Raw genomic sequence first — 72,089 nt, 5'->3', positions numbered from 1 at the left:
CTGTCTAATGACAGAAGGAATTAATGATAAGTTGAGAGAAATGGTCATTGATGAGGAAGGGCATAGCAGCGCAGGGAGTGACCATAAACACATCATTTTGAATATGGGATACGTAGTTGGGAAAGAGAGGGAGTGCAAAATGGGGGCCAGTCCAAATTTGAACGCTGAACAAATAACAAATATAGTCACTAGAGTCGAGGAAGAACTTGGCAAATGGCCAAATAAAGAGTGGGAATATAGTGAGCTTCTAGTGTAATAACGACAGAAATATGGAAAGAGAAACTACATGTTCGTTGGAAAGGAAAAAAGAAACCGAAAAGCTGGTGGACCAGGGAGATACGAGAAGTGATAGCCGAAGGACAGAGAGCATCCCGAGAGCACAGGTAGGCAAAGAAGGTGCAGTTACCGCAGGATGAAGTAGCCAGTAATTGGGAAATATACCGGGAGAAAAAGTCTCTGGTTCAAATACTAGTGCAAGCCAAGATGAAAGGTGAAAGTGCACGTTGGTTGTAAGAAATGTCAGATGTCAAAGAAAAAGAAGGCCTCACCTAGAATATTTTGGAACCACATAAAATTATTAGGCAGGGCGTCAACAACAATACAACAACATATCCTAGACGAAGATGGAAACAAACTGAAAGGGGAAGCAGCTTTAAATTACATACGAAAAATAACAGCTGAATCTTTCCGAGGTAATGACGAGGTTGTATTCGTAGAAAAAAAGAGTATGAAGGAGAACAAGATGGAAAAGGAGCTGGCGCTGACAAATTTGAACTGGAAGAAAGCCAAAGAGAAAATTCCTCAGCGCACAGCCACAGGGCTAGACGAGGTTCCCGTTAGGCTGATTAATGAACTAGGACCAAAAAGTAAGGAAGCTCTGGTGAAAACAGTGGAGAAAACTTTAAAAGATAGATGAATACCAGGTAGTTGGCGACAAAGTAGAATGAATTGAATTTATAAAGGTAAGGGGGAGAAAGATAGAATTCACTCGTATAGACCGTTGACCATTACATCAGTAATATGCAGGCTAGCAATGCAGGCGATCAAATTAATGCTGCAAGCATGGGCGGAGAATAATGGCATTTTGGGAGACCTTCAGAATGGCTCCAGAAAAGGCAGGCGTATGGATGATCATTATTTGTTCTTACTTAGTGTATTGAAATATCAAGAGTAGAAAGCAAACCATTATATGTGGCCTTTTTAGACATTACGGGAGCGTATGACAACGTAGAGCGCAACATATTCAGGGATATTTTGGAAACGGAAGGCTTAGGTGACGATTGCCTGCAGCTTTTGAGAGATTTACCTAGAAAATACTGTTTGCGTTGAATGGGAAGGGATGAGGAGCGAAGAGAAAGTTGATATCAACAAGGGACTGAGGCAGGGGTGCCCTTTATCCACACTGCTATTTATGATGTACACTAGTAGAGCAGCAGCTTCCAGGTTTATTTTATGCGGATGACATTGCGTTGCTAGATAACAAGTGATTTGCAACGTCTGGATAATATCTGTGGACAGGAAGGCAAGAATGTAGGTTTGAAATTTAGTGTTAGAAAATCAGGTGTTATGGTATTTAATGGGATCAGTGAACAGACAGTGGCAATGTAGGACCAGGAAATATCTCGGGTAAGAGACAGACAGACAAAGAACTTTATGAATGGTCCTGAGGAACCGGCGTTAGGGTACCTCCCTTTTCAGGGACTCCCCGTAGCCGTCGCGGGCCGCACCCACGTCGGGGTCGGAAGATCGTGGTCCTCCGCCCTGTCGCAGGCCCTCTGGACAGCCCGTAGTTGCTCTGAGAGGTCGCCGCTCTTAAGGGCTGCCTCCCAGTCGGTTAGAGTGGTTAGCGATGAGCTGCGTAACGCAGGGCGTTGCCAGAGCATATGGGATAAGGAGCAATACGCCTCCCCACAGTCTGGACGGTGGGGTTCTGCATTAGGCGCGAAGTGACTGAATCCGCCCCTGGAGGGAAATGACCCCGTTTGAAGCATGCGAAACGCCGGCGATTGTGGTCTAATAAGTTTAGGGTGTGGTAGCGGAAAGGCCCGCCGGGCAAGTTGATAATGTGTCAAGATTTCATGGAAGGTGAGAAGCGAATCCCTGTACAATCCTAAGTCGCCGCCCGTGAGTCCACCTGAACCGCCGCGGTGTGTAAGACCTCGCGCACAGTCATGGGCAAACTCATTGGCGTTAACGAGCTCAGAGTGTACATTGATTCCCATATGGGCCGGGAACCATTTGATGCTATGAAAACCAGTAGCCCCTTCGCTGCCGAGGATGGCCGCCGCCTCCTTTGAGATCGAGCTGGAGGCGAGAGCTCGGGCTGCCGACCTGGAGTCTAAAGATATTGGAACGTAGAGGGTCCTTCAGTGCTATAGCTATAGCAACCTGCTCGGCTACTGTTGAAGAAACCTTCCGCACGGATGCTGAATTAATGAGAGTGCCATTGGAGTCAACCGAAACTACGGCATAGTGATCAGAGCAGTCGTACTGGGCGGCGTCAACGAAACGTGCCAGATTCGGAGTGGCAGCAGCCGCTTTTAACTGGGAACGAGCCCTGGCTACTCGGCGCCCTACATTGTATTGACGGTGGACGTTACGTGGCATGGGATCTACCTTGAACGTATCTCGGACCATGGGTTATAGGGTCACGTTGCGCTCCGTGATTTCCTGGTGACCGCATCCAACGGATTCGAGGATGCGTCTTCCCGCTCGCGATGATGAGAGCCGTATTATTTGAGCCACTCGTTGGGCCTCGATCACGTCTGATAGAGTGTTGTGCATGCCTAGTTGCATGAGACGCGCGGTGCAGGTAGTGAGTGGTAAACCCAGCACGCGCTTGACGCTTTTGCGCATGAGGGCGTCGATTTTGGCCTCATCCCGTTTAGACCAGTGCAACGCGGAGGCTACACAGTTAACGTGGCTCATCAGAAACGCGTGGTAGAGTCTGAGTAGATTGCTCTCGCTTAAGCCCCCTCTGCGGTTCGAGACCCTGAGGATAAGCCGAAGCGATATTCTCCGTCTTCGAAGTAATGCGGGCTATAGTCTGTGAGTTGCCCCCGCGAGATTCCAGCAAGAGTCCGAGGACCCTGATGGTATCCACTCTGTGAATTTGTTGTCCGTCCCTGGGAACTGGGATCGTCCCTGGGATCAAGTCCATGGGAACTTGATCTAAGGGTGTGGAGCACCTAACCCCCCGTCGGGTGGGCCTATACAATAGAAGTTCGGACTTGGTTGGTGACAGACTCAGGCCCGTGTCTAGTAGGAAGTGTTCTGTGATGTCGAGCGCCTCTTGGAGCGCACTCTCAACTGCAGCGTCAGACCCTCCCATGCACCACACGGTAATATCATCCGCGTAGAGGGCGTGACCCGTTCCTCTTACTGTGGCCAGCCTGTCCGAGAGGCCCTTCATGGCGATGTTAAACAATAGAGGAGAGATGACCGCCCCTTGCGGGGTGCCTCTCGCTCCCAATGTAAATTCCTTCGATTTGATTTCCCTATCTTGACAGTGGCCTTGCGATCCCTGAGGAAGGAGCTAACGTACGCATGGAATCGTGGCCCTAGGCCAAGATCCGATATGGCGTCTAATACGAACCGGTGCGAGATTTTATCAAAAGCCTTGGACAAGTCTAGAGCAAGGATGCCACGAGTGTCTCTAGTGTCGACATCAATGATTTGCCTCTTTATAAGTAACATGACGTCCTGTGTGGAGAGTGCCGGCCGAAAGCCGACCATGTTGTGAGGGAATAACTCATTATTTTCTATATGCCTAGATATACGGTTGTGAATGACATGTTCGGCCACTTTACCCACGCAGGACGTGAGCGAGATGGGCCGCATGTTCTCCGGCGCAAGAGGTTTGCCTGGTTTCGGGATGAGCACCACTGAGGCTGTCTTCCAGGAGTCTGGGTCTAGGCCCGTTTCCCAAATTTTATTGACCTCCCCGGTGAGCAGCGCAACTGATTGTTCGTCCAAGTTGCGGAGGAGCTTATTGGAGATGCCACCCGGGCCCGGTGCAGAGCGACCGTTGAGCGTTTGGAGCACCTCCCAGATTTCGGATACCGTGAAGGGGGCGTCGAGCTCCCCCATCGTTCCCCCCCGGTAACGAGGATAATCCCCGTCATCGGAGGGGCCCAGTGGGAGATACTTTTCGGCCAACTCTTGCAAGAGGATGTGTTCAAATACGCCCGCCGCCTTTTGATTATGAACTATGCGATCGATGGCTAGTCTCTGATTGCTTTTGGTTTGCGAATCGTCGAGTAAGTGTTTGAGCTGGTTCCATTTTCCCCCCGTTCTCATCTGCCCATCAACCGAGGAGCACACTTCATTCCATTGTTGTTTGGACAGGTCGATGGAATAAGTTTCTATTGTACGATTGAGCTCCGCAATTTTCTTACGAAGCCGGCGGTGGAGTCTGTGCGTTCTCCAGCGGCGCAGGATGGAGTTTTTGGCTTCTAGGAGGTGCGCAAGGCGCGCGTCCATATGATCTACCTTTAGGTCGGTCTTAACCACCTTGGTCGCAGCTTGTACGTCCTTCTGTAGTATTGTGAACAGACTATCGAGATTATCGTAGTCGGTCTGGTCCACCTTCCGTATTTTCCGGAAGGCATCCCAATCCATCACTTTAAGTTCTCTGGTAGGGGCTGTGCTAATCGTTAGGGTAATCTCCACAATGAAGTGGTCGCTGCCCAGGTTCTCTTGCAAATTTTGCCATCCTGCTCTGGGGGCGTTCTTGACGAACGCCAGGTCCGGAGTGGTGTCTCGGACTACCGACGTGCCGGTTCGCGTCGGGAATTGAGCATCCGTAATCAATTCCAGAGAGCAGCCAGCAACTGCCTAGACAAGGGGATTGCCCTTGGTGGATTGGCGGGGGTATCCCCAGGCATTGTGGGGGGCATTGAAGTCACCCGCTATCACTATGGGGGCTCCCTTGCTCAGGGCCACCGCCTTTGTCATGATCGTGGCGAATGCCTGCCGTTGATCCGACGGCGAGCTGTATATGTTTAAAAGGAAGACACTACTCTTAAGCCAATTGTTAGGGATAATTTCGACCACAATGATTTCCGCCCTAGTTTTGCCAATTGGTAATTTGTGTACTTGAAAGGAGCACTTCCGTGCGACCAAGGTTGCTAAACCCCGCTTTCCTTCCTCCCGTATCGATACAACCCGGTATCCCGGGAAGGTGGGCGCGTCATCGAGAGTTTCTTGTAAAAGAATTACGTGCGGTTTGACCGCCTGTGCCGAAACGAATTGCTGCAGCGGAGCTTTGCGCCGTTGGAAACTGGCACAGTTCCACTGCCACACAACCAACTTATTGGGATTGACCGCCATGGTGATTGCCTCGGATTGGCCATTCCACCGTCTTGTTGACGGGGACGGCGCTTGCGGGTAAAGGTGCCCGACGGGGCTCCCTCGAAGGCTGTCTAGCCGTAGCTAACGTTGCCTGTGCACTTTCCAGGGACGCCATCCTTTTAAGGAGGACAGTCACGCTTTCAGCGAGCTGCTGAATTGCCCGCTGCATGCTTTCTAAGTCTTTGTTATTGGACTCGGTCTCCATAGAGTCAGCGTCCCCCTCTGGGGGCGCGGCCCTACGTTTACCCGAGCGTGCCTGTGGCTCCCCTGAGGGGGGCACCTGTTGCTTCTCGACTTGCGAGGGGTACGACTTACGGAAAGACTCAAAGCCGGCCCTCATCTGCTGCATTTCTGCTTTGAGTCGAGCGTTCTCTTGCATGAGTTGAGCGACTCTGGGATCAACTTTATGCTCCGGCAATGCTACCTGCGTTACCTTTGAAGCCGGCGTCGTCTGCTTCGACTTGACACGATCGGCTCAAGTTGGCGTTTCCTGGATCCGAACCCGGGAGTTAGAGCGCCCTCGGGAACGAGAGCGCCCTCTGGAGAGGCTGCGTTGTCGACCAGAGGGCGTGACGGAGCGCTCCCTCCTGGGGGCTCCCGCCGCGCTGGAGCCACGTGGCCCGTTCTCCTTGGCCAGCTGTTGCTGCTGGTGCTTGTTCTTGGCGCGCTTACGGCGCCGTCGGCGTCTGCGTACGACGTATGGGACTTGAAAGCGCTGCTTACACGTTTTGTCCGCCGTAATATGCGGGCCTCCGCAAAGGGCGCACTTCGGCGAACACTGGTGGTCATCGGGTGGTGAGCTTAGTCCGCAGCCCCGGCAATCCTCATTGGTGGGGTTGGGGCAGACGTCCGCGCGATGTTCCAAGCCGCCACACGCGTAGCACACCTCGGTTTGGCGTTTGTAGAGCGTGCAGCGCAGAAGGCTGACGCCGCATATGACATAGTTAGGCACTTTCATGCCATCGAAGAGGACAACCACTGTGGTGGTGTTCTTAATTCGTTTGACTTCCAGAGCCTTCGGGTTACGATGGTTGACGATCATGCGCTGGAGTTGGGCCTCGCTGATGTCTGCGTCGACCCCTCGTATGACCCCTTTGCAGGTGTTGTCTGGGGCCGCTATGTATGCGGCCACTTTGTACAGTCCTTCGCTTATGCAGAGTTGCTGGATACCTGCATAAGCGGCGGCGTTCTTCTTCTCCGGAGTGGAGACGACGAGAACGTTTTGAGTGAAATTAGGGCAGAGTACGTCGCCCTTAGTTTCTGTGGGGGCTAGTGCAGCCGCCATGGCCAAGGCTTGAGCCAGCATGATTTGGCTTATCTTCTTGACGTCAAGCCCGCCCCTTGGGCGGACAATAATTCGTATGTGCTCCCTAGCTAGTCTGGGGAGCTTCGACGAGGCTGCGAGACGTTGCAACACGCCTTGCGGGGCAGCCGTGCGGCAGTCACCCTTCGAGCCCACGTGGGCTTTCTTGCTCGTTGAAACTGGTGTTTCTTGCCGGGCTTTCTTGTTCTTGCCCAACGCTGTCGTCCAGCCTGGGCTGTTGGCTTCTTCGGAGGAGATTTCCTCTCCTACCACCATTTCTACTTCGGGCATAATGCCCCTCTTTGTCGGGTTAGGCCTAAGCCTACCCGCGCCTAGCGTCGCCGCGGCGTGGTCTACACAAAAAGTTCCGCGGTTTCCGCGCAAACGCCACTCAGCGAAGGAAGTCCTCAGAAGAAACCGTGTCGAATGGCGTGCATTTCCGCGGTAGGTGAGACAAAAAGCAGACCGAAAATATTTACGAAAGCGAGAGCCGATCTTTCCACGTCCGCACTAGTCGGCGCCTTCTTCTTCTTCCTCGGGTAAGAGAATATAAATACATTGGTGTATGGATAAACAAATACTCGCCGTGGTTGCTCAGTGGCTATGGTGTTAGGATGCTGAGCACGAGGTCGCGGGATCTAATCCCGGCCATGGCCGCCGCATTTCGTTGGAGGCGAAATGCGCAAACACCCGTGTACTTAGATTTAGGTGCACGTTAAAGATCCCCAGGTGGTCAAAATTTCCGGAGTCCTCCACTACGGCGTGCCTCATATTAATAAAGTGGTTTTGGCACGTAAAACACCATAATTAATTGGATAAACAAAGGCAATAGATGTATGGAAACACAAGAAAAGACAATAACAGTAAAGGGGAAGAGAAATGCAGCCATAATGAAACACAGAGCGCTATGCGGATACAATAGGTACGAGGTGCTCCGGGGTATACGAAAAGGTGTAATGGTTCCAGGACTTTTGGACATGCGGTTGTGGGCTTGAAATCAGGGGTATAATCAGGACTCGATGGGAACCAAAGGTCAGTGGGTCGCCTCGCATTGGGCGCTCACGGCAAGACTACATATGAAGCTGCGCAGAGTGATATGGGCTGGACTAGTTTTGAAGTGAGGGAAGCTCGCAGTAGAATTGACTATGAAGAACGACTGAGGAATATGGAAGGAAGTAAATGGGCTGGGAGAGTGCTGAGGAAAAATATTGATTCACAGTGGAGGAAAAGAACTAGGAAACTTACCAGCAAGTATGCGGCTTGTAGAGTGGGCAACACAGCAACAAGGAACGTCAAGCGGAAAGTCAGAGAGCCTGAAATAATCTCATGGCTGGCGGCAATGCGAAAGAAACCGGCCATGAGTGACTACTTGAGAGGAAAAAACGAAATCAGAAAAGAAACAATTTATGATAACTGAAAGGGAAGCTCATTACTTTTCGAAGCGAGATCAGGTTGCCTTAGAACATGCACCTATAAAGCGAGATATACGAAGGAAGAAGAAGCATGTGCTAGCTGTAGAAATGATGAAGCATGTTTTATTAGAATGTTAAGACGTCTGCCCAGCAGTCGATTTGGGCACTACTGGCCTCCTTGAAGTCCTTGGGTTCAGCGAGAGCAGTGGAAAAGTAAACATGTCCACAATAGAGATTAGTGAGAGGCGATTGGAGGATTGGTGGAAGGAAAGTAGTGAAACGACAAAAAAACGGGGCGTAAAAAGGCAAAGTGCGCAATAGAGGATAAGAAAATTTGGTTGTGGGGGTTCATAGTGTTTTCTTTTCTTTTTCAACCTAGGTAGGACATTAGGCAGCATAATAGCAAGCGCTTGGTGGCGCAACCCACCGCTCCGTTCCAAAGGGGATGCTCATAACGTCCGTCCGTCCGTCCGTCCGTCCGTCCGTCCGTCCGTCCGTCCGTCCGTCCGTCCGTCCATCCATCCATCCATCGATCCATCCATCCATCCATCCATCCATACATCCGTAGCCTCCGTTGACGAAGTGAAACCTTTTCCGTTCCGGTTTTCGTTTCGGTTCCGCGACCGTCCAGTTTCGGTTCAGCTCCGGAGCGAAAAAACAAAGGTTAAAACCGGCTTGAACCGGTTCAAGTTCATTTACATAACTGAAGGATAATTACAAGAAAGCACACAATTATTTCGTAAATAAACGTGCCACTGCGCCGCAGCTAAGCTGCAGTAAAAGATTACGTGTGTTGTTCTGGCCGCATGTAGTTTGCACTTACAAAATAAATATGCAGATTCAACACCAATGCTGGGATGTGTGTGAAGCGAATTTTTAGGGAGAGAGAGAGAGAGGGAATAGATTATTGTGGATGCTCGGAGAGTCCTCTAGCCTTGTACTCTTCTCTGCAGATGGAAGGATTGAAAGAAGGTTGGGGGGGGGGGATGATGAGGATATGCAGTAGGATGCGACTATACGCGCGCTTGTCCGACTAAATGGCTCATTCACCGCCTTAACTATATTTACCGGCATTAACTAAACATCCCGGGAGAGCCTTGTTGGCTTTCTTCATACGGACTGGCCCAGGGCCCATATGGGCCCTGGGCCAGTCCGTATTCATAGAAAGTTCTTACGCTAGAATCGTTCGTAAGAGAGAATTCCAGCCAATCGTGTAGATATTATTAGGGAGCCGATGGTCAGCCGATGTCAAAGAGCACTTACGAACGAAACGCTTTGTGAATTCCGCCTCCGGATCCTATTTGGCAGGAGCATGGAAAGACACGGCTATACCTGGGAGGTTGGCACTATTTATCAAAGGGAAGAGTTGTCGTTAAAGCGCACCAGATAAATCTACAGGTCGCTGTTTGAGGCGCCGCAATGGAAAGTGAGCCGATGTCTTCTACCTCGCAGTGCATAGCCTTTACCAAGCAATGACGTAAGACATTTTACACCGCCATAACCAAGGGCGCAGTCATACTTCGTTACCTGTCAGCGCCAGCCATTGAGTGCCTCCTGATCTACATTACTTCGTTAATTTGTTTATCATGGCCACGGCGGCCGCAAACAGCTCAGACATCCGCTATTTTGGCCACTAAACAGTACGCAGTGATTGGGTAGACGAAAGAAAACTATAGCTACAGAGGCAGCGAAGTACACTTTTCATTTGTCCGTTTGCACTATAATTTCCGTCTGCAATATAATTTTATTTTCTTGGGTGCTAGCTTACCAGCTGAAGGCGACGAATCGTAGCAGCTTTACCCTTTGTAATCTAGTCTTCACCCGTATAGTCTAGTCTTCACCCTTTATAATCTAGCCAGTTCTCTTCTACCCTACAGCTAGAATAGAACTGGCAGACCTTTGCAAGTTAATCAACAAGCGTAAGATAACTGACATAAGGAAGTACATTATGGATAGAATTGAGCATGCTCTCAGGAATAAAGGAAGCCTGAAAGTAGTGTAAAAGAAACTAGGAATAGGCAAGAATCAGATGTACGCGTAAAGAGACAAAGCCGGCAATATCATTACTAATATGGATGAGATAGTTCAAGTGGCTGAGGAGTTCTGTCGAGATTTATACAGTACCAGTGACACCCACGACGATAATGGAAGAGGGAGTAGTCTAGATGAATTTGACATCCCACGGGTAACGCCGGAAGAAGTAAAGGAAGCCTTGGGAACTATGCAAAGGGGGAAGGCAGGTGGGGAGGATCAGGTAACAGCAGATTTGTTGAAGGATGGTGGGCAGATTATTTTAGAAAAACTGGCCACCCTGTATACGCAATGCCTCATGAGCTCAAACGTACCGGAATCTTGGAAGAACGCCAACATAATCCTAATCCATAAGAAAGGGGGCGTCAAAGACGGGAAAAATTATAGACAGATCAGCTTACTGTCCGTTGCTACAGAGTATTTATTAAGGTAATTGCAAATAGAAACAGGAACAACTTAGACTTCTGTCAACCAAAGGACCAGACAGGACTTCGTAAAGGCTACTCAACAATAGACCATATTCAAAATATCAATCAGGTGATAGAGAAATGTGCGGAATATAACCAATCCCTATATATAACTTTCATTGATTACGAGAAAGTGCTTGATTCGGTCGAAACCTCAGCAGTCATGCAGGCATTACGGAATCAGGGCGTAGACGAGCCGTATGTAAAACTACTGAAAGATATCTATAGCGGCTCCACAGCCAACGTAGTCCTCCATAAAGAAAGCAACAAAATCCCAATAAAGAAGGGCATCAGGCAGGGAGATACGATCTATCCAATGCTATTCAGAGCGTGTTTACGGGAGGTATTCAGAGACCTGGATTGGGACGAATTGGGGATAAGAGTTATTGGAGAATACCTTAGTAACTTCCGATTAGCTTATGATATTGCCTTGCTTAATAACTCAGGGTACCAATTGCAATGCATGCTCACTGACCTGGACAGGCAAACGAGAAGGGTTTGTCTAAAACTTCATCTGCAGAAATCTCAAGCAATGTTTAACAGTCTCGGAAGAGAACAGCAGTTTACGATATGCAGCGAGGCACTGAAAGTGGTGTGCGAATATATCTGAAATAATCAGAAGAATAAGAATGGGCTGGGGTGCGTTTGGCAAGCATTCTCAGATCATGAACAGCAGGTTGCCATTATCCCTCAAGAGAAAAGTGTATAACAGCTTTGTCTTATCAGCACTCACCTACGGAGCAAAAAGCTGGAGGCTTACGAAAAGGGTTCTACTTAAATTAAGGATGACACAACGAGCTATGGAAAGAAGAATGATGGGTGTAACCGCGAAAACTCACTGCGTCAAAGTGACGTGACGCTTTAAGGATGTATTAATATGCAGAACAAAACTGAAATTTTTTTCTGAATAGCCGCAAGTTGCCCCGTTCCGAAAGGAATAAAAGATGGCTGCCGCCGATCGCTCAGGCGCTGGCTAGTCGTACCTGCCGGAGAGCACGGGTTTATTTGCGTACAATAAAACTTTCTGCGTGGCCATGTGACGTTTTCGGGCATATTCGGCACGTTTACGACCTCGCTCTGCCAAGTGTTCTTTGCTGAGGACCTGTTTTAGCGACCTTCTTAGCCTTCCATTGCACGCCACCGCGGTTTTAGAAAAGCCACAGCAAGCTAAGTAAGGGAAAGCGGACGAAGTGCAAACGCCGCCCCCGACCCCCTCCCCCCTTTTAATCCGGTTATCTATTTTCAGGACGCTGGCTCGGCCCCATCCACTTCAGCGTGCTCCTCGCCTCCTGGCAGCCAATTACAAACGAAAAACCACTCAAAGTAGGCAATGTTATTCCTTTTTATGAAAAGAAATAAAATTCCTATAAGCTAATTGAGAGCGTTCGATTGGGCTGTTGAGGCAACGCTGTGGGTGTACCGCCCGATGCTTGCATCGGCGGTTGCGCAAAGTTGACGTCAGGAGATTGGAATAAAAACATATTGGAATAGTTTTACGTTATAGGACTCAAAAGCTCTGCTCTAGCCAAGACCCAAGTAAAGAGGGTAAAGACCAATGCTATTTTGCTGTGCAAAGAAGTGGAACTTCTAAAGCTGTCTGAGGCCGTCAGCGGTTTCAAGCGAGTTGCGCTGTCGGCTTTTTATGCGTTGCATATTGCAATCACTCAGTTCAGCCCTTGGACGCGGCCGGGCAGCCACCATTGAGGGTATGAGCCATTGTTCATTGCTGCGCGTCTCATATGTGGGTCTATTCTCTTTTAAGTTTGCTATGTTTGTTATTAAGTTGCTTCTATTTTTATGCGTTGCATATTCCAATCACTCAGTTCAGCCCTTGGGCGCGGCCGGGCAGCCACCATTGACCTTTAGCGCAACCACGTGACGTGACGTCACGACAGCCGGAGGAAAAGCTGGGCCCCAACTCGCGCAATATGCAACGCATTCTTGGCTTAACCAAGCTAAGCCTGACAATTTTTTCAGTGCAAAACACATAAGCCGGACATGCCATTATGATGTACTTTCAGTGACCGGGACTCATGGCACCATGTAAGCGGATATTTACTCATGCGCTTTAATGTGCTTGATGTGAACCATTGGTTCGCTGTTGAGAACTCAGCTAATGTATGCACTTCTTACAAAGTCTTTACGGCGGTGGAGGTGTCTTTTCTGTTGACGTAGAATATTTATTTCATTGTGTACCACACGCAGAGCTGTTTTTAATTGTAAGAAGCTGAAATTAATAGAATGCGGTTCTCGCCTGTGACAGGGCCGCAGGCCCTCTCAAAGGCCCTTTTGATAAGTTTATGTACTTTTTAGAATTTTATCTGCGCTCTACGTTCGTCCCCTACGATGATCACTTTTGTTCACAAAAGTGATCTGAATTGGCGCGTGCGTCGCGCCAGTTTGGTGCAACATGTTCTTGGGTGCCTTGGACAGAGAACTGGCTCAAGTACTTCACGATGCAAGCATGTTGAAGACTTTTAGGCATGTTAACTTTTTAATGATCTTAAAAGCTAACCATTCTGTGACCACGACTTACTCAGCGGATGAAATTTCTGCACTATTTAGACAACTTGCCAAAGGGCTTTCTTTTACGCGTGAGCTTTTCACTAATGGCTAGTTGCAGTTTTTAGACCTGCGCCTGACATTCTCGAAGCAGCTCGTATGTTGGGCTCATTGGCCACGCTGACGGAAGGAGCTTTTACCTTCTCCTTAAGGCAGCTCGAGCGCGCAAAGACACGGACGGCGAAAAGAAGACTGCAAAGGTGCTACTTCCAATTTACCCTTATCTTGCTTACTTACCTTTAACTTATCCTTCCGTTACCCTTCGACGTGGCGCATTCCAAACGTACGTGTAAAGAGGGCCATTGCTTCTATGTGTCTTAAGGGGGCACTGGTGAAAATCTTGTCCTCACAAGGTGCAGGAAAGTTACGGTAATCAGGTTACGCGGCTGCATTCAGCTGGCTATTGTAGCTGTGTCGTTGTCCCAGCTTCTAAAATCCTACTTCAAGAAGTGAAGGGAAAGAGGAGAAACAGGTAGCCGATGGACAAAAGACCAATGGTTGTGCCTTGCGTGCGTGCCTTGCACACAACCTTAAGAGCTAAGCTAACAAGTACAAGATACCTATGGTTTTCTCGACGCCCCGCAAGTTGACTTGCCTGTGCCCACGCATTTCCAAAGCGCCGAGGCCCTCTCCGTAAGGGAAGAGGCACGCTAGGCTATCAGTCGCTTGCTCGGTTGGCGTGATGTATGAAATCCCGCTTAGTTGCCGTAGGGTATACGGTAGGGTTTACAACAAAGGCTGGAGTTTACGGTTGAAATGCCAGATCATAACAGCCTCCGATTTTTTACATGAAGTTGACATTCAGTAAAAGTTCAGGTACAAAACTATTGGAGTTCGAAACGTTTGCTCGCCTACGATTCAAGGCGCTCTTACTTAAAAAAGAAATTGCCATCTCAACCATGAAATAAACTATCAAAAATGAATGTGACCACAGGGTCAACGACAGTATGCAGTAGCAGGCCACGACGTTTGAGGACAGCGGCTAGGCTACTACACTTATAACGCCCATTGCCGAAAAAGTTTTGAGAGGATTAGGTAACAATTAGACGATAGCTACAAAAGAAGGTGGGCATAACAGGAAAGTGACTGTGATTCCTTACGTACGTAAAATATCACATGTACTTAAATAGAATAGAGAAAGCCACGGTGCGAAGTTGGTTTTTTCAACGCCTACAAACATGGAAGGCCTATGTAAAAAAAGAACTCGCAGGCCTGCGCGGCGCGCGCAGCACAGTCACAGTGTAAGCTGGAGGAGTGTCTCGATAGGAGCTTTATTTTCGGCACCACTCACTACATGGTCTTCGCGGCGAAGTCTCTTCGCGTCGTTTTCACGAGGACGGTCTTAATTGTCCGTCCGGCGTCGACGGCGAGCTGCGGCTTGCGCTGCTGTCTGCACTGCGGTCTGCTAGCTGAGCCTGAGGTTGCCTGGTTGCAGCCGCGCGCGTAGCTCCACGGTCTGCTTTTTTCAGCAGCGGTTCGCACCTTGCAAGGCGGCGCCATAACGCGTACTGGAGAGTAAACACAGACATCCAGAGTACGCGATGCACATGTCACTGCCCTCGACCTGTGGCACGATACAATGCTGTTGGTGATAATGATTTACTGGCACCCCCTTTGAAACGGGGCGGTGACAAATAGTCACCTAGCCTGATTGAGTTAACCAGGCCCATGCAGCTATAAGCAGCATGTAACTGCTACATGCAACTGCCACATGTCGGGACACCTGGTGGAATACAACGCAACTGCAATGAAAAGTTTGCACGTATCGACGCTACGCGGCGCGCATGTCACATCGCGTGACAAATGGCGTGTTACGGTACTAATGATGACGGTTATCATTTATTAGCTCTCCCTTTGGAACGAGACGCTGACAGCCACCTACCTAGACTGCTTGATTTAATCAGGTATGCCATACATGTTTTCATGCTATCATTTTTGCACATATCTCCTTAGTCTTCTTTTTCTTCATGAAGCCTTCTCTGTCCACCTTGTACGACTACATATGCAACTGGTACATGGAGCGCCACTTGGTCAAAGTGCGCATGTATGGACGCTACGCGGCGCGCATGTGGAGTCACGTGTCTCCCCGCAAGTTAGGACGCGTTTATAGGGCATGTTTCCTCTACAAGCTAGCAAGTGCTGGCGTGGCTCAGTGGTAGGGTAGCTGACTCCTGCGCCCAGGTTCAATTTCGGCGGTAACTGGGTATCTTTTTTCCCAGTCCCAGCGATAGCTGCGACGGACAACATCGCCAAACGAAATGGGTACTGGAATGAGCCATAACAGCTTATGCGGCAAAAAAGTAAATAATGCCACAGAAAGATCAGTCAGAAACAAGTCCGAAATGAGGCATGCAAGCAGGTATTTGAAATGTTCAGACAATGTTGTTTACAAGGCTGTCTTTAATTTTTTTCACCTGCTGAAAACCATGCATGGGGCATACAGACAGGCCGCAGCATTAATATCAGATTAAGAGAACACAGGTATGCGACAGAAATGCTCCAGTCACCAGGACATTTGGCGGACCACTGCGCACTATGCGCTTGCAAGCTTATCTTTAACGAAACCAAAGCTTAGGCTAATTTGAGAAGTAAAAAAGCACGAGAAACCTTGGAGGCTTATTTCATGCAAAATATGACTAGGCAAACTACGTTAGCACAGCTCCTATGGCTCTTGGAGAAACAGCCTTTAAATTCATGCACATCTGAATTCATCTGGAATTTCGAATACATCTTAAATCATATGTACGCAAACGATTTTTATGTTCGTTTTTCATTTCATGCTTTGTATTTACTTTCTGTCATCCTATCTTGTAAATATCTGACATGCGCTTTCAAACAATGGAAAGTCAAAATTTTGCGCACATCTGTGTACAATTCATTTTATTTTGTCCTTTGTGTGAGCAGGACAGCCAAGTAAACAGAACGGTGTCATTATACTTGCATGTTTCATGTCGTGATTTATTGGTTTATTGTAGAAAAAAAAGCAATGCAGCATCTGTACGGCATTGCAGCTGCCACCAGTCCATCGACCTTCATTGACGCATTCACGACGTTTTCTACGACGTGGAAATGCATTCTCATGAATTATCATTTTGTGTTACCACCACCCCTTATGCAATGCCCCGTGTATGGGGCCCGTAAGCAAATAAAGTCATAGTGAAAATGAAACAGAGATGCCTTCATCGGCACTGCTTAATGGACCAAATTCCGTAATACGTAAACGCAGAAACATATTCATACCAGCGCAAACAGACGGCCACAAGAAGGGATGCACGTACACACGAGTGCTAACAACTGGCTTTATTGGCAAGGATAGCACACCTTATATATGCCAGAGTGAAGCAAGGGAAATGAAGGGAAAAAACATGTCGAGGGTGATAGCGTGCTCACAGCGCAAGTGCAATATAGCCAACCAAGCGCAAGAAAAAGCAAACAATTATTTTTTTTTCTTTTTCTTTGCAATCAGAACCCCCGACAGCCGCATCCAGAAGATCAAATTCAGCATCAAAGAGAACAAAGGAAAGAGTGCTAAAGCACTTGCTACCTAATTTTCTAATGGGGTAGCCTTCTCAACTGAGGCCCGCGGTCTTGTCACCGCTCTTTCCTAGAATCGTCTCTTTCGATCGGGCCGCACAATCTACACGCTTGGTAACGTGCGCAACGGAATGTGCGTATTTATCATCTAGTTTTGTTTAGCTTTGGAGTGTGTTCCCCTAAACGGTCATTGACACAGCGACCAGTTTCACCGACGTAAAACATACCACATGACATGGGAGTGCAATACACCACTTCAGTGGAACATTAACAAACGGCGGTTGGTGGCTGTTCTGGCATCCACGTTTTCCGGCGTTGCAGATACGTGGACACAACTTCCCCAGCTTATTTGGGGCTGAGAAACAAATTTGCACGCCGTGCTTACTCACCACGTTCTTATGATTGTGAGAAAGTTTATGGATGTAAGGGACCACCTTAGGATTGGGTGCCTTCCGGTTATCCTCAGCCGTTGTACTTGCCTATCCACGCTTGAATACTTGAAGGATGTTTTCTGAAACGGCAGTCAAGACCGAGACAGGGAACCCTGCAGCAAAAGACGGCTTACCTGATTATTAAAACTGGGCTTAATTTGATGTGGGCACGATTTTCCGATAGGCGATTCCATACAAAACACCGCTATTCCTCTCTTGATTGTCTTGCAGTGTGCCGAGTCACAGAGCAGCAACTCCTTCTTAGCCCATAGGTAGTAGCCAGAAGGGGATTTTTAGCTGTCAAAACGGTAAAATTGGAAGGTCCGGGAGTTCATGGGTGAAACGCAACCCACAACCATGTTTGCTAAATATGGATAAAACTTCACCTACTGTAGAGGGGTAGGTGAAGGCGGGATGTTGTTTTAAAAGCACTAAAAATCGTCAACATACCTAAAAAATCTTCAATACACTCTTCGACACACACACCCTCCCAAATGGCTCACTCGATTACCCAATGCCCCTCAGTCCCCAGCAGCAGCGGAGCACCTGACCAAGGCGTCGGTCAGACCTGTGACGCAGCAGAGGGTGTTAAGAATCACTGGGTCCGGACAGGCCGCAAATGGAAACTGACCCTTTCAACGTTTAACACCCGAACCCTCTCGTGTGAAGATAGCTTAGCAGGACTGTTTGAGGAATTATCAGGCATTGTTTGGTTATGATCGGCCACCAGATTAGAACTGGTGAGGCTTATACATTGCTGAATAACGGACATATCCTCTGCTATAGAGGTCTCCTAGATAAGAAGCTTCAGATAAGAGCTTCAGATAAAAGCTTCAGTTATTGACTGCATCTTCCTTGACTTCGCGAAAGCTTTCGATACCGTTTCACATCGACCACTATTACTGAAACTTAGCACACTCCATCTTGATTGTAACTTGCTTAAGTGGATTGAATGTTTCTTGCACAATAGAACACAGTACGTTTCTGTTAATGATCATGACTCTAAATCACGCAATGTAACATCCGGTGTTCCTCAGGGGTCAGTCCTAGGGCCTCTTCTTTTTCTAATTTATATTAATAACCTGCCTGATTCTGATACTTCTAACATAAGGCTCTTTGCAGACGACTGGGTTCTGTACACGTAATTTCTAATGAGTCTGACTCCTTCGTTCTTCAATCTGACCTAAATAAAATTTCTTCTTGGTGTGATGCATGGCTTATGAAACTAAACGTTAACAACTGTAAAGCAATGAGGGTGTATCGAAAGATTAACAAGTCCATTTCTCAGGGCTATGATCTTATCGGTTACCCCTTCAGTTCGTCGACAGCTACAAGTATCTAGGCGTCAATATCAGAAATAATCTGTCATGGCAGAAGTATATCCACCATGTTATTAACAAAGCTAACAGTTCCCTCGGTTTTCTTCGGCGGAATTTCCGCCTCGCTCCCGTTCCGTTGAAACTACTACTATATAAAACACTCGTGCGTTCTAAACTCGAGTACGCTTCATCGATATGGAACCCGTACACTAGCTCGTTAACACAGTCCATAGAATCGGTTCAGAACCGCTCAGTTAGATTTATCCTCTCTAACTACTATCGCTTAGCCAGCGTTCCTCGCATGAAGGAAAAGCTTGAACTGCCTCTTCTTTCTACTAGACGTCGAATTTCCCGCTTATGCATGTTTCATAAAGTATACTACACTAATAATGAGCTAAAAATGACACTTTTTTCGCCACCAAGTCGTATTGATCATCGAATGAAGGTTGGGGTGCCTCAGTGTAAAAGCAATGTATACCTCGAAGCCTTCATCCCGAAAACAAGTCAAGACTGGAATCGCCTTCCCGCATCCATCGTCACTATCACAGACCATGATGTGTTCAAGTCGGCTATCTGTGACCATCTGCTGCCTCATTAGCCATTTTTTTTCTTTTTCTATTGCCACTCCTGTCTGTAATGCCTGTACGGCCTTGAGAGTAAATAAATGAAATAAAATGAAATGAAATGAAGCAATACGGGGTAGGATTCCTAATCCATAAGGACATAGCGGGCAACATTGATGAATTCTACAGCATTAATAAGAGGGTAGCTGTAGTCGTAATCATACTTAATAAGAGGTATAGATTAAAGGTAGTACAAGGCTACGCTCCAACATCCAGTCACGATGATGAGGAAGTAGGTCAGTTTTATGAAGATGTTGAATTAGCGATGAGAAAAGTGCAAACTGAATATACAGTAGTAATGGGCGACTTCAATGGAAAAGTGGGGAAAAAGCAGGTTGGGGAACAAGCAATTGGCAACTACGGCGTCGATTCTAGGAACGCTAGAGGAAAGATGCTGGCAGAATTCGCAGAATGAATAAGCTTCGAATAATGAACACCTTTTTCAGGAAGCGTAGCAACAGAAAGTGGACCTGGAAAAACCCTAATGGTGAAACAAGAAATGAAATTGACTTCATACTTCCTGCTGATCCCAGCATAGGGCAGTATGTAGAAGTGATAGGTAGGGTAAAGTGCAGCGATCATAGGTCAGTGAGGGCTAGGATTCGCCTCAATTTGAAGAGAGAAAGAGCTAAATTGGTCAAGAAGAAAGAGGTCAACCTAGAGGCAGTAAGGGTAAAAACATATAAGTTCAGGCTGGTACTTGCAAACAAATATGCAGCTTTAGAACAGAGAGATGATGATGATGACATAGAGCTAATGAATGAAACCGTAAGTAGGATGGCTTCAGAGGCAGACATTGAAGTGGGAGGCAAGGCACCAAGGCAACCAGTAGGCAAGCTCTCCCAAGTAATAAAGGACATAATAAAGAAACGACGAAAAATGAAAGTGTCCAACTCAAGAGATAGGATAGAGTTCGCAGAACTGTCAAAACTGATCAACAAGGCGAAAATAAGGGATATTCGAAACTATACCGTGTGAAAGACTGAAGAAGCCATAAAAAATGGACGCAGCATGGAATTGGTGAGAAAGAAACTTGGCATAGGACAAATCAAGATGTGTGAACTGAAAGATAAGCAGGGTAATATCATCAGCAATCTCAAAGATATACTAAAAGCAGCGGAAGAATTCTATACTGACCTGTACAATACCCAGGGGAGTTAGGATATCTCAATTAGAAACAGTAATGAACAGGATACAGTAACTTCTGCTACAATTAGCGATGAGGTCAGAAGGGCCTTGCAAGACATGAAACGAGGAAGAGCGGCAGGAGAAGATGGAATAACAGTCGATTTAATCACAGATGGAGGAGACATAATGCTTGAAAAACTGGCGGTTCTTTATACGAAGTGTCTATCGACTGCAAGGGTCCTAGAAAACTGGAAGAATGCAAACATTATACTGATCCACAAAAAGGGAGATGTTAAAGGATCGAAAAATTATGGGCCCATTAGTTTACTCCCAGTATAATATAAAATATTTGCCAAAATAATCTCCATTAGAGTAAGGGTGACACTGGTCTTTAGTCAACCAAGGGAACAGGCTGGCTTCAGGAAGGGATACTCTACGTTGAATCACATCCACGTCATCAATCAGGTTATAGAGAAATCCGCAGAGTACAATAAGCCTCTGTATATGGCTTTCACAGATTACGAAAAGGCATTTGATTCAATAGAGATACCAGCAGTCATAGAGGTATTACGTAATCAAGGAGTACAGAACGCTTACGTAAATACCTTGGAAAATATCTACAGAACTTCTACAGCTACCTTAATTCTACACAAGAAAAGCAGGAAGGTACCTATGAAGAAAGGGGTCATACAGGGAGACACAATATCTCCAATGCTATTCACTGCGTGCTTAGATGTATTGTATTCAAGCTATTAAACAGGGAAGGCTTAGGAGTAAAGATCCACGGCGAATATCTCAGCAACCTTCGGTTGGCCGATGACATTGTTCTATTCAGCAACAATTCAAACGAGTTACGACAAGTAATTGAGGACCTTAACAGAGAGAGTATAAAAGTGGGGCTGAAGATTATTATGCAGAAGACAAATATAATGATAAATAGCCGGACAAAGGAACAAGAGTTCAGGATCGCCAGTCGGCCTCTAGAGTCAGTGAAGGAGTACGTTTACCTAGGTCAATTAATCACAGGGAACCCTGATCATGAGAAGGAAATTCACAGAAGAATAAAAATGGGTTGGATCGCATACGGCAGTCATTGCCAGCTCCTGACTGGAAGCTTACCATTATCATTGAAAAGGAAGGTATACAATTAGTGCATTTTACCAGTGCTGACATGTGGGGCAGAGACTGGGAGACTGGGAGAAGCTTGAGAACAAGTTAAGGACCGTGCAAAGAGCGATGGAAGGAAGATTGCTAGGCACAACGTTAAGAGACAGAAGAAAGAGAGCGGTTTGGATCAGAGAGCAAACAGGTATAGACGATATTCTAATTGGCATCAATAGGAAAAAATGGAGCTGGACAGGTCATGTAATGCGCCGGTTAGATAACCGTTGGACCGTTTATGGTTACAGAAATGGTATCAAGAGAAGGAAAACGCAATGGAGGACGACAGAAGGCTGGGTGGAGCGATGACATTTGGAAATTCGTGGGCCGTAGTTGGAATCGTTTGGCGCTGGACAGGGGTAACTGGAGATCGCAGGGAGACCCATTTGTCCTGCAGTGGACATAAAACATGATGATGATGAGGAAGATGATCAGTTGATTCTCCGGAACAGAATAAAACAGCTCCTGCACGTCTACGGAAAAACCGAAACCAGCATGATCATTTCCCTCAAAAGACTGTAATACTGCGGCTGATTTTTCTACAATAAATGGGTCGTTCCCAGCAAGCGTCTTGAACTCCTTCAGCAAAAACTAGCTAACACGTTTCCGCTAGGATCCCTCTTCACTAACAATACTCCTAAACGGAACTTCGGGCTTATGTGTTTTGGCTGTGAAAAACAACCTCAAGCTGTTCCCTCGGCTGTAAGGTATGTCGCTGGCAAGCTTGCCGAGGTCTAATCGGTTACAAAAGTCGACGAACGTGGTTTTGACAGGCACTTCAGTTTTCTTCACAGGGACAAAGTTCTTATTAACCCCTGCCAAAGCTTTTTTATTGTAAATTCCCTTGGGTAAAACGGCAAACCCACCGTCTTTGTCAGCTTGCGTAAGCATCAGGTTGTTGCTTAAAAAAAAAAAAAACGTCATCCAACAATCTAGTACGGTGTGTTAGACGCGTTAGTTGTTAGTCAGCGCTTGTGTGTACGTGTCTCCCTTCTTGTGGTCGCGTTTGCGCTGTTACCCGTATGTTTCATGATTAACCAACTCGCCCAAAAAGAACTACTAATGAAGTTCATTCTTATACAGTGGACCCTTCTTTCTGTTTTTCACCTTCCTCTTCCACTATCGATATTCTGCTCAGTCACATTGTCCACGCAACATGTCAGGCAAGACGCTTCGCCTTTTGCACTCGGAAAGGACTCTTCCCTAATGAAGTGCCTTTTTCGGCCCTGTGAACCATCATGGGGGCATGTGAAAAGACTTTACAGAGTAACTTGCTCAGAACTGTGGCGACAAGTGAGACTTTTTCAAGACTGGTTGCGTCTGCTGTGTTTTTAGAACCATCCCGATTGACTCACGATTAAGAAGCGCGTGCCCTTGAAGCGCCTAGCGGCACAGCTCATGGAGTGCACGTGGAGGTGCATGTTGAATGAGTTGCTCCGGTGTACAGGAGACAAGAAAATGAGACAAGATGGACGCAATGTCAGCGTCATGGGGGACGTCCATATACCAGAGAAGATTATACGTCTTCTGCGGAATGCACCCACATTTGGGGTCCAAGCGGATGTTCGGGCGCATGATCTCATTGCAACGAATCGAAAAGTGGCCACTGAGGCAAAAGATGATAATCGGGACCGCTGCCTTCTTGAAAGTGTTGACTGCCTGCGAATGTTTGCTCCAAAAGCCTCGGACTCGCATTGTACTAGATTTTTGAATGACGTATATTTTTTAAGAGCAACAACCTGATGCTTACGCAAGCTGATAAAGAGGGTATGTTCGCCGTTTTACTCAAGGGACTTTACAATGAAAAAGCTTCGGCAGCGGTTAATAATAACTTTGTACCCGTGAATAAAAGTGAAGTGCGTGTTGAAACCAAGCTCGTCGAATTTTGCAAGCAATTGGACCTCAGCACGCTTGCCAGGGACATATCTAACAGCAGAGGGAACAGCTTGAGGTTGTTACTTACAAGCAAGACACATAATCCTGAAGTTCCGTATAGGACTATTATTAGTAAAGTGTGTTAGCCAATTTTTGCTAAAGAAGCTATAAACGCTTGCTGTGAACGACCGATTTATTGTAAAGAAATCAGCCGCAGTAGTACAGTTTTTAGATGGACATGATCATGTTGGTTTAGGCTTTTTGGTAGACATGCAGGGCTTGTTTTATTCTGTTCCGCATAATCAAGTGCTAGTGTGTGTCAAAGATTACACTGAAGATAACACTGACGTATCCTTTCAGAACACCACCGGTTTGTCCGTTATTAATTTTATATCTTTATTGGAGTTTTATTTGAACTCTACTTTTATTGTATTTGGCTAGCAGCCGTTCTTTCAGCGCGATGGCATCTGCATAGGGTCTTGCGTAACCCCTATTCTTTGTGACATTTTTCTGGCTAAGGTGGACAACGCACTAGAACAGGTGTTTATTGTGGGGCCGATATAAACCTTTTAGGTATGTTCATGATTTTTTATGCTTTTAATAAAGCAGCCCGCCTTCAGATGGTTGTGGGTTGTGGTTGTGGGTTGCGATTCACCCATGAACTCCCGGACCTTTCAATTTTACCGTTTTGACAGTTAAAAATCACGTTCTGTGATGGACACGTTTGCTGGGGCTACTACCCACGGGCTAAGAAGGAGTTGCTGCCCTTTGATTCGGCACACTCCAAGACAATCAAGAGAGGAATAGCGGTGTTGTGTATGGAATCGGCTCTCCGAAAATCATGCCCACATCAAATTAAGCCCAGTTTTAATAATCAGGTAAGCCGTCTTTTGCTGCAGGATTTCCTGTCTCGGTCTTGACTGCCGTTTCAGAAAACATCCTTCAAATATTCAAGCGTGGATTGGCAAGCACAACGGCTGAGGATAACCGGAAGGCACCCAATCCTAAGGTGGTCCCTTACATCCATAAACTTTCTCACAATCATAAGAACGTGGTGAGTAAGCACGGCGTGCCAATTTGTTTCTCAGCCCCAAATAAGCTGGGAAAGTTGTGTCTACGTGTCTGCAACGCCGAAAACGTGGATGCCAGAACAGCCACCAACCGCCGTTTGTTAATGTTCCACTGGAGTGGTGTATTGCATTCCCATGTCATGTGGGATGTTTTACGTCGGCGAAACTGGTCGCCGTGTCAATGACCGTTTAGGGGAACACGCTCAAAAACTGAAAAAGAAAGAACTAGATGATAAATACGCAGATTTAGTTGCGCACGTTAGGAAGTGTATGGACTGTGGGGCCCGGTTGGAAGAGACGACGATTCTAAGGAAGAGCAGTGACAAGAGCGAGCGCATCAGTTTAAAGGCCTGCCGCATTAGAAAGTTAGGTGGCAAATGCTTTAGTACTCCTTCCCTTGCTCTCTTGGATGCTGAATTTGATCTTCCGGACGCGGCTGTGCTGTCGGGGGTTCTGATTTTAAAGAAAAGAAAAAGGGAAATAATTGTTTGCGTTTTGTTGCGCTTGGTTGGATGTATTGCGCTTGCGCTGTCGGCACGCTATCCCACTTGACATGTTTTTTCCCCTTCATTTCCCTTGCTTCACTCTGGCGTATATAAGGTGTGCTACCCTAAACCAGTTGTTACTCAACGCTTGCGTGTACATGTCTGGCTTCTTGTGGTCATCTGTTTGGGCTGTTACCCATACGTTTTAAGATGAACCATCTCGCCCAAAAAGAAGTACTGATGACGTTAGGCGGAGCCATCACGTGGTACACAGAGAAAAACTTACCAGCAGTAGATTCGAATTCTATTCCGCAGAAGACAGACAAAGGGCCAAAGTGTGCCAGACGGGCACAGTCCTAATGCCTGCGAGGCTGGCAGTCCTCTACAAAGGGAACACTTCTTGTCCTGGCGTACCATATACATCTAGAAATTGATGTTTGAGATGCAACACCCGAAAGCGAGTCGACGTAATCCACCTTGCAAGGGCGTGCAATTGTTCGAAACGTTCGCACAACAAATGAAATATTGCCCGATTTGATGGAGCCTTCAAGTGGAATAAGCATTATTCTTAAATGTAAATATTTTTCGGATAGTTTTCGAATTCTTCAAACTTGCGGGCTGTGCGATATATTTCATCCCAGCGGCCATAGTATACACAAAACACGAGAAGCCCCATTGGAAAGCACGCTATGCGTCACTCAGGGAGCCCAACTTTTCCCGCCAAACCGATGACATTCGCAATCACCAACGACTCCCCATCAGGAGAATGAACAGACGGTTTGCTCCGAATGCTTCATTTGTGCTTTAATGAACAACGCTTCATAACGTGCACCACAATGAATCAAACTTGCTAACTTTGTCAACACACTAGGGTGTGACGGTCGATGGTGAGAGGGGCAGTTTAATATTCGAAAACTACTAGAAAAATATTGGATATTCGATTCGATATCAGCACTATCCAATCTGCATTCGATTTGGTCTCCAAAATTGCTATTCGCACACCCCTACTGCCTCATGCGGGAGCCCACAGCCATCATCCAGCACTGATGCAAGTTTGTGAGAGGCTATACACGCACCATCCATCCCACAAGTTTATGAATGGACAAGGTCGTGAGGGGAACCACAGCAGGGAAAGAACATGCTGCACTTGCTCTTACAGTTCCTCTGGTAGACGGTTGTGCGTATTTTTAACTTGTCCTGGCTTTGTTACTCTTTCCTCTCCCCTTAATTTCCAGATGGACACCACTCAGCAAATAGGGAGATCGTGTCCGTTTACTACAAATAAATAATTTGAACAATGACGCGGAATAGTAGGCAAAGAAAGCAGCCGTGTCCTCTGCAACCGCCATACACAACTTGTTTGAAGATGTCCAAAAAAATATGCAGGTCCAACGTACTTCTTGGAAAGACTGTAAAGGGGTTCATCGAACGCTACAAAGTTGATTAACCTTGCAAAACAATGCAATATAGTTGAGTGTCACGCGCAAAATGATTTTAGTTTCCGTTGTCGGCGACTTTCAAGAGACCATGAGCCAAAATCCTGAGCCGTTATCCGAGGGCACTCAAAACGAGAATGGAACGAGAACATCCGGTGATCGTTGCGAGCCGTTTAGAAAAAAGTTGACTTCAAGAAGAGGCGATTCAAATACTGAGTCACAATCACGGCCTAATTCCACCAGGACGATAACATATACAAAGTACGAAGCATTGAATTCACGGCACGTTTTCAAAAGTGCCCGAGTTCTCACTCACTAAAATATAACCACATAGACCTACGGAAACGCCCAGTTACACATAAACTAATTGTCGCATATATAAAATGATGTTCAATATACACCGTGTACACAATGGTTATGTACACTGATAATGTGACAGAGACACTTTGCATAATTTTGTAGTGATGCTATGAGATGTGTGGACCACGGAGAACACGAGCGTCGGCGAAATGCAAGACCGACTGCAGTGGGCCGTCCGAGAGGTGGAGCGGCACCTCGAAGACACGGGACTCGTCTGCTCACCCGACAAGTCGGAGATCCTGCTCCACAGGCCGCGCAAGAAAGGACCCCTTTCGCAGGCCGTGCCGACGAGGGAGGGGACCCGAATACCGACGGTGTCCAAGTTGCGAGTGCTCGGCCTGTGGCTGGAAGATAACGGTGCCAACCGCGAGCTGGTTGCCCGACTGCAGAAGAAAGTGGCCGCCGCCACACACCTCGTGCGGCGGGTCGCGAACAAGAGGAAAGGAATGAAGGAACACAAAGTTACGAGGCTGATAAAGGCGCACGCGCTGAGCCACATAGCGTACGTCGCCGCGTACGCCGACTGGAACAGGAGCGAAACCGACAAGCTGAACGTGGTGATCCGCAGGGCGTTCAAGACCGCCCTGGGAGTACCCCAGTACACGCCAACCCGCAGGCTCCTCGAGTTGGGCGCACACAACACGCTCGAGGAGATCGCCGAGGCTCAGAGAATCGCGCAGATGGAGAGGCTGCCGAGCACCGTAACGGGAAGACGAATGCTAGACGTGCTCGGGATTCGATATCACGAGGCGCGTGGACTGAAGGAATCACTGCTACCGGAACTCAGGGACGCCACACAGACGGAAAACATGCCGAAGAATATGCACCCGGTGCATGACGTGCAAAGACGTATACGCAGGGCGGTAGCAATCCTCGAGAAGCATGGAAGACGAGAAGGCGTCCTCTTCGTCGATGCAGCCAGGTACCCGCGGCCAGTCGGTGACTTTGATGGCGACGAGGAACGTCGACCACCACCGCCGCTACAAGGGAATGTGCGAGACGAACCGCAGTTACCAGCACCACCAACACTACTGCTACTACGACAAAAACGGCAGCAGCAACAACGGCAACATCGACACGGCCGGCCGACGGCAGCGGCACCCGCCTTCTCCATGGCAGTCGTAGATACAAAGGGAACGATCCGAGTCACGGCATCAGCGAGGCTGCCGTCGGCCGAAGCAGCGGAAGAGATGGCCATAGCCCTCGCGGTACTCCACAGAAGTGCGGAGGATAGCTTGATCATCAGCGACTCCAAATCAGCGATTCGGAACTACACCAAAGGTTGGGTGTCCGCGGATGTGGCGCGCATGCTAAACGCCCGGGCCGGGGACTTCGGATCCGGCACGATTACAAACAAGTCCCTCAAGCGGTTCCCCGCGCACGTCGGGGAGTTTGGCAGTAACAACAACAACAGCCACGACAATAATGACACCAACAATGCTAACGGCCGAAGACGCACCGACACTCCACCCAACCACAACGAGCGCGCCCACCTCGTCGCGAGGCAGCTTACCCGCCGCGACGCGGTCACCCAGAGGGCAGCCGCTGCCGTTGTTGTGCGGGACCCCGGCGGAGGAGTGACGGCGACGGCTACTCTGTCTGGCGCGGCCGCTGTCGTTACCAATACAACACAAATCGCGGCGGACGTAGCTGGGGATCACGCGGACGCCGACTGCGATGCCAAGGAGTTTCCGGCAACGTACAGAGAGGTGCTTGGCCACTATAGGAAAGAACGAAGAAAATATCCACAACCCCACGGGTGCCTAGACAGGTCCCAGGCGGTCGACCTGACACGGTTCCAGACGGGCACTTTAAGCCATACGAGTCCATCAACCACCGACAGGAAACGGCATGACCACTGTCGAAGGAACCCCTCTTCTCCAAGGAAGAACAGCTCCTCTGGCAGAAACGACAAGTAGCTCAGAGCAGAGCATCCCCAGAAGGGGAAACAGAGCGTAGCGACGATGTCCCGTTGCGAGAACAAAACGAGATCATGTGGGCAACCAGTCAAAACTAGAAAAATGCGGGCTTCGGGCCCCAACCCTTTGTGCAGGAGAGCATGACATACGCTAGTTACTGCACAAACAAGTTACGAAAAAATATTGTTTTCGAGTTCATCTTAACGTTGGCTCGCAATATCACTCAAGCTTTATTTTCTAGTACGCGGAATTTTTGTTTGACGCTTACAATAGGGCGAGGTTCAAAAGGAAGATACAGGGCACTATACGCTTGACTATCATTTTTTGGCGCTGAGACAGGGTTGCCTGTGCTCTTTTAAACTCCAACAGTCCTCTAGTTACGCGGCGCGTCCAGCGCGCCGGCAGCGTCGGAAGCGTCCAGCAGCATACACGCCGGTAGCGTATATGGCTGCCCTACACGAGACTTGCAATAAGGTTCTTTCTGTGGCAGGAAACTATCGCGTCCACATGACCCAGCGCACAGTATGGCGTGGTGCGGTGTGGGGCGGTGTGCGGTGTGGGGCGGTGTGCTGTGGGGCGGTGTGCCGTTGCGAACATGCACTGCCTAGTACCATCCACGACCAATCTGTTTTGCCGGTAGCCATTGCATGCTTACATCTTATTTTTTAATTAGAAAGACCTCACAGGCCTACGAAGAGGCATAGCGGGACGGGGGCGTATGGTACAGTTCATCACAAGATACAAACGGTAGAGATATCGATGCATAAGCATAAGAGTATAAACATTGGCCGAAAATGATGAAATTTAGATATGTACAGACAGATGTCAAAGAAAAAAAAAAGGAAAAGAATGAACAGATAAGCACTGCATAAAAACAGCAAGAACAGCAAAGCATCTAGTCTAGATTACGGGAGAGCCAGCAGTTTTTTCTATTTTGTCTGGTGTTACATGGACAAACATGTGGAGTACATCACATTAAAACCTGAGCGTGTCCTGAATATCATTAAAATACATTTTAGGAAAGCTTCACTTGACGTGAAACAAAAACAAAATTTTAACGAGCTTTCGATACTCGAATATGCTTCTCTGGCCTGGAACCCGAACGCCGAAGTTCTTATCAATAAATTACAGGCAATACAGTATCGCTCCAGGTCGCGGGATCGAATGCCGGCCCCAGCGGCCGCATTTCGACAGGGGTGAAATGCGAAAACACCTGTGTACTTCGATTTAGGTGCCCATTGAAGAACCCAAGGTGGTCAAAATTTCCGAAGTACCCCATTATAGCGTGCCTCATAATCAGATCGTGATTTTGGCACGTAAAACACGGTAATTTAGTTAACACTATCGTTTTATACGCTTTGTGACTAATTACTATGGTTATGTTATTAAAGTTAAATGTTTAAAGCGCTATGTGCCATAGGCACTCTTCAGCTTCGTCACACCTTCTTTGGGTGCTCGTTCTTAAAGCAGATTGTTTGAGGAGAGGTAGCTGCTGATCACCATCAGTACCTTCAGCCTTCCGCGTAGACAGTTAGAAGAAAGGAAAGCAGGAAAAATATTGAGAATATTCATCTATATTTCAAGTGTCATTCTTTCCACGTACGAGTGCACACTAGAACGGCCTGCCTGATACTTCTGCGTGCCTTAAGGTATGTTTGCGGCTGCACTGTGCACACAATAGAGAGTTTTAGAATAGGGGCCCCAATCATTTGGGGCCCCAAAGAGCTTTGCGGGTGTTAGCGTTGGGGCACGCAGGAGTGTAGAGTTTTAGAAAAGGGCTTTGCGTTTGCTGATAGCGTCTTGCGCGGACAGAGCCACTACGGCGTCATAGAAAATCGATTAGAAATAATGAAATAAGATATACCATTTTATGATAAGAATATTAACTTTGACCTTTCGTGTTTTCACGTTTAATTACAATTTAAAGGTTATTCTGTAAGCAGCAAACAATTAGTTGCGCTTAGTTTTGAGTAACCAACTTTACGTGCCTTCACCAGCCAAGCTAACCCATGTTCGCCTACGAGCCATCAAGTCCACAATCGAATTCGGAATCAGCGGTGTCTAATGAATCAATCTTCATAACACACGCTAGTTGACAGAAAGCGAGAACCGCAGTCACTTCTCCTAGCTTGCGAACTTCACGCGTTACCACGAGTCGAACCCAGTTTGGTGCTAGGTTAAAGCCGTCGCTTCGACCGGTGGCGCCATGTTTGTTTAGGCAAATCTTTTGGGGCAACTTTTGGGGCTCCCGCTAAATCCGCGAAATAGCGTGCCCGACGCAAAACCCAAATTTGCGTTTCGCGCATGCGCAGTGGCTTCGACGCTATTTCTTTGGGGCCCCAAAATGTTCGGGGCCCCTATTCTAAAACTCTCTGATCTCAACATGATTTGTAGTTGGGCAGATTGAGTGTTTTGTTACGTTTCGCCTACGACGCGCGGTATAGCCGGCGCGGATGCAACGGACGCCGGGGCTTCATTCAAAGCGGCGGACATTTTGGCCCGTTCAGCGCTGCCGCAACGCCTCCCCGCCGAGCGCGTCCAGGCATGTTTCGATGCCACGTGTCTTCGTGTGTGCGTGTGTGTGTGTGTGTACATGTTGGTGCCCACGCTTGTCAAAGCGCGGCAGCCGGGGAGAGGAGCTCCTCAAGTGTGAAGCGAGGAGGTCTGAACGGCGCCGGCCCGGCGGATGCGTCACTACACTCGTCTCAACGTGTTTCTCAGCATGTCCGTGGCGCCGTGACGTGCGCCTCTGACGAGGCGTTCCCTCTTGCCCTCGACTCCGAGAGTATAAAAGCAGCTGCCCCCGGACGCCAAGCGGGAGGGGCTCCGATTTCTTCCGTCGAGTAACGTGCTCTCCCGTCTCTCCACTTCGGTCGACCTGACCGGCCGCTCTTTTGTGATGCTAGAATAAACAAGTTGTTCTGTTAGCAGTCGACTCATGCTTTGCCAGGACCTTCGGATGCTTCCAGTTGTGCCCCAGGCCGCCAGGCCAACGCTACCCTTGGGGCTTGCGACCCAGATTGCAACAACTGGTGTTAGCGGTCAGATCGCGACAGTTTGTAGTCCACTGCAATGGCACTACGCATTCTGTCTATATTTCTCTGCCCCCTCTTGCATTGTTCTGGTTTTCTCCTAATGCGTAGCTCATGTGTGTGCGTTTTCTTTTGCTAGTTGTAATGTTGTTTTGCTTTGTATCTTATGTTTGTCTACATCTGCCCCACAACAATGCCTTAGGGAGTAGGTAGGCATGTAAAAAAAGCATGTGCTTAGGCACACGCTCGCTGCGCAATGTGACAGACGCGGCGATCATATCAAAGAATTGGCTGGATTCCCTGACTGATTTTACGTGTTTGATTTGTGCTTAATTTCTACTTATCATTCACTTCTGGTGGGTTTAGCGTAAGCGCTAATGTCTTGCTTCCCTGTAATAAAATTAAAAAAAAATACTGCGGCTTGTGACTTAATGCTGGGGAAACTACCTTCGGTCCCCAACATCTGGCACATAATTCAAATGTTCTTTTTGTTAACTGTGCGCTGCTAGGTAAGTCATTAGCAGTACCCAGCAGCCACGGTTAGCAAAATCCCGGAGGGTTCGCAAGGAAGGCTTTGCTTTAAAACTGTAGCTGACAGCTTGGAAAGGTAGGTAACATTTGTTTTCCTCCCAAAACCACCATGTATGGTTTTGTTCGCTACAGTAGGTAGCTAGTCATTTCATCTGTCGTTGTGAGGCATATTAAAAACGCGGGTGTGTGCCTTGTTTGAAGTGATCAACATCAACAGGCAGAGGAAGACGAAGAAGAAGTGGAGGACCAGAGATGGCTGCCGTTCCCACGGAAAACGCGACTGTTTCTCAAGGGCAGAAGATCAACGACGGGGTCTCTCGGCGGCCACGTTCCTCAAGCAAGCGATGCGGCTGTTGGTGAGGCTCACGATTCCAGACTATAAGCACACGCATCATGTGAAATTAACGTCTTTTAGCTGAAAGCTTCCCGCCCCCGCTGTCTCTCACAGTTGACGTATTCGGCCCCTAGTAGCGTGCAGCCTAATTTTCAGGATTCAACGAGGGGCTCGGGACGATGGCATCTGCAGAGTACGGCGGGCTTTACTATGGGTGATCGCGAGGTCTCGTGCATTTATCTAGCAGCTAGGCACCGTGTTTGACGGATGGCGGTATACGAGTCTGTGCGCTCTGGCTCTGACGTGACGAGGGAAACATGGCGTGCACGGTGATACATGTTAAAACGCACTCTCACCGTAATCTTGTCTGTGAAAAAGAATGTGAAAAAGGATGACCAGCGAAGCTGTGTATGTGTATAGCCCTTAACGGCGAACTTCACCTCCACCGCGGGACGGCCCGGCATTTCACTATCTTCGGGATTGGCGCACGCATGGGTAGTACTTAAACGGACTGGCAACTGGCCGTAATGTGTTTGTGAGACGTTGATGTAAATAAAACGACCGTGATTTATAGTGATCCATTCCAGCACACTGCGATTTAAGCAGGCATTGTACTTTTAATTTGGCAAAAAAAGTCACCAAAACCAGTAAGTGGCGAGACCTGGCGGTGAAATCTTGATAGTTCGGATGTATTGTATGAGATTACTGTACGTAAGTCGACTGCTATTAGGTACAGTATAATTATTCCTTAAAACTCCAGTTCGTATATTAATAGACACTCGCGCATCATTCTATGCTTCGGCTACGGCAACACGCTGAACTCCTCGTCACGCGTAAAGCCGCGTTTCCATTTCGATCCGATTGGTTTCATTTGGAGTGCTTAAATACCGAAGCATTTGGACATGAAACCACGAGAACATGTAGGAATCAGCGCAGAAATTATTTAAGAATTCGGAAAACACAAACAGCAGGAACACCGACCTGATAAACAAAATCATACTTTGTTACAGCACGGCCACACTTGTCGTTTGCCTGCCAATAATGCCGGCGTATAATCGCTATCGCGCTCGCCTATCGCCGTTTTCACTATGCTTCCAGTGGACGACTACATCCTCACTGCAGATGGGAAAATTTGATAAAAAATGTTACACGGCGTTTTCCGCGTTAGCACTCCACGATTAGACACTCTCACCGGTAAACTTTCCTTCGTAGTAAAAAAAAAAGTGGGTACCATGAAAATTAACAGCCAGTCCCTTTAACGCCTGCTTTACCTCTGCCGCGAATCAGCCCGCTATTGAACTATCTTCGGGCCCACGTATGAAATATTGTTGAAAACGCATGACAAACTCATGAAAAATCGGACGCGATATACCAGATCCTAGCCATAGACAGCTGCGTTGTAAAAACCAGAATTCCTTGCCTGTCTTTGATGTCCGCTGCTTTTGAGTCGCCTTTCTTCTGGGTGTTCCAAGCTCGCTATCTTCGCACCGTGCCAGGAGTGCTTTGGGCCGGCTACTTTCATTGTGTCCGTAGCCGAGTCGCGGGAAACTTTGCAAAGGTAACCGTATCACAGAAGGTGATCGCTCGAGGCTATGACCACTGAATAAAAGAGTTACAGTGACGTTTCACTTCATGAACGCGGGTAACGCGCAAGCGTATGGACGCTGCGAACATGCATTGCGGCGTCGAAGCACAAACGGAAAGGGCACGAATGTGGTCGCTACATTGATCTCGACGGTGATACGCCTGTGACGTGCCACAGGGAACGCGCATACCGCTACAAATGCAAAGAAGAGACGCCTCGAAAATGCACAATGAGCACCGCGGCGTCGAAGCAGACATGGAAAGGATGCGAACGCGGTGATTCTCTTTTCCACCTCCACGCGGATTCTTCCTCCGGCGGTCGCCTCCCTCGCGGAGACAAACATAATATCGCCTATTTAACAGACGGGTTCGTCTACGGGCGCGGTTAAAACTACTGCAAAAGCTGCCCACTGGGACTTGCGTAAGCATTCTTACCAGTCGCTAATCTTGCACACATACGTCTCTGACGCAAGTGAACGCGTCTATGGCGACGTTTGATTTGATTCTTATTATGTTTTATTTTGTGTTACTTTCTTTGTTTTAAGAGACTGCAAAGCATACTCCCGTACTATCCGACAAGTTCCATAGTCTGTCTTGACTGACGGTCAGATGCCGTCAGATGAAGGTCAGATGCCGTGACGCAGGTCGGGTGCACGTAGGACACGCTTCGCTTGCCCCCATTTTCCTGTACAAGAAGCGTTCGTAATTTTTCCTGATGGCGTCACCTAACACGTTATATTGGGAGAATGGGCACGAGACTAATAAACACTCGCATTACTCTCTCTCTCTCTCTCTCTCTCCACACACACACACACACAAACACACACACACACACACACGCACACGCACACGCACGCACACACACACACACACACACACACACACACACACACACACACACACACACACACACACACACACACACACACACACACACACACACACACACACACACACACACACACACACACATATATATATTGTAGCGAAGAAGACTGGCGTGCCCTATGGACGCACTATCATCATCGGCCCGCCGACGAAGAGGGACTCGCGCTCTCGGTGCCTGACGCTCGACTGAGACGGTCGCATTTCTTAGTGCTCAATAAACCGCTTTACATAGTTGGTGGAGCTGTGCTGGGTAGTACTTCCCCAACCAACCTGAAACTACGTAATCGGACACTGCCGGACACCATGCCTGACGACGCCAGCCAAATACCTCCGGCATCGCCAACATTGATTTGTCCTGGCTCAGTGCGTTCACGCGATCCTCCCATCTTCAGCGGTTCCGACGAATACGACGTAGAAGATTGGCTCTGGATATATGAGCGGGTGAGTGCCCACAATAAATGTGACGATGCTGCGAAGCTCAGCTACGTGAACTTCTATCTCACGGGTATCGATAGCGTGTGGTACCACAACCACGAATCCGACCTCAGCACTTGGCCAGATTTCAAGGTGCGCATTACTCAAGTCTTCGGTCGCCTTGAGGTGCGGAAGCTCCGTGACGAAGAGCGCTTGCGCAACCGTTCCCAGCAACCCGGTGAAAACTTCACCAAGTACATAGAAGACGTTGTGGACCTTTGCAAGCTCGTCGATCCATCGATGACTGAGTCTGACAAGATCCGTCACGTAATGAAGGGCATCGAAGACAGCGCATTCCAAATGCTCCTCTCAAAAAACCCGCGGACCGTGGTCGAAGTCACTGAATTTTGTCAAAGCTACGACTAACTCAGGAGGCAACGTCTACTCACTCGACGTTCTTCGATCCCCGATACTTCCATAGCAAGTTTAGCCGCTGTGACTAACAACGACCATCTGCTCGGCGAAATCATGGTATTTATACGCTCTGAAGTCGCCCGCCAGCTATCCCTACTCACCGCCGTACCAGGGCCTACGCCGTCCTTGGCTCCTACGTTGCGTCAGATGCCCCAGGAACAAGTGTCCGAAGCTATTCAATCCCCTCATGCAGCGCCACCATTGCCTGTACCTCTAAGCTACGCCGAGGTTGCAGCACGACCACCTCCATCGACTTTTTCGGCACCACCGTTTGCTGCACCGCCACGTCCAATCCCTCCAGTGTACACCACCAGATCACCAGCTGGCACGGGACCCTGGCGTACACCCGTCAATGGCCCCGTGTGCTTCTTCTGTGGAATCCCTGGTCACGTGGTACGGCATTGTCACCGTCGTTTATGGCTTCAAGGTAGTGACCAACCTGTCCGCTCCTGCGTTTCGACAGCTTTCGTCCTTCTCGCCACCAAATGACTCGCACTTGCCGTCTACGAGCAACGTCATTCCTTCTGCCCGTGATCGTCGCTCGCCATCTCCTCGTCGCCGCTCACTTTCCCCCATGCGGCGGCGTCCGGCCCCATCGAAGCAGCAAAACTAGCTACCGCAGTTCAAGAGGCGAAAACTGCTGCGTTCCAGTCGAACCACACAAGGCCTCGCTCTCTTCCGACGAACGTAATCGAAGTACCTGTAGAAGGAGTCGTCACACTGGCATTAGTCAACACAGGCGCCGCCGTTTCAGTAGTTACGAAAGAACGTTACCGCAAGCTTCGAAAAGTAATGACGCCCTTATCTGCGCTGTCACTCAGGACAGCAAGTTCGCAGTGCAATACCCCTGTTGCCGCATATATATATATATATATATATATATATATATATATATATATATATATATATATATATATATATATATATATATACATATTGCTACCTGCGGTAATGGGGACAGTGCAAAAGAACAGGGAGGAAGGCCAAGAAGGAAGAAGTGCACTGTTGAGCCAGATAATGTTCATTATCTTGGAGTCGTTGGCCAGGTCGGGGTGGCGACTAGTAAGCGGAAAAGCCCAGCAACCCGAGACGTCGGTATGGGCACTGGCGGCACAAACGATCTGCCTCCCCGCAGTGGAAGCGCAGAGAACGGCGGTCCGGTGTGCGCCAAACATCCGACGTGCGTCATGCGTCGATCGCCTGCGTAATGCACTGGCTGCTCCGGCTGAAGCATAACATGAGGAGCGGCAGGCGGAAACGCTGGAGGCATGCGTCGTTCTGCGATGTATTGCACCGGTTGGGCTGGTGAAAGTCCAACCGGCTGAGCAGCGTGAACAAACACCGGGGATGACGAAGCAGGGAGTCTCAGGGCTTCTGCGTAGGTCGCCCGGCGATGTTCAGTCGGTGCAGGCGCAGTGTTAGCAAGAGGAAAGCTGGAGCGGAGCGCTTGGTGTATTTCATCTTTTACAACATTGGCAATCGAGCTCACCGTAGCTTGTGACGCGCCGTGAATCTTCTGCATTTATTCCCGCACAACGGTGCGGATGAGTTCTTGGAGGTTGTGATTGTTGCTTCCGGTCAATGTGAAAATAACTGAAGTGGATGTTGCGTTTAATTGAGCTCGTAGAAGTTCGATCGCTGCTGAAGCATCTTCTCCATACTTACAGCCCGAGACGAAAATTCGGCGACAGTCTTCGGAGGGCTCCGCACAAGACCATCGAAGAGCTGCTCCTTCACTCCTCGTATCGGGTGACGGAACTTCTTGTCCGCGGTCATTCCAGTGTCTGCTCGTCTGAAGAGGCGCGTCACGTCTTCGACGAATTCCGTGACACTTTCATTGGGAAGCTGGATCGCTCGTTCTGCTCGTTCGCGGCGATCAGCACTGGTGTAGGTGTTTAGTAGCTGACGGCGGAACTCATGCCACGACGTCAGTTGCTCCTCACGGTTTTGGAACCACGCACGCGAGCCGTCCTCCTAGCGAACAGAGACACTGTACTCGGCCATACAATTTTCGACGTCTTCGAATACGTCGCCATGGAACGACTTTGGAACCCGTGGGTTCTGAAGTGTCTACCGGGTCGGTCATCGCGCTATCCATACCACTTCAGGTGGTTGGAATCGCTGTGTTGTCTTCTGGAAGCAGTTCCCTGACCAGCGGTTGGCCCGATGGACGGGTCTCTCTATGGGCACTGGGCTGGTGGTTCCCCTCCGAGGAGGAGTATGCGGCATGAGTGAGAGATACCCAGCACCTCCACCAGTTTGTCACGTGTCTCCAAAGAGGACTGGATACGTTTAATGGGGACAGCTGGCTTCTGAAAACGGCGGTGGGACCAGGCTATCGAGCTGGCGGGGTTAGTACGCGCACTTCCGTCTTTGCCTTCCTCCCTCTTCTTTTGCACTGTCCCCGCTACTGCAGGTGGCAATATGTAACGTATGCAATCCCATATGATGGTAGGACCACATGTCTACATATGGAGCGCATCCTACCCCGCGTTAGTTACAGCCGAACGGATAGACTTCCGGTGAAGTAGCCTTAAACTTTCCAGCTACTTTCCTTGAACATATCCTTATGCATTAAAACTTGCCTATTGCCTTGTCTCCGAAATCCGTTGCGTGTTCTTTCTTGTGGGGCGCCGACTTCTCATGTCGGCTCGAGCTTCACTTCAGGCGCTTCCCTGAGGGCGCGGGAAACGCTTGATTTTTTTAAAAGGTACAAATCCACCTAGATCTTAGCGCACTGGTCCGGAGGCTTTCTGCCAACTATTGCAGAGAGTTGCAGTAGTGTTGCACCTAACCTTCTACTGTGTTTATTAATTTGTTTATTTATTTTGTTCAAATATTCTCAAGACCGTCAGACATTAGAGATAGCAGGGTTTGGGTGAGGGCTAGTTGGTATTATATTGCAAGGATGTTGACTTACTGTGCGTACATAGACAAAGGGACCGAAAGAACGACGCAGACAAGCGCTGACTTCCAAATGAACTTTTATGTTCAATAACAAGCATAGATAACCAACTTGTTTTCGAGGAGGCTTTTTTTCTCTTGGTGTCTTGGGTATATATGCTTGTTATTTCAAATGAAACTTCAGTTGGAAGTCAGCGCTTGTCGTCGTCTCAAGATTACAGCTGCTGTCTGCGGTCATAGAGTGTGATGTGTTGAGGCTTCGTGAGCGCGCTGCCACTATGCTTGTTAATTTAGTTAGTAAGCGATTGTTGCCACGTTTATACGACCGATAAAGCTACTATCCTTGCTTCGTATAGCAGTCTATTAATTTGCTATCGCAGTCGATGCTTCGCCTCTAAGGCAAAACTGCGACTTTATTTGTTTTGTTTACTTTTACAGGTAAAACTGTTTCAAAAAGCATTAGGACGCATCTTTAGCATTAATACTACGCATTGATAGTGTCCTCACCATTTTTATGTAGTTCGATATCATTCGACTGATTGAGTTTTGTTGTTTCAGGGTAGTAGCTGCCTTGCTGAGCGGCTGCCTCATCACTGCCTTGGCGGTCTTTGTGCTCGTACCAATCGGTTCAAGATCTGGCACTAGAGCACCAAGAGGCTGCCTCATGGCGAGGACGCCGAACGGTTACGCCCAGGGAAGGCTGCTTCAGTTCAAAATCAACGGCGCATCGTACAGCTCCGTCGCCTTCTACGGCATCCCGTTCGGCGCCCCGACGACCGGAGACGCGCGCTTCGCTGAGCCCCGATGCGCCCAGCCCTGGCACGACCTGTTCAACGCCACGTACAAGCGACCCCCCTGCGCCCAGTCGGACACGCATTTTAGTCGCACTTACGTCATCGACGCCTCGAACACCACCGAAGACTGCCTGCACATCAACGTCTGGGTGCCCGGCAAATGCGTGACCGAGCTGCTGGGCCGCGAAAACCACCGCGCCGTCATCTTCTGGCTCTTCGGTGGCTCCTTCGTGAGCGGAGGCAACAGCTACGACTTCTACGACGGCCGCTTCGTGGCAGGCTTGGGAGACGTGCTCGTCGTCACGCCTAACTACCGGGTGACGTCCTTCGGCTTCCTCAACTCGGGAACGGGCGGTGAAGTTGCGGGCAACATGGGGCTGTACGATCAGCTTATGGCGCTCCGCTGGCTTCGCGACAACGTCCACCGGTTCGGCGGCGACAGCGACCGCATACTGATCGCCGGTCAGAGCGCCGGCGCCATCGCGTCCTCCATGTTCATGGCGAGCCCGATAATGTCGCAGTACGGCCCGTACCGCAGGGCGTTTCTCATGAGCGGCTCGGCGGACGTTCCGCGGCCCCGGAACGAGGGACCCGACGCGCGACGGAGCTTCTCGCGCCTGGCCGCCAACGCCGGCTGCCAGTTGGCGCGCGTCGCCGACACTGTGCGCTGCCTCCGAAACCGGAGCGTGCCGGGTATCTTGGAGGCCACCAAGGATATTTCTCTGTTTCTTATGCCATCCTTCAAGGCGCCCCTGTTTCCTGGCAAGATGGACTCTCTCGAGCGGCGGTTCGTAGCGGCCCGAGCGCGGGACACACTGATCTCCAACGCGGCGATGGAAGGGCAGGCCTTCTTTGAAATGCTCATGCCAGACATAGTAGGTACGCAAAAAGAGATCACGGCGCAAGTGCTGAAACGAACTTTTCCCTATTTGATCGGCGACCGGTCGGACTTTGAGGTGGAGTACGCCATTCATTACCTGAAGAGCATGTACGACCTTGAAGCCCCCAACCACCGCGGTTGGATACAGGTTATCGGTGACACCGTGTTCCGTTGCCCCGTTGCTTCCTTCGGGAAAAGTTTGGCCACCCTGGGAAAGAATGTGTACTACTTGCAGTACACGCCCAGACCTTCTTTTTCCGTGTTTTCCGGAGAAAATGCGACGCACGGAGACGATGTGCCAATGCTGTTTGGGCTTCCGTACATGTACCCGTACTTGGCTACTGACGAAGACAGGGCGATGTCCTACCGCATGATCACGATGGTGTCCAGCTTCGCAAAAGACGGGTGAGTGGTTTGGGAAACGAAGTTGGCTGCAAATGAATCTGGGGTTCCTTTACCAACTGGTTCGTTGGGCTTAACGTCCGCAACCCACACGTCGCGGGAGGAAGGTTCGGGGTCAGTGCTTTGAGCTCTTTAACGCCCATCCAAAGCTCGACACACTCATTTCTTTGTATTCCGCTTAGCTCGCGTTGGAATACGGCCGTCATAGCCGGAAATTAAGCAAGCGACCTCCTGTTCGGAGGCACAGCCATAACCTTCTGTGCCCGCGTTGTACGTGCACGTGCGGCCCGACACGCGATGTTCAGACTTCATTAAGGTTTCGATCGTTAACGTTTGCTGACTTGCTTGTAATATCAGCGTGCGACAGTTTTAGGAAAGTACTCCGCACGTTCCGTTCCGCAGTTGAACAGTGACCACTGTTCGTGGCTGTGCGCCTAACAGTGGCTGTTCGTGGCTACTGTGGCTGTGCGCACGAGGTCGCGGGTTGGAGTCACGGCTTTCAACTCTGAGCAAGGCTGGCCCACTATGCGAAATGTTGAACCATAAGGAACGTGCTTACAGTTCTGGCGGTGCCCTTTTGCAACACGAGGATCTGGCCCTCAGTGCATACATATTGTTACACCCACGAAAGGTCTTTATTCAGAGGCCAGGTATAGATAGTCACGACGGTCTCATTCAGGCAAATATATATATATATATATATATATATATATATATATATATATATATATATATATATATATATATATATATATATATATATATATATATATATATACACAACGGGACAGTCTCAGCTGAAACCGATTCAGCGCAAATCACCGAGTTCATCAGCGTCTCTCTCTTTCACTCTGAAAAGTGGCAGAATGGGTAGTCTACAATATTCACATTCATATACAGTGAGCGCCAGGGCTAGGTGCGCGTGTTGGAACCCCTGACGGCCGAAATTTGTCCGAAGCCATCCGCCACGGCATTTCCCGCAACCCGGGCGTTGAAAGTCAATTTCTAAGGACTTGTATATGAACTCTACAGAGCATATCTGTGTTGCTTACTTCATTATGTCCGGGAAAACTGAGCCCCTGGGTTGGACGGCGCCTGCTTACACGTTACGTTCATTTCTGGTCGCTCTTTTTTGAACCATCCTGGCAGCTCCTCCGCCATTGTTCTCAAACACCAAAACTAATCCTCACACATTCTCACCCACTTATTCGGATGATATTCCTAGCACGCTCCAACCCGGTTTGCAGCAATCTGGAGCCCTATCCACATGGGAGCGAGGAAAACCGCGCCCAAGCCGAACCTTCTACTAGCCGCTTCTAGTGCAATCTGCATAGTCGCGTGATCGAGTTTCGGGCGGATCTCGGTGATCTCGTTCGCACTCCCAGGTTCCGAGTGGGAGAGCGGCGTTCTGACGGGACCAGCCGAATGGGAACCGCACTGCGAGAGTTCTCTATAGCGCTAGAAAGCGGCCTTACAAATGTGCCATTCATATTCTTGCCCCGGGGGGTAAAAGGGAGCGATACATAGACTCTTCCGAATAAAATAAAGATTTCGTTGGATGTGCCCTTCTTCAAACGAAAGCGCTAATGAGGGTTCTCCCTTATTCAGCCACTGTTGTTAACGAAGACAATTGGTTTCCTTTGGGGATTCCCACAGGAAAATACAAAAGTAGGCGCCATAAAAGACACCCAACGGGAAGAAATAAACACGACAGAGCGCTAACTTCATACACAAAGAAATATATCGGAAGCGATACAGGTTTCCTTGATCTTTAGCACGCCTGTTTAAACCTTCATGTAATGGCCGAAGTATCATTCTTCCTACGTTGAGTTTGATGCCTCAAGGTTTCGATTTAGGCGTCCAAACCTAACGCATAGCCTACAGTAGCGTTTTTGATAACGTGGACTGAGTTTCGATTAGTAGATAGTTCAACAAAGCAGTTAATTGCTATTCTAAGCATATAGGCTTTTACTGGAACAACATTTCATTGCTTCCTTGCACAAATGGTGTCTCCTTAGCCAGAATAAAGGTGAAGTACTTGTTCAATGTTTCCTTGACGTGTAACGGCGTTCCGGCATTAGAGTGTCGAAGAATATGTTCGTGCAATCAAGGCAGCGCATTCGTTACTTCAACTCGGCAAAAATGTTCACGCTTTGGGATCAGTAAGTGCAGGTTTACAGTTCGCGCTTGGTCTAACTTCTCTCTCGTGCGTTACCTTTTATTGCGAGTAATTTTGTATCGGTGCATTGTTGATCACACTGGCTTCTATAGGGTCCCTTTTATTTAGGCCGACGCTGTTAACGGCGGTGATTGTGGCCCGCAGGTCTCTCCCAAGCCTGGCGGGCGGCAAGCCCTGGCCGCTCTTCTCGAAGGCTTCCAACTACTCGTTCGTCGACCTCGCACACTCCGGGTTCACGCTTGGCGGCACCGCTCCCGGCTGTCCCTTGACCGAGATCATGAAGATGCTCTTCAACGAGAACAAGTCGGACCGGCGAGCGATCGACAGTGCTTGGACGCCCGAAGTCGTCAGCTTGGCACTGGACATGCTTGCCGCGATACCGGCGCGAGCTCTTGAGATCGCCGCCACCACTCATCATGCCCATGCTTACAAAGGCCAATGAATATGCCATACGCTCGAACCCTCCAGTGTTCACTGTGCGCCTTTTGGGGTGTTAAAAAGGTATCAGCTTGCAATACGTTGTGCGTCGTTCATGAATTGCCCATCTGAGGAGCGCTTGTTTTCATTACAGCGGTTTCACCAAGATAAATTGCAAAGAATAAGGGCAACACTGGACTTTAGTCTACCAAGGGAACAGGCTGGTTTCAGGAAGGGACACTTTACAATGGATCACGTCCATGTCATCGATCAGGTAATCGAGAAATCTACAGAGTACAATCAGCCTCTCTATATAGCTTTCACGAATTAAGAAAAGGCATTTGATTCAGTAGAGATAGTAGCAGTCATAAAGGAATTACTGTAATGAAGGAGTACAGGACGCTTACGCGAATATCCTGGAAGATATCTACATAGATTCTACAGCTACCCTAATTTTCCACAAGTAGGAAGATACGTTTAAAGGCGTCAGACACGGAGACACAATCTCTCCAATGCTATTCAATGCGTGTTTGGAAGAATTATTCATATTATTAAACTGGGAAAACTTAGGAGTGAGGATTAACGGCGAATATCTCAGCAACCTTCTATTTGCAGATGACATATTGCCCTGTTCAGCAACACAGGGGACGAGTTAAAACGAATGAGTGAGGACCTTAACAGAGAGAGAGTAAGAGGGGTTGAAGATTAATATGCAGAAGACAAAGATAATGATCAATAGCCGGGCAAGGGAACAATAGTTCAATATGGCCAGCCAGCCTCTAGAGCCTGTGAAGGAGTACGTTTACCTAGGTCAATTGCTCGCAGGGGACCCTGATCACGAGAAGGAAGTTCGCAGAATAATAAACATGGGTTGAAGCGCCTACGGCAGATATTGTCAGCTCCTTGCTGGAAGCTTACCATTATTACTAAAAAGGAAGGTGTACAATGAGTGCATTTTGCGAGTGCTGACATATGGGGCAGAGACTTGGAAACTGAAAAAAAGCTCTTGAAAACAAGCTAAGGACCGCGCAAAGAGCGATGGAACGAAGAACGTTAGGCGTAACGTTAAGAGACAGGACAAGAGCGGTGTGGATCAGAGAGCAGACGGGGATAGCCGATATTCTCATTGACACTAAGAGAAAAAAATGGAGCTGGGAAGGACATGTGTTGCGTAGGTTATATAACCGGTGGACCATTAGGGTTACAGAATGGGTGCCAAGAGAAGGGAAGCGCAATCGAGGACGGCAGAAGACTAGGTGGGGTGATGAAATTAAGAAATTCGCAGGTGCCAGTTGGAACCGGTTGGCGCAGGACAAGGGTAATTGGAAATCGCAGGGAGAGGCCTTCGTCCTGCAGTGGAAATAAAATAGGATGATGATGATGACGACGATGACAAACCCATTAAACAAGGCACTGAACGACCCATTTACACGCGTTTTCTCTTGTATCTTGTAGAACTATTCACATTTGCACAAAGCAATAAAGCACCTGAGCGAAATTAGTCGTAAATGTAGAATTAAGAGGCAGCAGACGGAGGAATACCGCGCAGGAAGTTATCTGATCTTGCATTTGAGTGCAGCGGTATACCGACGTTGAGGGGGACTTAGAGAAATGAAAGTATATTTACATTATGCGCAGAAATAGAGGGACGCAAAACCCCCAGGATCCCCCTTTCCCCGGAGACGGCCAAGCCGCGCACGGCTACACGCGGGAGCGTCCAACCGTCGTGTGCTCGGGTACGTGGTGTCGCAACACACCAAACGTCTGCTTACGCAGACGCCCCTGCGGCGTTATGTGGGTCGAGTCGAACACCGTCTTATCCACAAGGTGACCAAGGACGAGAGTGTCATGATTGCCAAAATGACACACTTTCGAAGTCAAATTAAGCGCATCTCTCTCAAGCCATATGAGGACTATGTCAAGACGACGGTTGTGCCCGTCAAACGTGCGGCCAAAGATCACGGTACCATAAAGATAACAAAGATTCTCCAAAGATTATCCAGTACGGAGTACTGTGTCTATAAAGCGTTTTAAGGTAGCAGGGGCGTCTTACAAACCAAGCGGCGTGACAGTGAATTCAAAGAAACCGTCTGGAGTAATTAACGCTGTTTGCAATTTGTCTGCGGAATGCATGGGAATTTTCCAATGTCCAGATCTGAGGTCCACAGAAGAGAAATACGAAGCAGAATACAGACAATCGATGACGCCGTCAGTGTGCGGAACATCAATGTGCGAAAGCGAGTATTCATCTTTTTCCGTCAGCCAATGTAAGATAGCAAGCAATATATATATATATATATATATATATATATATATATATATATATATATATATATATATATATATATATATATATATATATATATATATATATATATATATATATATATATATATATATATGGCTGTGGATAGGAGAGAGACAACGACGACGAGGAAGAACAACCTTGTTTCGGTGCTCGGTCGGCTACACTACCTCTCGCTGCTCCAACGTTCTAGTCGCGAACGCTTACTGCTAAAAGTGCTTCGCGACGTTTGGTGGGAATGCTGGACTTATTGCCAACCTGGAACTCCGAAGCCGGACGATCCCTGTCACATCTCCCATGCCTGAGGAGACTAGTCCTACCGCGCCACCCAGGGCACCGCCTTCAGTCGTCTGTCCTGGTGCGCCACGCCAACGGGATCCTCCCATATTCAATGGCACTGACGATCATGACGTAGAGGATTGGCTGTCATACAACCGAGTGAGTGCCCACAACAAATGGTCTGAAGCTGACAAGCTTGGCTACATCCCATTCTACCTTTCCGGGGTCGCCCATCTTTGGTTCCGCAACCATGAGGCTGACTTTTCCACCTGGACAGCATTCCGAACGGCACTTCAAGAAGTATTCGGTCGCGCTGCTGTGCGCAAACTTCGGGCTGAACAACAGCTTCGCTGTCGTGCCCAACAAAAGGGCGAAACTTTTACGAGCTACATTGAAGATGTAGTTGACATCTGCCGGCGCATAGACCCAGATATGACCGAAGATGACAAGGTCAAGAACATCTTAAAAGGCATAGAAGATGACGCCTTCCAAATGCTCTTGGCAAGGAATCCTCAGACGGTAAACGACATCATAACGCTTTGCCAGAGCTATGAGGAGCTGCGCAAACAACGGCTTTCTACGCGCCAAGCACTCGCTCCGGACTTCGCGCTTTCAGCTCTGAGTGATGGTGCCACTTCTACTCCTTGCAGTTCAGAAATTTTCGACAGAATCAAGCAATTTGTACGAGAAGAAGTGGTGCGCCAACTCTCTCTTCTGCCAGTCGCTCCAGCCTCAGAGCCGCGCTTGTCTCCAGATCTCCGTCACATGATAGAACAAGTCGCTAACGCAGTACCACTTGCTCATCAACCGCCTCCTACGCCTGTGCCACTTACGTACACTGCCGTTGTCGCCAATCCAAGACCTCCTTCTGCAGGTAATCAATTCAGACTTACCAGCGCCTTTCCCCTACCTCCGCAAGCAGCTGCAACATGTTCTCCTGCCCCTCCAAGCAGCTACTGGCCGCCACAGCAGCCCGTGCGCCCACCTCGCCAATATTTCCAACAGTCTCCGCCCGCTGTTCTCAATCCATGGCGCACCCATGACAATCGGCCTATCTGTTATTCGTGCGGCCTACCTGGGCATGTAGCACGGCTTTGCCGCCGACGTGGATGGTACCCTTCGGATTCTCCGAGGGCACAAAGTAACGGTTTCGACTCTCCGTCCCGTTCTGCTCCTGCCGCTCAGCCCTTCGAAGCCCCGTCTCCTCTTTCCAGACCCTTCAATACCCGTCGGTCTCCGTCTCCCCGTCTGTGTTCTCTGTCGCCGCTTATCCGTCGTCCTGAAGCTATCTGAGAGGAAAATTAAGGACCGCAGTTCCGGAGGCAAGAACTGCGATCTCAGCGAACTCCTCAAGACCTCATTTATTTCCTGCGAACGTCGTTGAAGTTTATGCAGAAGACATTGCCGTTCATGCGCTTGTAGACACGGGAGCAGCAATATCAGTGATTTCGGACCAGCTTTGTCTTACCCTTAGAAAAGTCGCGACGACTTATTCAGCCATTTCATTACAGCAAGTGCTGCGCCGATTGAACCCTTAGGCAAGTGTACCGTGCGTGTTGTTATGAGCGGCGCTTTATACCATATTGAGTTCGTTGTTCTGCCTCGCTGCTACCATGCCATGATTTTAGGATGGGACTTTCTGTCCTCTCATCATGCCGTTATAGATTGTGCCCGTGCTGAACTCGCGCTGTCGCCATTCGGCACCAACGTTTTTGAAGATACTGATGACACTTCCGGTCGCGTGTTCGTCACCGCCGACACCGAGATTCCTCCGTACTCTGCCGCGTTTGTACCCGTTTCCTGCGTTGGGTTTTCTGACTCCACAGTTCTTTTCCCGCCGTCTATGCTTGTTGCTCGCCGCCATCCTTTGCTTCCTTTTGCCCTTCTTGCCATTCGACAAGGTTCGAGCGCACTTTATGTATCGAACCTGTTTCATGTATATATATATATATATATATATATATATATATATATATATATATATATATATATATATATATATATATATATATATATATTCCGGAGTTCTGTGGCGAGGACGGGGACCGCTAGCCTACACCAGAATGTTACATGTGGAAAGACACAGACGAAAGAAGCTATTTACAGGCTATTTACACTGGAGCCAGAGAGCTCCAGTATATATATATATATATATATATATATATATATATATATATATATATATATATATATATATATATATATATATATATATATATATAAACTCACAAGTACACTTGTTTATTTTAAGTTTAAGTTGTTTAAGTTTCTCAACTGTTATCAATAGTTCTATCTGTGGTCTGCGATCACCGAATATTGCGTAATCTGATTGTAACCAAGACGCGAATGGGGTAGTACTTTCTGAAAGGCACACGGGCACCGGCGATTACGTTGGAACCTTCGACGAGTCATGCATAAAAGCCGACGCGCTTGACCCGCTAATTTACGACAATCGCCGACTTTGCCCACCGCTATCATTGTGTACAAGAACTCATTCTTGTTCTTTGAGTGCAACCTGCTTTTCTGGGCACAGGTTCGCCCAATAGCTGGCTAGTTTCGTGATTCACAGCATTTGCTGTAGTGCTTTTCACCCTCCCTACAGCATGACATCTGGTAGAGGTGCTTCGTTGTGTAACGGAAGCAGCCTGCAATACCAAGTCCTGAGGACATCGGCAACGTCACCATGGGCCTGAGAGCTACCCGCAGGCTGGAATAATTACCGCTGAACCAAGGACTTCTATGGAAGACTTCCAGGAGATCAAAACCAAGCCAGCTGCTGAACTGACAGCCCCCGCGCATCGGATCATCCTGGGACAACCCAGGAAGCCGACGACCTTTCGTGGATCATCGCTTGAAGACCTCGAACGATGGCGGGAGACATACGAGAGGGTCGCGACATTCAGCAACTGGAACTCCTAGGACAAGTTGCACATTGTGTACTTTTCCTTGGAAGATAGCTCGAGGACCTGGTTAGAGGAACGAGAGTCAACCCTAACGAAATGGGCCCTGTTTCGCAACGGCTTTCTGCAGATCTTTACTAGCGTCATGCGCAAGGAAAGGGCGGAAGCGCTACTAGAAGCCCCGGTGCAGTTTCCGTGCAAGAACATCGCCACTCATACGGAAAAGATGACCCGTCGGTTCAGCCATGCCGACCCGAACATGTCTGAGGAGAAGTGAGTTCGTTTCCTCATGCTAGGAACAAAGCAAGAACTCTTCGCCGGATTAATTCGCAATTCACCGAAGACAGTCACGGAATTTTCATTGGAGGTCATGACTATCTAGAAGAACTGCAGAAGGTTAAAATGGCCCGGCATTTCCGTCTGGGACGATCTCTCGACAAACACGCTACGAAAGCAGAAGAGGCTATGGGAAAGCGCGAAAGCAAGAAAGGAGCAGGGCTTGCAGGTTCAACTCATGCATGACAAGACTATTATCGATAACGAGTTGTATGTGCGGAACGATGCAAAGTCTTGTAGAATGAAAACAAGCAAGAGAAATTCAACTGCACGTGTGCCTCAGTTACACTGTGGAAACCAAACTCGAGATGTCACGCTTATAAACATTAATGCTCGCAGCCCAGTGAACAAAACCACTGATTTTGAGCTCTTCGTCTTTCTGGACAACCCCGATGTTGCCATTGCGACTGAAACCTAGTTGCCCGCGAAATAACACCCCCCTCTTAATTATTCGTAAGAATCATGAAACTCGTAATGACGGCGTAGCGATTGTTTAAAAAAATATTGATCTTGTGATGTTACGCGAATGCCCGATAACAAAGGATTTGGTGCAGGTCAATCCTGTGTGGCTTTCCTTGCGGAATTGGTGCTGTTCATGACCTCCTAATGCCCCTCTTGCTTTTCTGAAATAAATTCGACTTTTTTGACTGACATTGTGTCTCAATACACGCGTCTAATTATAGCAGGTATTTTTAACCTGCCAGGTATTCGTTGGGATGTAGGACACATTAGCTCAGGAGAATTCAAACATTCTGGTGTTTTATTTGACATGGTATTTAGCAAATATTTTACACAAGTTGTTAATGAAGCAACTAGAATTGGATCAAGTACTCAGTCAGTGTTTGACCTTGCATTTATAGACAGCAGGATTACTGATCCCGCAGTTTCTATTAATGACGGACTATCGGACCACAAATTTGCCCTATTGTACATAAAAAGAGGTTTTCCGGCTAAGCCTAAAAGAGAAACAACACACGTAAGAAATTTTGCTGCAATAGATGACGCCAGCCTCTTAGATTGCCTGGAGATGGCACTGGAGTCGTTCGATGGGGCAGCTGAGGTCAGTACGTTGTGGGATAAGTTTTAAGGTATTTCCGATTACTTCGTACATAAATATGTTCCTATGATGATAAAGAAATCCGAAAAAGCGAAATCCTTGCGTGGCCCGAGAAATCATTCGGTGAAAGAGGAAATTAAAACGTAGACAGAAAAGAAAAACTAAGGTCATAATGAGATTCCGAATCTTTCAATAATTCTGAAGCAAAATATATATATTGCGAAAGAACACTACTATCACCACATATTACCGCGGTTTATGAAAGAGAGGAGCAGCATTTTTGGCGTCACTTCGCTCCATCGTGTGAGGATGTTGCAGATGTTACCAGCGCTGAATGTATAATGACAGACTCTGTGCAAATTGCTAACCAATACAATTATACAATTTTTCCATTCCGTCTTTGACTCTCGTTTACCACTGCCTGCAGACAATGACTAATGCACATTCAGAGAGGCAAGATATTATCTTAAATGTAGAAGGTATACTTCTACTGGTATTATGTCTAGACACGAAAAAGTTACCTGGCCCGGATGGCATCCCTAATGAATTGTTGCGACGATATGCAGAATCTATCGCAAAATATTTGCTGATAATTTTCCACGCGTCTCTTGAACAGCATAATTTGCCACAGTATTGTTTATTGGCGCGAGTCATACCAGTTCATAAAACTGGGGACAAACACGGAATGCAGAATTATAGACCCATTTCAATAACATGTACTTGCTGTAAAATATTCGAGCAAATCCTCAAAAAAGCTTGTTTAACTATCTAGAAAGCTCAAGCATTTTCATTTCTAACCAGCGTGGATTTAGGAGCCGATTGTCTACAATCACCCAGCTTGCGGAAACTACGCGATTTTGCTCAGGTAATTAATGAGACAGGTCAGATAGACGAAATTCGCCCAGACTTATCAAAGGCGTTTGACCACGTTTCCCACTCATACTTGATTGGTAAGCTACTTGATCTCGGAGTCAACTGAAATATAGTTAAATGGATTAAATAATATGTAACATGACGAAATATGCGGAAGTAAAAGGAAAAAAATGCAAAAATCCTAAATGTAGCAGGTCTACCTCACGAGTCTGTGTTAGGCCCTATAGTATTTCTGTGTTATATTATTGACATTACAAATGGTCATAATGACAAGATAACAATTCTTTTATTTGCAGATGATTGCTTATTATACGTTAAAATTCACATGTCATGAAGACCAGTCAGAATTACGTTCATTTCTAGAAGCAATTAGCGATTAGTGCACACGATGGGAAATGGAAACAAATTAAAAAAGAAACTGTCTACGCACAAATAACTAGAAAAAATAACAAGAAATGTGTGGATCTACAATTACAAGCTAGACGGTAAACCAATAAAACAATGGAGCCATTCAGGTACTTAGGCGTTACGATACCAGATGCCCTGGTCAAAAAATTTGGAGGACGCTTCAGATTCGCTTTTTAGAGTGGAACGGGATAGCAGTCAAAGATCCCTGCCTGCTTCTCACGCTTCCCGGCAACTGGAGCGTACGTAACCGTAATGTTTACAGGGAAACGCTGACCGCGAACCCCATGCACGAAGGCGGGCTTTATGGGAGAAGCGCGGCCTCTTGCGTGGGCCACGATGTGATGGAGGCGAGCGCCAGCTTGAGGAACCGGGCGCGCCACTGCGTGGCCCTCGAGATACCCGCGCGCCAGCACGCTCAAATGGCGGACGCCGCGGTTGGTCTGTGTATGGTAGAAACGCTGGAAAAGGCGTTTCTTTGACTTTTCGCGTAACATAGGTTTTTCTCGTACAGTCAAATTACTCAATTCGAGAGTTATCATATCTGTAGGTTGTGTGTGAGTCATAGTTTACCATTTTAACGCGATAGCGTTAAGGAGCTCGTGTCGCAGAAAAGCCGGTGTCGTCGGTGTCGGTGTCGGCGTCCGCGGCGTTGGCCGTGAGCGATAAATCATGGCAGGCACTTCATAAATAAAAAGCAACTTCCAAGATGGGCTGGGTGGGAATCGAACCAGGGTCTCCGGAGTGTGAGACGGAGACGTTACCACTGAGCCACGAGTTCGATGCTTCAAAGCGGTACAAAAGCGCCTCTAGTGAACGCGGTGTTGAGGCTCAGGCGTGCGTCGCTTGCTCAGGCGCACATTTCGTTGTCGCGCCGAACGCTGCGTTGCTCGACGCTCACCGCGTCCGATGCGGGGCGCGTAGTCGCTGCGCCGTAGCCCATTGTCTTACACCCCTTGGCGGGTCGACAATAACGCTGTCGCGTTCCACTCTTGAAGGCGAAGCTTAAGCGTCCTCCAATTTTTTCTCGTATTTAAGGTTAAGAAATTCAATTAGTTCAGTAAATTTCTCGCGTCACATGGAAAGCCTGGGAATGAAAATAGTTTTTCGTACCACCCGTATCTTTTAGTACTACGGACGCCAGATGGCAACGCAGGACGCCGGATTTTCTGCGACACGGGCTCCTTAGCGCTATCGCGTTGGCACATAGAAGCACATAAATTACCCATAGGTAATGTATGAAGTGCCGCAGAGGTTAAACTTTGATCAGTGGGACGTAGGCTTAAGCTTGGTCCACTGCATATCTGGCATCGGTTCGGTACGTCCCGCGTTGCAACGTGCTAGCATAGTAAGGAATCAATATAGGAAGAATGAAATAAATAAAATTGAAAAAATACAGAGGCGTGCAGCAAGGTTCATTATGACGAAATATACGTGCATGGAATTCGGTGCCTGAAATGCTCACTGAACTCAAATTTCACGAGCTTTGACTGCGACGAAGGCTAGGCTAAAATTTATTTACTTAGTGAAACATAATTGCGTCAATTTCAACACTCCACGGTATATAGAAAACCGAATGTGTGGGATTTCAAGGGCCGTTATATCTAGCCACGAGGATCAGTATATGCCCATACTTGCAAAAAGTTGACGCATTTAGTATTCCCTTTCCAAAAAGGATTGAAGACTGGAATGCGCTACCACATAGCATAACCAGAATTGATTTACCAGAACAGTTTGAAAAACCGTCATTGGCCTGTTCTTCTATGCGGCCATGCTCAAACATCGTTAGCTTCTTTGCGCAGCGATAGGCAGCGTGTGTAATATGACATGATTCGAAATGGCTCCACGTGATGTTTTCGAAGTTCCTGTGTATGATATTGAAAACTTGATTTTCTATGGTACGACTGTTCTTGCTTTTAGTGTTTAGAGTCCACAGTGCAATGCCTATTTGAAATATCGGCGAATATTCTAGTCTAAAATTCGCAATACAGTGGAACCCCGTTCATACGTTTTTCACCGGACCGGGGAAAAAAAACGTAACAGCCGGGAAAACGCAACAGTGAGGAAAGCTCCGAAAATGAATGAAAAAAAGTGCAGCTTCAACTATAGACAATTTATTTCCACAGAGTGCGCTTAGGACTTTAAAAAAAGTCCAGAATTGTGGCTTGCCGTTTCTTTCGCTCGCTAGAAATCACCACACGTTTCTCAATAGCCTGGAAGGCCGCATTGCTGTCAGCGTCGCTGTGAGGTGCGACGTACCTGCGGAGGAGGTCCAGAGCCGCAACGGCTTTTCGAAAGCTACGATTTGGCAACTCCCCGGCATCATGCGGCTCGTGCATCGCAGTCTGCGACTTCACTCGCGACCGAGATCCCAACGATCTCGGCGATGCTCTGACACTCTGACGTCCCGACAACAACATCCACGGCGAGGTAGTCGTCGTATGTGACCGCCATTTTGGCTTTTGGCGAGTTTTGGCCGGGCTTGGCTATGGAGCTGGCTGCAAGAAGCCGCACGCCAATTCGATGGCGGCCTCTCGAACTGGCGTGCGGCTTCTTGCAGCCAGTTCCATAGCCAAGCCCGACCAAAACTCGTCAAAAGCCAAAATGGCGGTTGGAGCGCGTTGCCTACTTTAGCCCAGGCGGGTTCGGGGGATAAGTTGCGACGTATCATGCGGGAACGTTTTCACAGCTACGACGTAACAGCGGGGTTCCTTATACATTGGATCCTATGGAAGCTATGCCAGGACCGGATGAAAACGACGTAGCAGCCGGGAAAACGCAGCAGTGAGGAACGTAACAGCGGGGTTCTACTGTAATTGGGCAAACGTTTGTATTTTCTGATTTGATTTTGTAGCGCTCGTCTCTGTTGCGATATTTGAAGCTTATTTTATGATTACACCACCGTGTATCGGCCTTTGGGCTAACAGAACAAACAAACAAACAAACAAACAAACAAACAAACAAACAAACAAACAAACAAACAAATAAATGAATAAATAAATAAATACGACGCTGCAAATGCGCACCAAACATTATGATCGCCAAAATGTTACGCAGAAGTACGAGGTCCAAGCACGTGGCACCGACGGCTTGCGCGAAAACATCCAACCAATTGTGCGCGAGTAACTACCGAGGATGTACCCAAGGTCGCAACCTCAGGTGGCGTCGATTTCTTCTAGGAAGTAGTGCGAGAAGAAATCAGGAGTAACCTGTGCAGCTAAAGTGCATTTCCGTCGACAACAAAACACCGGCAGACATAAAATCCGTCGTGGAGGGCGACCAACATCGACTGCTAGTCCACGAAGTTTGCGCCGCATGAGGAATCGCTCGACAACGTGGAGGAAAAGGGAAAGTAACGTAGGCGAACTTCAGCCAGGAATACAAACCTCAACAAGGGCATGATGATGGCATGCATCGAGGAAATTGTGAAAACTAGCAAAGCGTTTGTCCTGTCGGATTCTGCAGCAGCTATCTCGACGGCCATAGTTCCCGCACCAGCCTTCGACATCAATACAAGTTACCCAATGCATAAGCTGCAACAGCTAAAAATTCTCCGACAACACAGAGACTGCTTTTCCATCTCATCGATTATTCAGAGACACCAGTTACTAAGCCTCCCATAATTACCGAAGAATATGGTTCGTCACTGCGTCAGAGTCCGTACCGAGCTTAGACGCGGGAACGAGAAGCTATAGAGCCACAATTTGATGAAATGTTGCGCAACAAAATAATCCAGCCTTCGAAGGGCCCGTGGGCCTCCCCTGCTGCCTTGGTGAAGAAGAAGGATGGAAGCCTGCCTTTTTGTGTGCATTATCGTCGGCTGACCAAAATCACGAAGAAGGGCGTGCGCCAGCTCCCACAGATAGACAACACGTTGGATCGGCTATGGAACGCTAAGTATTTCTCACCGATCCATCTCAAGACTGGCAAATAGAAGTCGACGTGATGGATCGCCGGAAGCCTGCCTTCATCACGTCGGACGGCCTCGGCGAGTTCGACATCATGGAATTCGGATTGTCCTCGGCACCTGCAACGCTCCAACTCGTGAGGGACACGGCATAAATAGGGATGAAGTGGCAAACATGTCTTGTCTACTTGGATGACGTTGTTTTCTTCGCCAGCAATCTCGAAGATCTGATTAGGCGGCTTGGAACAGTACCAGAGGCCATCAAGTCATGAGGGCTCACTCTAAAGTCTGAAAGTATCGCTTCCCTGAAGGTGAGCTTCTGTTCTTGGGCCAGTCCGTTCCGATTCGCAGAAGACATCTTAGAATAGTTGCGAGCTAGGCGTGTTGGTAAACGTTCATGATGAAAAACCGCTGCTAAGACGGGGATATATAAGGAACAGAGGCCAAAGCGCTTTGTCTTGCGTTCTTCCTAAGTCTCCGTTATAGCGGCGCTTTTTCATCACGATCAAAAAGACATCTTCCGTCGCTAACTTTCCATAGCCCGCCGACAGCAAGCGAGTGCGCAGATTCCTTGGCCTGTGTACCTACTACATGTGCTTCGTCCAAGACTTTTCATGTATCGGCTAGCCGTGATTATCTCACATAATCCGACATCAGGCTCAAGTGGGAAACGCCGGAAATCACAGCATTCGATGAGCTTAATAAACGACGCCTGCAGTCAACGTCAGTCTTGGCTTCCAATTACTCGACGAGGCTTTTTAACTCCGTCTTTGTTCGTTGCTGTTCAGAGAAGTATTCTGCGCTTAATGCTCCCAGGAAGGCGTTGTCATCCTCGTCGACTAGCGGCGGCGGGTCAAGGGGGCGCCTGATAGGCAGTCGGCATCAGAGTGCTTCCATCCGTACGTGTAAACGGCGGTGATGTGTAATTCCTGGATTCTGACACGCCATCGTGCGGGGCGTTCTATAGTGTCCTTAAGTTTGCCAGCCAACACAAGGCATGGTTTTCGCTTACGACTTTGAAGGACCTGCCGTATAGGTAAGGGCGGAATTTCCGGGAAGCCCAAATGATATCCAGTAATGCTTCTTGCGTCGTAGAATAATCGGCTTCTGCTTTCAACAGCGACCGGCTAGTGTAAGCAATGAACCTTTCAAATCAGTCTTTCCTTTAGACTGGGCGCCGAGAACTAGGCTACTTGCGTCGACGCGGATTTCGGTGTTAGCGTCTTCGTCAAAGTGGGAGAGCACTGGTGGTGACTGCAGGCGCTGTTTAAGCTCTTGGAATGCTTCACTTTGCGGCGCTTGCCACTTCAAATCTTCGTCTGATTTCATGTGAAAGGTTAACTGCTCGGTGATTCGAGAAATGTCCTTGACGAAGCGCCAGCCATAGGCACACAGGCCAAGAAGTCTGCCAACTCCTTTTTTTGGGTGGGCTGTGGAATGTTAGCGATGGTGGGTGCCTTCAGCGTATTAGGACAGACGCCACATTTACTGATGACGTGGCCCAGGAACAAACGCTTCTTTATTTATTTACGGAAATATTGCAGGCCACATGGCGCAAGCAGGAGGGGCAGTACACAAGCTCATAAACAACAATATACGCCAACGAACAAATAAATGAGAGAGAGAAAAAACATTTATTCGGACCATCGAGGTGGTTGCTCTTGAGGTCGAGTGGGTGGTGTCCTCATTCCAGGACTCCACTGGCCATGGCTGCTCGACGTACTTGCTGGACGAGAGCTTCTTGTCCCGCCAGGGTATCGCCGGTCAGCTGTACCTTCCACCGCTCAAATGACGAGCTAGGAGTCTTTAAGTGTTTAGGTTTGCCCTCGCACCCCCACGAGATGTGAAAGAGTGTAGGGCGTGTGTCGCCGCACCAGGGGCAGATGCCGCGATATGTATGTGGGAACATTTTACTGTATCTGTGTAGGTTTGGAAATGTGTTGGTCTGTATAAGTCGGAGAGCTACGGCATCTTCAGTGCTGAGCTTCTCGTGAGGCGGAGGATAAATCCTGCGGTTGAGTCGCTGGATCTCGAGTCGGTCGCAGTAATTGGATGGCAGGGGCATGAAGGTAAAGGGAGGGGATTGATGAGACGATTGGTCTTGCCCCGCTCGGTTGATTAGCGCTCGAGCTAGGGCGTTCGCCCTTTCGTTCCCCTCCAGACTCGCGTGACCCGGCGTCCACGTGATTTGATGGTATTCTTGCAGCCTCGGGCCTAGAATCTGAGCCGCCAGCAGCGGTGTTCGTCCGTTCGTAAAGTTACGGCAGGCCTGTTGCGAGTCGGTAATGACATGGACTTCCTTGCCTACCCTGTCTTCTTGCTTTATTACCAGCGCCGCGGCTATGGTCTCAGCCGCAGCTGGGGTCTCTGCCCTTACGGAGGCCGCGAGGGTCAAGGAGTTGTCTCTCCCGTTCACGGCGGCTACCGCGAAGAGGCCCCCTACAGGGTACGCCGCCACGTCCACGTACGTTACGCACGGGTCACCCTTGAATTGTCGGCGCTGTCTGTCGACGCGAGCCTTGCGTCGTCCTTCATGGAGTTCATGACTCATGTGCTTCGGTATCGGGTTCGCCTTGATCTTGCCTCTGACCTCAGGCGGGCGTGATCGTTGCCCATCGAGGGCACGGAGCTCCGTTGCCGTTCCGGTCCGGTGGAGGATGGCTCTGCCCGCCGCCGTGTTCTGTAGTCTGGCCTTTTGCGAAGCCATAACCGCGTCCGACAGCTCAGCGAAGGTGTTGTGGATCCCGAGGGCCGCTAACTTCTCGTTTGAGGTGGTGACAGGGAGACCCAGGGCCGTTTTGTACGCGCCTCTGATGATGGCATCGATTTGTTCTTGGTCGCGTTTGTTTAGCGAGTGATAGTGATACGGCATGCTATACGTTATTCTGCTGATCACCAGAGCCTGGACGAGGCGAATCGTTTCCTCTTCTCGCATGCCCTTGCGGCTTCTTGTAATTCGTTTTATAATCCGCGAGATCTGGTTGGTGGCAGACCTTAGGGTTTGGATGGTGTGGGAGGCTTTCAGGTTGCTCTGGATCCAAAAACCCAGAATCCTAGTCTTATTGCCTTCCGTTATCTTCTGGCCCTCAAGATAGAAGTAGATAGGGCCGGGGGACTTGTAGATTCCTCCTCCGTGCACCCGGATCACTTCGGACTTTTCGGGCGCACAACGCATCCCGCTCGCTGCCGCAAATCTCTCCACGGCCGTCGCGGCCTCTTGAAGGGTCGCCTCCTTTCGCGCTAGGGAGCCCTTGGTGGCCCAGAGCGTGATGTCGTCTGCGTACAGGGCGTAACCTAGGTTGGGGATCTTCCGCAGCTCTTTGGTCAGCGCTAGCATCGCGACATTGAATAGAATCGGGGAGATTATCGCCCCTTGCGGTGTTCCTTTGTTCGGCACGTCGATCGTATCCGATCGAGTCTTGCCTATTCTGATGGTTGCCGTCCGGCCCGTCAGGAACGATTTAACGTAATTAAAGACGCGCTCCCCGCAGCTGATGTCGTTCAGTCCCTTGAGAATGGCCTCGTGGGAGATGTTATCGAAGGCCCCTTTTAGGTCGAGTGCGAGCAGGAGGTGTTCTCCTCCCTTCGGGATGCCCTTGAGAACTTCTTCCCTTAGGATTAGGAACGCATCTTGAGCAGAAAGTCCCGGCCTGAAGCCAAGCATGGTGTGCGGGAAGCGGTCACCGTCCTCTATGTAATGTTGGAGGCGGGTTTTGATGACCCTCTCGTACAGCTTGCCGAGGCACGATGTTAGCGAGATGGGACGCAGGGCGTCGATCGCGGGCTTCTTGCCGGGTTTGGGAATGGTCACGATTTCCGCGTGTTTCCACTCGTTCGGTACGTGGCCCTTGCTCCAGAGTTCCCCGTTTAGGTATTCGGTCAAGTCCTGGATGTGCATCGGGCTCAGGTTTCTAATCATGGCATTGGTGATTTTGTCAACTCCGGGAGCAGTGTTGCGCTGTGAGGCTCGTGCCGCGGCATACACCTCTTCCTCCGTGATGGGAGCGTCCAGTTCTGGTCTTGGTTCTCCTTCATATTTTAGGAGGCAGGGTTGTATGGGGTCGCTACCCAGCGGCGCGGCACGTTTCCGGCTTCAGAGGTAGCCATGATGACTTGATGGCCTCTAGTACCTTCCCAAGCCGCCTAATGTGATCGTCGAAATTCCCGACGTCCACGACGACGTCATTCTTACATGTAGACGAGACAGGTCTGCCACTTCAACCCTCCTAACATCCTGTCCATCACGCGCTGGAACGTTGCAGGCGCCGAGCAAAGCCCGAATGACAATACCTTAAACTCGTAGAGGCCGTCCGGCATGATAAAGGCGGTCTTCTCGCAATCTTTCTCGTTCATTTCTGTTTGCCAGTAGCCAATCTTGAGATCCATCGACGAGAACTACTTAGCGTCGCAGAACCGATCGACTGTGTCGTTTATATGTGCGACGCTTACCGACATCCTTCTTTGTGAAGTTGTTGAGCCGACGATAGCTGACGTAGAAACGCAGGGTTGCGTCCTTTTTCTTCACTAAGACTGCAGAAGATACCCATGGGCTTTTCGACGGCTGGATGGTGTTGTTGTACAGCCTTTCGTAGACTTGTTGCCTTAAGGTTTAACGTTCTCATGTGGAAACTCGGTAAGGTGTCTGACAGAATGGTAGAGCGCGTTCTTTGGTTATTATGCGATGCTTTGCAACTTGTGTTTGTCGAATCCTCGTTGAAGTCGAAAGCAGTTTTTGTATCGTCGGAGACAACTTTTGAGCTGTCGCTGCGTAACCTTGGGGAGACTTGGATATATGTCCACAACTGGTTCTTAAACTACGACCGCCGTGGTAGACGCGGCAGAATCCGAGAGGGCAAACGCACTGCTGGTTTCTACAATTTCATCGATGTATGTGATCGTCGTGCCCTTATTGATATGTTTGCAGTCCTGGCGGAAGTTTGTCAGCGTCACTTGTACTCCGTACAAGCAAACGATTCCGCTCGCTACCCGAATTTCGTCGTCAAGCAATAGATGTTGGTCCCCTTCGACGACGCCTCCTACGTCTGCGGATGTTTGGCGCCCACGGAAAGGACGACACTGGGACGAGGCAGGATGGCTGGCGTTATGGTCGATCACACTTAAGCCATGGTGACAGAGAGCTCTCCGGCGGTGTCGCTTGGTCTTGGGGTAGTGTTTTGACTTTAACGTCAGGTGGATGATTCCGTTGTGTTGGTTCAGAAACTCCAAGCCAAAAATTACGTCTCTTGAGCACTGCTGGAGAATAATGAAGGTCAGAGGGTAGGTGCGGCAATGAAGGGTTATTCTTGCCGTGAAGATGTTGGTGTCCTCCAGCTGTACGGATTTGAGCGTCGTCTCACGCAGTCTTCATTTTCTTCAATTAGTTCGCCAATGATCCACTGATGACGGCATAGTCGGCCCCTGCGTCTGGAAGAGCTGTAAATTCGTGGCCGGCGAAACGCACGTAGAGGTCGGGGGTCCTCCGTCTTGCTTTGCAGTTAGATAGCGGCGTGAGGTCACACTTGTGTCGCGTTGTGCGGTTGTTGTTTCGTTTCGTACTGAGGTCTGCTGTAGGCGGCGTTGTGTTGGCTTCGAGGCTTCGTCTGGATGGCGGCGTGCCATTGCTTCGTCGTCGAGTAGGGTCTTGAAGCGTCGTCGTCGGCGGCGGATGATCTTCAGCATTTCGGTGTTCAGCAACCTCACCTTCATCGGTTGCTGCTTTTAGTTTTCCGGATATGGGCTAACTGACCCACCACGAGTTGGGCCAGTGTATGGTCGGCGTTGCGGCGAAAGGTAGCGGCCAGGTGACGGCAAGCGGGAAGGCTGTCGCGCTCTCCCTCAATTGCTTCCAGGTGGTCAGCGTGGCCGTCCCGTGATCGCTCCTCTTGTCGCGGGCACGGGCCATCTGGCGGTATGGGCATTGGCGGTAGACATAGCCCCTTCTCCGCAGCGGTAGCACAGCGAACGGTGGTCAGGGGCGCGTCAACTGTCGGTCTTCCTGGAGGCGTTTCGTGGCCGAGGGGCGGGCGGTAGTGGCGGCGGTGTTGTGATCGACCTTTAGCCGCGCGACACCCCTCGGTCACCGCTCGCACGATGATGGGGAAGGGGCCGACGGCCTCATCAAAATGGCTCTCGACACGGATGAATTATGACCAGCGCGGGAATACCTCGTTCAGGAGAGGTTCGAGCAATTAGCAATGATACGGCTGTCACCTGTCAGCAGCACAAACTGGCGTGTCCAAGCCGGAGACGCGCTCAGTGCGATGATCCGGCCATCACCTGTCAGGATACGATCGGAGTCGGCGAAAAGGGCAACCTACCTCCGGATTGGTGGTAGCTGATGTCATCGGCCTCCTGACACCTGATTGGGGGGAGTGACTCAATAATAATCACGCAAGGCATAAAAGGAGCTACGGACGGTGGGAGTGATCGGCGACTACCACTTCATCAACTTTTCTGTATTTCTTTGCACTTTCTTGTACATATGTAAATATATCCATTTTTGTCTAACGTGCTGAATATCGGACACATGTTCACACACACACACACACACACACACACACACACACACACACACACACACACACACACACACACACACACACACACACACACACACACACACACACACACACACACACACACACACACACACACACACACACACACACACACACACACGCGCGCGCGCGCGCACACACACACACACACACGCACACACACACACACACACACACACACACACACACACACGCACACACACACACACCTTGTTTGCGGCAGCTGTTTACTTATACAGTAAAACTGCTTCGCAAAAAGCGTTAGGACGCATCTTTAGCATTAAACTGCACATTGATACTGTCTTTTGCCATGTTATGTCGTTAGTTCCCTCTCGGATCATCTAATTTTGTTGTTTCAGGCTTGTACGTGCCTTGCTGCTGCTGTCTGCAAACGCTCTCCGCGGTCTTCCTACTTAGATCCTACACTATAAAATCAAGAGTCTGTGACATCGTGAGCATGCCGAACGGCTACGCCTAGGGAAGCTTGCTTCAGTTTGAAATCAACGGCACATGGTACAGCTCCGTAGCCTTCTACGGCATCCCGTTCGGCGCCCCGGCGACTGGAGACGCGCGGTTCGCTGAGCCCCGATGCGCCCAGCCCTGGCACGACCTGTTCAACGCCACATACAAGCGACCGCCCTGGGCCCAGTCGGACACGCATTGGAGTCGCAATTACGTCATCAACGCCTCGAACTCCACCGAAGGCTGCCTGCACATCAACGTCTGGGTGCACGGTAGGTGCGTGAACGAACTGCTGGGCCATGAGAATCGCCGCGACGTCGTGTTCTGGCTCTTCGGCGGCGCCTTCTTTAGCGGAGGCAACAGCTACGACTTCTACGACGGCCGCTTCGTGGCCGGGTTGGGAGGCGTGCTCGTCGTCACGCCTAACTACAGGGTGACGTCCTTCGGCTTCCTCAACTCGGGAACGGGCCGTGAAGTTGCGGGCAACATGGGGCTGTACGACCAGCTTCTGGCGCTCCGTTGGCTTCGCGACAACGTCCACCGGTTCGGCGGCGACAGCGACCGCATACTAATCGTCGGTCAGAACGCCGGCGCCATCGCGTCCTCCATGTTCATGGCGAGCCCGATAATGTCGCAGTACGGTCCGTACCGAAGGGCGTTTCTCACGAGCGGCTCGGCGTACGTTCTGCTGCCCCGTTCTGCTGCCCAGTGTGTCCCTGTCAGAGGCAGGGACACACTGATCTCCAACGTAGCTATAGAAGGGCAGGCCTTTTTCGAACTCATCTTGTCAGACGTAGTAGGTACGCAAAGAAACATTACGGCGAAAATGTTGAAAGAATATTTTCCCGATTTATTCGCCGACGTGCAAGAGAATGTGGTAGATATGGTCATTTCTTTCCTGAGGAGCATGTACGACCTCGACGCCCCCAACCACCACGGTTGGGTAAAGGTTATCGGTGACATCTTGTTCCGTTGCCCAGTCGCTGCCTTCGGGAGAAGATTGGCCGCCCTACGAAGGAATGTGTACTACTTGCAATACACGCCCAGACCTTCTTTTTCTCTGTTTTCTGGAGAAAGCGCGACCCACGGAGACGATGTGCCGATGCTGTTTGGCTACCCGTACTTGGCTACTGACGAAGACAGGCTCATGTCCTACCGCATAATCACGATGTTGTCCAGTTTCGCCAAAGAAGGGTGAGTACGTCGGGAAACAGTTTTTTGCAAACGAATCCTGGGTTTCTTTACCAAATGGTTCGTTGAGTTTTACGTCGGGACCGCACACAGGGGTACAAGATCGCTTCGGGAGCAATGTTCGACTTATTGCTGATCTCTTTGGATTCATTTACGTCCATCCAAAGCTGGCGAACTAATTTCTTTGCAGTCCTCTCCGCCCTAGTTTGGATACATCCGTCATAGCCGGAAATTGACGTTGTGCTTGGCAGGAGAGCCATAACGATTCCGCCTGCGCGTTGTCATTTGTCGATACCTGCGTTTGTGTAGCGCTTCACTTTTAGTACTGCGTACGTAAGATCGCTACGTTCTGCAAAGTGCGCATGTGCAGAACGCAACAGAGACGGGACGTGATGCCACCGCGTGCGCACGGATCCGATTCTTGAGCGCCTACGTTGGTGTCTCTGCGTGCTGCTCTCGTGGTTCTCGTTTATTCCGGAGAGCGCGAGACAAGAGTTGCTTAAAATGACGCCGCCAAAGGTAACCAGCAGAAGGCTCTACTTTTCAGTGGCCTACGATTTGGCTTTGTTGCGTGAAGTGAACGCGCAGAACCCCTTCCAGAATCCTGCAGGGTGGATATCCACGGCGAAAAATATGAATTTTGTTTTTGACAAATCGTTCAGTGTGCGCTGTTTGCGCTAAGGACTCAACCTCCTGTTGGCGCAGTACGTCGCAAATGACTGTGCAAGCCTCAGAATGTGTGCTAGCTGTTTATTTTTCTCGATATGATTCGTGCATTGCATCCGTATTAGATGTGCTCTCTTCTTAAAGGACTAATTATGGTCCGACGTAGCGTAGACGCGCGCACACGTTACGTCACGTTGGCGAGAACAACAGCGTCCATAGTTCGACCGTTGATTCGACGCACAGGCGGACCTGGCGAACGCGCTACAACGCGCCAGGCTTCTAACGGCGCTCGCCCGCTTACGAATGCGGGCACTTGCCATCACTGAAAGCCCTGGCGTGACACGCGCTGCAACGTTCCGCAAAGCGCTTGCGTGCTGCGTACGTATCGTCATGGCGCAGTACTAAAGCTGTCTATTATTTCACCCAGCAACGTAAGCACGCAACCCTGACAGGTGCGAACCATCAAGGACACCTTAATGAAGACAAGTGATTTACTTGGAGCATTTACGAAAGAATGTACAAAATTAGATGCAATAGTAGACAGCGCACGAGAAGAAACAAGCAAGACACACCGCCAAGTTCACCTCTAAAAAAGTGTTTCGGAAGCGAAAGGTTCTTTTTTTAAATTGTGTCCCTTCTGTTTAACCCTTCATGTAATGCCCAGCGTATCATCATTCTTGCCAAGTTGAGTTTGACGGCTCAAGATTTGGATTTACGCGTGCAAACTTAACGCATAGCCTAAAGTAGCGTTTTCGATAAGGAGGAGCGAGTGTCAATTAGTAGATAGTTCAACAAAGCAATTACTTGCTATTCTAAGCATATAGGTTTTTACTGGAATAACATTTCATTGCTTCCTTGCACGAATGGTCTTCCCGTAGCCAGAATAACGGCGAAGTACTTGTTCAATGTTTCCTTGACGTGTAACGGCATTTGGGCATTGCACAGTGTCGAAGAATGTGTTCCTGCGATCAAGGTAGCGCATTGGGGACGTCAACTCGGCAAAATGCTCACGCCTTGTGACCAGTAAGCGCAGGTTTACAGTTGACGCTCTGTCTAACTTCTTTTTCGTGCGTTACCTTTTATTGCGCGTAATTTTGTATCGGCGCATTGTTGATCGCACTGGCTTCTAGGGTACCTTTAATTTAGGCCGACGATGGTAACGGCGGTGATTATGGCCCGCAGGTCTCTCCCGAGCCTGGTGGACGGGAGGCCCTGGCCGCTGTTCTCAAAGGCTTCCAACTACTCGTTCGTCGACCTCGCACACTCTGGGTTCATGCTTGGCGGTCCCGCTCCCGGCTGTCCGTTGGGCGACATCATCGAGACACTCTGGAACCAAGACAAGTCGGGCCGGCGAGCGATCGCTGGTGCTTGGACGCCCGAAGTCGTCCGCTTGGCGCTGGACATGCTCGCCGCGATGCCGGCGCGAGCTCTTGAGATCGCCGCCAGCGCTCGTGTTCATGCTTACAGAAACCAGTGAATATGCCATGCCATCCAGCCCTCCGGTGTTCGTTGTGCGCCGTTCGTGGTGTTAAAAGGTATCAGTTTTGCGGAAAGTAGGCCACCTCGTTCGTGGTTCATAAACTGCACATTTGAGGAGCGTTTGTTTTCTTTGCGGAAGTTTACGTTGAGAAATTCATTAAACGAAATTGGGAACGTCCCATTTTCACACAGTTTTTTTTTTTTGCTACATTGTAGAACTAAGCACATTTGTGCAAGGCAATTAACCGACCCATATGAGGAAGATTAGTCGTAAAAGCGGAATTTAGAGGCGCAAAGGGATAAATATTGCGCAGGGAGTCCATGTCGAGTGATGGGACCGATGGAAACACATTTACTTATTTTTTATTTATTATACCCTAAAGGTACGGTTGTATATTGCAGATGGAAGGGGCAAGGTAAATACAGAGGCAAATCACACAATAGCTGATTATAGAAAAAAAATTATAAGTACAAAGCAAAAACTTTCGAAGAAAGCGTCAAAGCTTAATATTTGGAAGTCAATAATTCAGAAAAAGAGCAAGGAAAAATAAGGAACGAAGGCAATAACATGGCAAAAAGGTGCACGAATTCCAACCCGAACACAGACACTACAGACGCAAGATCTGCAGAAACCGTGCACCGTGAGTGTGAATGTAACCGAATAGCCAGATACTTCGGAAAACGGCTATTCTCTTTATTCAGGTAATAAATAATGCGCTTGCAGCCGCATATTTGTGCACAGACAAGAGCCATTAACCATCACATTTGTAACGGTATAGTTTAGGTGGCTACAGACCTTTTATAGCGGGCAGTGTGCACACCGCCCACCAAGGGCTGCTACAGGCCCGCCGCCACCGAGCGCCCTCTGAATCCATAGCAAGCAAGCACCAGCAGCAAATTTCCGCCGAGAGGCCGGGAATCGCGTTGGTCTATTTATTTAAATGAGGCAGAGCAGAGGGAAGACATGCTACGTCGTGAACTGCAAGTACTGCGACATAAAGTTGAATGTGTGCGATGAGACTGTTTCCAAGCTTCCTCCGCCTCAGCTGCTCAAGGAGTGCCCAAATATATAAAAATTTATCGTTGACGCCTTTCAGCAAGGCGAGCACTGCAAGCTCTATCGCTAGCGCCGGATAGTCAGTTGCGTGCAATTATTTCCAGGCTAACGCCACCTGGAGAAACACCACAGAGTTACCGTCACCACTGGCACAAAATATCACGGGACAACCTGGATAAGCATGCAAGTCGGCCCTAAGTCCTGCCCGCAAGAGTGGGTGTGATGTAGTCGAGCGCACCACGAGTTCGCGCACGCACACGCACGCGCGCGCACGCACGCACGCGCGCGCACGCACGCACGCACGCACGCACGCACGCACGCACGCGCACGCGCACGCGCACGCACGCACGTGCGCACGCACGTGCGCACGCACGTACGCACGCACGTACGTACGCGCACGCACGCACGCGCACGCACGCACGCACGCACGCACGCGCACGCGCACACGCACACGCACGCGCACGCATGCACACGCACGCACGCACGCACACGCACGCACGCACACGCACACGCACACACACGCACACACACGCACACACACGCACGCGCACGCGCACGCACACGCACACACACGCGCACGCGCACGCACACGCACACGACCAGAGCGAGTGAGTGAGTGAGTGACCATGCGACCAGAGTGAGTGAGTGTGAGTGAATAAACTGTTATTGGGCTGATCCCACCACGGGACTGACAGATCTAGCCTGCCAGCCCGATCGCGGGCACGCTGGACGGCGAGGATTTGGTCCTCAAAGATCCGATTCCCACACAAGCACTTTTTAAAACTTCACGTACTTTTTGGGGGTTATCTATCCATGCATGTGTCATGCGTGACAAGCTAGCCAGGTGCGTTTTGGGTGAAGAAGATGACGACACCGGTTGGCAAAAAAGGAATGTACGAAGGCAGAAGAGAAAACAAGACAAGAAAGGAACCTCAAGAGAAGGCACGTGAAGCGTGGGAGAGGAGGCTGAAAAAGCGGCAGAAGAGAGATGAGCTGGCATTGCTGACGTGGGCATGGACTGCTGCAGACGCATCGATAGCTGTGCTCTGGCGACGTGATCAGGATTCATCGGGGACCCGGACCGGAGACGGACCGGGTCTGAGTTGGCCGACGACAGCTCCAGCTCCTGAGACCCGGCTACGGCGCCGTGGCAGTGCCCCATGTCCTTGGTCCAGCCTCGTGAAGCCGTCACCTGACACCGAGGCAATCGCCGGGCCACGTCAGCGACCCGGCGCACTAGCGGCTACGACCACGACCTGTGCCACGTAGATGAACGGTGCATGGCCGCCACTGCGGAAACCAGCCCTGTCAAGCGACAGCGACATAGGCCGACGCCTGCGTCACCTTGGAAGTTGAAACTTCCGCGTCTTGGGACACGTCAGACCGGCAACTGCCGTGTTGTGACGGTTAGGTACTTTTTATTTTGTAACCCATTGCAAACTTAAATACGATAGCTTGGATATTGCTTTGTTGCTTTTTAGGAGATTTTTATATGGTTATTTTTAGTATTTCTTTGTCATAACGTTTTTGTCTGCTCATTTTTGTGTTTTTTTTTGTTTTCCATCATGTACACGTTGTCTCCGGCCTGTCTCTAGAGCGCCCAGAATTCGCGAAAATTGGCGAGCCTGTCGGGGTTTGCTTCCGGCCTTGTCATGGGTTTTGATAACCTAGAGATGGACTGGGACAAAATATTAGGTACTGTTCGCGAGCAAAAGTTCAGCAAGGAGCAGGGCCTCAAACCAATTGAGAAGAAAACATGTCGATGCCGCTCGATTAGCGGAATGTGCTGCAGATAAAGTATATGACGAGAGGAAGCAGCACCAAGAGAAAGATATCAAGATGCTGCTAGAAAAGTTACATGCATTGAGAATGAATGAGACTGAGGGTGAGATAAAGTAGGCGTATTATCGCAGCAGAGCACCGCGACAGCGGAGGGACGCTAGAAGAAGCTGACAGATTAGATATTAACCGTGACGCCGGGTAAGGCAAGCCTGCGACTTGGGACCCTTACTGCAGGTTGACAGATGCGAGAATGGCTGTTATTCCGATGGAGTTAGGCATAACCAATGAGCAAAGCTAGTAGAGACAAAAGTGGCTTCACATCGAAACGACGTCGTTTTAGTAATTGAAATTCTTTTCAGGGATCGCCAAGCATCAGAAGCGACGAGTCAGTCAAACTCCGAGAGCAATGAGAAAGCCGGTAGACACCCTAATTACTCGAGACGTGTATGGCGCAAGGGCAGAATGAAGATTCACAGGAGATTGAAAGTAGGACGGCATAATAAAACGCATGTTCCTCAAATGTGGGGGTCAAAGAGAAATAAGATGAAGCCGGGGGTAAACCAGAGCTATTTCAAGCTGTACAGGAAATGTGTAGGCGTAGAAGGGAGAGGGAAGTAGACAGGAAGTAGAAAATCAGGGAAATCTCGAGAGGGGCGGAAAAAATAGTGCAGCTGCATTACTAGCAGAATCAAAAGAAAAATAATTTAGGAATGGCCTGCAACAGTCGTCAGTTTTCAGAAATTTGAGTAGAGCGACCGTGTTGGAACCGTACTTATGGTTAATACAGATGCTCGATGCAGGTAACTTCGGTCTAGTGTGAAGCGTCAAACAGAGTAAACTGTATTTTGAATATTACTAAATATATTTAAATATCGTCCACGCTAGCGTGTATAAGGCCTTAAGATGATATATCAAGTTATGCTGTGAAATTTTTATAAGGTACTTGTGCGATAGGAAGGAAGGAGGTATAGCACTTCGCCACTTGCACTTGTAGATCTTGTAGTTACGGTTTCTCTGGAGCTAAGTGTGAACGCTCTGTTCTGTAGGTGTTCGGGTACAGTGACATAGTTGGATGTGAAGTGATGTGGTGTGGAACTGTGGACCGCTGTGCACAGTGTGAACATTTTGGCTGAAACATTTTACACCGTGTTGCAACACAAGCAAGAAGCAGTTTATTGAAACAAAACTTTAAGAAAGGGGGCCTATGTCATAAGTCACAAGCGAGCAACGTGCATCTCTGGTGAAGAAGACAACGACGCCAGTCAGCAGAAAGAGGGAATGTACTGAGGCAGAAGAGAAACGAAGACAAAAAAGAAGGCATCTCAAGAGAAGGCTCGTGAAGAGCGTGAAGCCCGGAAGAGCAGGCAGGAAAGGCGACCGGAGAGAAATGAGCTGGTATTGCTGACTTGAGCATAGACTGGTGCAGACGCATCGCCAGTTGTGATGCGCAGACGTGACCAGGATTCATCGGGGACCCGGATCGGAGAGAGTACGTGAGAGAGTTTGCCGGCGACACGTCCACTTCCTCGGCGCCGGCTACGGCGCTGCGGGAGATCTCCACGGCCTCGGTGCAGCCCCGTGAAGCCATCACCTGCAACGGCCCAGTGCCACCGACGCAATCGACAGGCCACGTCAGTGACCCGGCGCACTACTGGTTCCGGGTGCCCTGCCGCCACTATGGAAACCAATCCCGTCAACGACAGCGAGAGAGGGCGACGCCTGTGGCGCGTTGCTTTTCAGCCTATCGGCAACTGAGACGCTATAGCCTGCGCGTTGCTTTGTTGTCCGTCAGTTATTTGGCGGGTATTTATAGAAATATTTGTTGCATTTATTTGTCACTTTTCTGGCTTGCTCATTTTTGTCTTATAAATGTTTTCTATCACGTGTACGTGGTCTCCCGTTTATTTCTAAGCGCCTAAATTCGTGCCAGCATGTCTGCATCTATGTATCTACGATGATAATCAGTGTGTGTATCTAACCCTTTTCCCGCCTACCTGGGTCCCTAGGTATTCAGTCGTGGAATGGGTAGCGCATAGGGATGCTGTGCTGAGGTAAGAGGCTTCGAAACCAACCATCGGGCCAACTTGTCTGAGTATGTGGCAATGAGTACGTACCGTGCCGCTCTTCAGCGCACCTCTTTCACGCCGACTTGTGTCGCTGTAGATGCTGCACTGGGTAGATAACACTGTGGGAAGAAACTGTTCGACGCTTATTTGGAGTAGTGGGTATGTGTCATTCGGTCTGTGATAGTCTTTAATGAACCTCTTTGATGCGAACTTGGGTACAAGGTGTGTCTCACTGTGAACGTGCTGCTCTACAATGACGAAAAAGATGCCTTAAATTTGTCCGATGCATAGCGGTATCGAACCCAAGTCACAAGTGTTCCTGAAATACAGCAACCCCGTGCATTATCAGGTTGCGCTACAAATGCACTGGGTACGTACGTGCCGCTCTTCAATAGAGAGTTCTAGAATTGCGGACCCAAGCGGCTTTGGGGCCCAAGAAAATTGTGGGCCGCAAGCGCGCATGTGCAGAACCCAAGCCAGTCTTGGGTCCTTGCACCCAACAACCAAAAGTCGAGGCGCGGGTCTCCGATCCGTCTTGGGTCACTCGCGAGGGCGACCCAAGGTGGTTTGGCTTGACAACAGCATGCTCATTCATAGTAATAAAATAATGATTACGTTCATTACATTTTAGCGTTCACCATTTTTGCTCAAAAATGCATCCTGTTCGTTTTTCCTTGTAAGAAAAACTTTTCTTCCTTCTTGCTTTCAAGCAGCTTTTTATTTTTCGCCACTGAAGCATCACGAGCGTTCGACCCAACGATATCTGGGTTGGACACAATTCCCAAACTCTTCTGCTCCTCTAAACCCAAGAGCAGCCAACCGAACGCGGCTTGGAGGTCCTAAAGCTTCTGTCCCCAATTCTAAAACTCTCTAATGAACCTCTCACCGACTGAGTATGTTGCACTGAATGCGCGGCAAGCGAGGGAACAATTCTCAGTGTTCGCGGGCACCGGCGCCTCACGCTTTTAGTCTCGGAGGCCATGTGCGGACTTCGCCACAGTGTTACTAGATGGCGCAGCGTGTCCGGAAAGGAGCTCGAGAGAGGAGCTTGGTTACCGCATGGCGCGTCTTTCAGCGTTCCCACGCACCTGCGCGCAACGCATTTCGGAGGTTACACGCAAACTTCGCCGCGGCGGCGCTAGATGGCGCCAAGTGTTTTTAGAAAAGTGCGGAAGAGGAGTCCCTCTATGGCGCACTGCTCATACATACCTCGATTTGATGGTGTTGCTATAGTGATTCAGTAGTAACGCAGTACCGTCGACAGTCATCGTGAGATGAGTTCCGCCGCAATTTTGCAGCTTTGCGTTCACTCAGACCAGCGCTTCCTAACTTGCACACAGCCGCTCAGCGGGAACACTAGTGGGCGCTGAGCCAAACGCTCACTACGGCAGCGGAACGCAGAACGTTGCCCGCAAGGTGCGTCTTCTTGGTTTTTTTTGCTGTTTTAGAGCCGAGCTGTGAGCGCG

General features: G+C 49.1%; 1 protein-coding gene across 1 annotated transcript; it reads left to right on the top strand.

The window, feature by feature from the left end:
* Positions 1 to 32,254: 32,254 nt before the first annotated feature.
* On the top strand, positions 32,255 to 43,467 carry LOC142559669 (acetylcholinesterase-1-like). Its single transcript, XM_075671238.1, has 3 exons — positions 32,255 to 32,387; positions 39,188 to 40,708; positions 43,029 to 43,467. The coding sequence occupies exons 1-3, from the start codon at positions 32,284 to 32,286 to the stop codon at positions 43,324 to 43,326; spliced, it is 1,923 nt and encodes a 640-aa protein (XP_075527353.1). The 5' UTR covers positions 32,255 to 32,283; the 3' UTR covers positions 43,327 to 43,467.
* The last annotated feature ends 28,622 nt before the right edge of the window (positions 43,468 to 72,089 follow it).

Source organism: Dermacentor variabilis, chromosome 10 (assembly GCF_050947875.1).
Source record: "Dermacentor variabilis isolate Ectoservices chromosome 10, ASM5094787v1, whole genome shotgun sequence".
NCBI classification, from domain to species: domain Eukaryota; kingdom Metazoa; phylum Arthropoda; class Arachnida; order Ixodida; family Ixodidae; genus Dermacentor; species Dermacentor variabilis.
The sequence above is the reverse complement of the archived record's forward strand: the minus strand, read 5'-3'. Positions and strand labels throughout refer to the sequence as shown.

Coding starts and splice junctions, on each gene's coding strand:
- LOC142559669 (XM_075671238.1), top strand. CDS start 32,284: ATGGCTGCCGTTCCCACGGAAAACGCGACTGTTTCTCAAGGGCAGAAG. Junction 32,388..39,187: donor AGCAAGCGATGCGGCTGTTG/GTGAGGCTCACG, acceptor TTGTTGTTTCAG/GGTAGTAGCTGCCTTGCTGA. Junction 40,709..43,028: donor TCCAGCTTCGCAAAAGACGG/GTGAGTGGTTTG, acceptor TGTGGCCCGCAG/GTCTCTCCCAAGCCTGGCGG.